General features: G+C 35.1%; 3 protein-coding genes and 2 long non-coding RNA genes across 10 annotated transcripts; 3 read left to right on the forward strand and 2 right to left on the reverse strand.

Annotated features, from left to right (window-relative positions):
* Positions 1-3,372: 3,372 nt before the first annotated feature.
* On the reverse strand, positions 3,373-5,477 carry LOC117278175 (uncharacterized). The gene is made up of 2 exons (XM_033657616.2): positions 4,886-5,477; positions 3,373-4,297 (listed from the first exon to the last, which is right to left on the reverse strand). The coding sequence occupies exons 1-2, from the start codon at positions 5,064-5,066 to the stop codon at positions 3,957-3,959; spliced, it is 522 nt and encodes a 173-aa protein (XP_033513507.1). The 5' UTR covers positions 5,067-5,477; the 3' UTR covers positions 3,373-3,956.
* A 1,891-nt stretch (positions 5,478-7,368) lies between these two features.
* Positions 7,369-8,427, forward strand: LOC104102018 (UBP1-associated protein 2C-like). The gene has a single exon (XM_009609602.4). The coding sequence runs from the start codon at positions 7,369-7,371 to the stop codon at positions 8,425-8,427; it is 1,059 nt and encodes a 352-aa protein (XP_009607897.2).
* A 7,693-nt stretch (positions 8,428-16,120) lies between these two features.
* LOC104102019 (probable GPI-anchored adhesin-like protein PGA55) lies at positions 16,121-21,111 on the forward strand. 6 transcript variants are annotated; one of them, XM_009609609.4, is made up of 7 exons: positions 16,121-16,479; positions 16,639-16,698; positions 17,726-17,926; positions 18,128-19,567; positions 19,698-19,811; positions 20,528-20,676; positions 20,765-21,111. In XM_009609609.4, the coding sequence occupies exons 4-7, from the start codon at positions 18,169-18,171 to the stop codon at positions 20,945-20,947; spliced, it is 1,845 nt and encodes a 614-aa protein (XP_009607904.1). In that variant the 5' UTR covers positions 16,121-16,479; positions 16,639-16,698; positions 17,726-17,926; positions 18,128-18,168; the 3' UTR covers positions 20,948-21,111. The 6 variants fall into 6 exon arrangements, with proteins under 6 accessions (XP_009607904.1, XP_009607898.1, XP_009607899.1 ...); XM_009609603.4 differs by having other exon boundaries at positions 16,122-16,479; positions 18,121-19,567; XM_009609604.4 differs by having other exon boundaries at positions 16,122-16,479; positions 17,743-17,926; positions 18,121-19,567.
* Positions 21,112-38,260: 17,149 nt separating this feature from the next.
* On the forward strand, positions 38,261-49,867 carry LOC138896465 (uncharacterized). Its single transcript, XR_011409638.1, has 2 exons — positions 38,261-46,551; positions 46,697-49,867. It is a non-coding gene; the product is annotated as an uncharacterized lncRNA (long non-coding RNA).
* LOC138896466 (uncharacterized) lies at positions 46,497-46,975 on the reverse strand. Its single transcript, XR_011409639.1, has 2 exons — positions 46,847-46,975; positions 46,497-46,621 (listed from the first exon to the last, which is right to left on the reverse strand). It is a non-coding gene; the product is annotated as an uncharacterized lncRNA (long non-coding RNA).
* Positions 49,868-72,089: the final 22,222 nt, after the last annotated feature.

Below are 72,089 nucleotides of genomic sequence, written 5' to 3' on the forward strand. Positions count from 1 at the left end.
GTTAGGGGGAGGAACAAGTTTGCAAAGTTTGACAGAAATTAACACTAACATGTTGAGACTTAAGAAGTCCAATTTAGGCTAAGTATACATCTTAGCATCATAAGACAAATATGTTAATTCTCATTAGAAGGCAAGGCAGCATTGAAACGCGTATTATGACAGACCAAGTAATCACTGAAGGAACAGGGAATCAAGACATACTAGAAGGCATATTAGCAAGGAAGCAAGATCATAGTTGAGGCAAAACAGAATATTTATCTTAAAATCCTAAGTGATGCTAGGGATCAAGATAGTAAGGAAACATGTTTAGAGTAAACCTTAAAGTAATGTTCCATATAGTTGTGGCAAGTACACAAAGAACAGTCAATCAGACACAAGACTCAGTACTGAATGATTCATTCAAAGTAGAGGGAGGTTTCCATAGAGTTGTAGTACTATCCAAAGCAATGTATGAAGAAATTCTATAACTAACAACATATAGTCACAACAGTCAGATTCATATCAAAATAGGCACACATTGAAGCTCAAAACTGAAATATATTCAGATGTTAGAGGTACAGAACTGATTCCAGAAGAAAATAAAGAACCAACATAAAAGTGCAGACCATAATGAAGAACACATACTAGCCTAACACAAACTAAGGACAAAGCAGTAAACTATCTCATGCATTCAATTATCATAGGATGACAAAGGAGTATTGAGCATTATCATAATAGTGCAATATCAGGAATTCACAACTAAATCATACTCATATAATTCAAACATATATAAGTATGCAGAAGGAAAGAAAGAAAATTAACATTGCAAGGGTTAAAAGCACTAACCAGTAGCAAAATTATACGAGCAAAAGAATAGTAAAGAGCTTAATAGCAAGAACCCCAGATCTCCGATGCTTCAGAGTTCACAAGAGCCTCGAGAAGGGCTCTGAACAGTGCTTGCACCGGAGGAGGTCGTTTAATGGCCTTGGCTTTCAGCCGGCCCAGAATTTAATAGTTTTACAAAATAGTCGAGTGTAACAGAGTGAGTGAGTAAGTGAAAGAGGAAAATAATGAGAATAATAGCAGTGATTGGGTTCGTCAAAGGGGATTATGGGAGGGGTTTATATAGTAGTAGAAATTGAACAAACAAACAAGAAAATATAATCAATCATACACAAAATAAGGAAAGAAGAGCATGCAGAATCGATTAGAATCAATTTAGGAGAAAATTAGGCAAACCCTAGTTTGACCGGAATCACAGACTGGCCGAAGATCTTGTTAAACCGGGCCTGTGTAATCTTGCCATAGACGTATATGGACGGAAAACCGTCCCAATATTACTGTATAGGTCCAATCCCTTTTGATTTGGGAGACTGATACTTGCCAAAATAGGGCAAGTACCAAGTAATACCATGTTTATGCAAGTAACAACGATATAATCCCAAAAAGATAAGCAAATCAGTGTAAGAATCCATGGATGGATTAGATTAGGAAAAGAACTGGAGGTGGCAACTAGGGTTTGTGAAGAGAGGAGAAGGTTCGGGAGGATTTGGGGGCGGCGGACGGGTGAACTAAGGGTTAGGGTTTGGGTGAGGTTAATTTAAAAGGAGAGGATGAATGAGGGTCGTTGATCTTGAAAGATCAACGGCCAGAATTAAAAATTTGAGCGGGGCGGGTCGTGGAGATGGGTGCCAAACGGGTTTTAGATTAATGGGTCATTTGATTTGGGCTGGGACTATTGAGCTAAGGTACTAGGCCTTTTGGTCCGAAAATTGGCTTTAAAAACTTGGGTCAGCTCTTAAGTACACTCAATTTATTAAAAATAAATTTAAAAAATGGCTAGTTAATAAATAAAAAAATATTTTTCATGCACTAAAATAATTTAAAATAATTATTTAGCATTGTAAAAATATAAAATACTATTTTAACACAAATAGTATAAATAAGGAGTCTTTGTATATGAATATAAGCTATTATTGCAAAATTAAATAAATAGCTTAAAAATGTAGACATAATTGTATGAAATGAAGTGAAAAAAAATTATGAAACATGTATGAGGATGCAAAAATAGTAATTTGGATGATTAAGTCATCACAAATAATTTAAAGGGATAATTATTGAATTTTTATGTAATTTAATGCAAGAAAAAATTAATTTGAAAGCTCTAAAATTATGGAATATTATAAAAAGTGCTCGTGTAAATCTTGTAAATTAAATAAGAAAGCATATATATATTTAAAAAAATATGAGGGCAAAATTGGGTATCAACAAACACCCCTTGCCATACTTTGTACAATCATCAAGGAATTCACAAATACTTGCAATTAGTCTTTTATTCTTATTTATCTACTTGATTGAAGATTCTTACTCTCAATTCTTGGAAGGAAGCTACAACAATCAATAAGATTTCCTTTCCTTTACTAATTGAATATTCTTATTCTTTTATATTTTTAAAAGTGAAGTAAAATTAGTTATTAGGAACCAGATTTATTTCAATATTTGCTTTCACCACAAAAACTATTTTTTGGTTAAACAATGATGCCAATGCATTAAAAGTGGGGTCCACAAATTCTGCCATTAGTCGCAGGGGTATTTTTAGTCCTAGAAATAGTGTTGTGTGCATTTTTGACCAATAGGTGGACGGAGCGTAAAAGTCATTTATCAAATGATTGGGGTATTTTTAGCCCTTTTTCGTTTTAGTCAGCCTCTACATTTTTTCTGCTTTCCTCTGTAATGCTCTCTCAGCTTGCCTTTTCTGCAGCCCACTGGGCCATTAAATTCATGAAAACCTCCCTTGTTTTTAACCTCTACGTCCCAAAATGATATAATAGAAACGCTGAACAAATTAAAGAGATTACTCTATTTATTGCAGACATCAGATGTCTAGTTGATTTAATATTAACATGCTTGGGCATATTGACAGTTCCAAATGAGGGTTCGGGAGTTCTGATAGAATCCAAAGTAGCAGAATCGAAGTTTATATAAGTGCAAATAACAAGTGTAGATTGAATTAGATATACATTTTAGAACCACACTTAAACTCAGGATTTCCAGCGTCTAAATTCTGGATCCTCAGTTGCAATTTGGCGCAAATCAATTTACCTCATTATGCAATACGGTGAATGAATACGAAACATGAACTACTCGAAATACTAATGAACATCAAAACCGTTTGATGAGATCCAAAAACAATATAAAGTTCTAGAGATATATTACAGTTACAGTATCAAATATTGCTTGATCAAAACTAAGCTCTCCTTGGAATGTTAAACTGGATAATTTCTTTAGGACTTGACAATGCATGGCTTAGCAATTCTATAAATTGATCATTTTTCATTTGTTTTTGTTAGGATCGGGAACTCGGATAGTGCGAAATATAGCCAAACAACGGTATAATGGCAATAACAAAGACAATGAAAGTTGATAACAACGACAATTAAAGTAGATACAAATTTAACGTTATTCGGTCAAAGTGACCTACGTCCACAAGCGGAGAGGGGCAATTTACTATAACAATAAGAGTACAAAAGAGAGTACAAAATTAGAGTAAATACTCTAATTAATCCCAAATACCCTAAGGAAATAACCCCACAAGATCACTCCAAAGAAAGAGTTCACACAAGTGCTTCCCAACACTAACTCTCATACAAAACACTCTTAATAAAGAAAAAAAAGGAAGAAACAAGAAATGAAGACTCAAGTCTTGTTGGTGTGTTTCCAAATGAGTAGAGAGTCCTCATTATATAGGAAGAGAAAAAAGAAATGTTTGGCCAACAATTGGCTACAACCTCTCAAAATACAAGGCCATTTATTTGGCCAACAAGGCCTTAAATAAAAGGCTCCAAATATGCCAACAAGGCTCACAAGTAAAAAGCCTAAAAATAAGGCCACCTTTTACAAATCTCCACCTTGGCCTAATTTTGGGTAATATAGTAAATTTGCTTCACCTTCTCCGCAAAAGCCCCAATGGGCATATGTCAAAATTTAATGCCATCAAAATCAGACAAGTTGTCTGATACCAAAACTGCAGTAAGGCCTATAACAATGGAGCCCAATAAAGTATACAACGAACCAGATCTGTGTGTTTTCATGATCACAAGAGCATCTTGAAAAACTTTTAAAACTCCACCTTCACTAGTGAATTTGCACCCAAGGGATTCTAAAGTGCCCAAAGATATGAGATTTTTCTTCAACTCAGGAATATATCTAATATCAGCGAGAGCTCTCACCAAATCATCGTGCATTCTGAACCGAATTGTATCTTTGCCAATAACGTTACAAGTAATATTGTTACCCAGTTGGACAACTCCACCTGCAACTGAATCATATGTAGAAAATAAGTCTCTGCTATGACACATATGATATGAACAACCGGAATCTAAAATCCACTCATTGTCTAATCTGAAACTAGTTTCAGTTGCTAAAAATATAGTTCCCTCAATCTCATCAGTTGCTACACTAGCTTCGGCGGTGTCAGTATTTTTGTGCTCATTTTTTCCTTTCTTTATGCTTTTCTTTATTTTTCAGTTTATAGCATTCAGAGATATTGTGACCAGATAGATTTAATATCCTTATAAGAGATATTATCTTTTGCATAAAGTATAATATCTCTTATATGCTTAAAAGATGGGGGTAGAGAACAAAGCAGTAACACGGCTTGATCCTCATCTTTAATTTCAGCATCTATATTACTCAAATCCATAAAAATAGAATCAAAGGTGTCAAGATGAGAGAGAATAGAGGTACCTTCACCCATTACGAATTGAATAAAGCTTCTGCTTCAGGTAAAGTTTATTTTTCACTGTTCTCTTCATATATAAGGTTTTTAATTTTTTCCATATGCTTTTAGCTGTGATTTCTATAGAAACTTCACGTAAAACCTTATTTGAGAGATTTAAAATGATACCTGCTTTTGCCCTTTTGTCTATGACTGCAAACTCCTCATCCGTCATTTTATCCGACTTCTCCTTTCCTTGTAACGCCAAGTCTAAGTCATCCTGAATTAGGATAGCTTCCATCTTTAATTGCCACATTCCGAAGTTTGCACTTCGATCAAATTTCTCAACATAGGTCTTTGTTAGAGTCATTTTGGCTATTGAAACTAACCCGGTTAGATCCGACTCTGATAACAATTTGTTAGGATCGGGAACCCGGGTAGTGCAGAATATAGCCAAACAACGGTATAATGGCAATAACAAAGACAATGGAAGTTGATAACAACGACAATTAAAGTAGATAAAGAAGACACAAATTTAACGTGGTTCAGTCAAAGTGACCTACGTCCACAAGCGGAGAGGGGCAATTTACTATAACAATAAGAGTACAAAAGATAATATAAAATTAGAGTAAATACTCTAATTAATCCCAAATACCCTAAGGGAATAACCTCACAAGATCACTCCAAAGAAAGAGTTCACACAAGTGCTTCCCAACACTAACTCTCACACAAAACACTCTTAATAAAGGAAGAAAGGAAGAAACAAGGAATGAAGACTCAAGTCTTGTTGGTGTGTTTCCAAATGATTAGAGAGTCCTTATTATATAGGAAGAGAAGAAAGAAATGCTTGGCCAACAATTGGCCACATCCTCTCAAAATACAAGGCCATTTATTTGGCCAACAAGGCCTTAAATAAAAGGCTCCAAATACGCCATCAAAGCTCACAAATAAAAAGCCTAAAAGTAAGGTCACCTTTTACATTTTTTTTTTTAATCATATGAAAAGCGTTTGCTTTTTCTAGTATATGACAAATGCTGCAATGTTGACTTCCTAGGCCTACAGCCTACTGCTGTAAGTTTTCAATTTTGTTACCAAATTTTGGTTGTTGCAGGTATACAGAATAGCTCGGATATTTTCAGAAACAGAAAATTGCCTTTGGTTCCTTACTTTATAAACCTTGGAAATGCAACAAGACAATAAGAAAGCATATCTGTCTATCTTCATTAGTTCCTTTACGCTTTGAAACTTTGAAGTTGAAAATGAATCAAAATCTTGGACTTCGTTTTACTTCAAAACAACGCCATATATACAAAATACCACATTTTATGAATTAAATTTTAAGTTGCAGATTTTTTTTCTGGAAGTTGCGTCAAAGATAATGAAGAGCAGGGGACTACATTAAGCTGTTGATGGTTCCAACAAAGGCGAGTAAATTGGACCTTCTCAAAGCCCATAAATGCATGAAAACACCCCATGTCCACCTCTACATCGAAAAGAATAAAAATAATGTGTTAAAAGAGATTCCTTAACGTCGTATATTATCGTGTATAATCAATATTTTATATACTGGCTAGAAAAATAAACGGTGATTCCGGTCGGCTATTTGTGTAAATATCTCACTTGGAGACATCTGATTTTTGATTAATTAAGTAGTTAGTTACGGCATGCTTAGGATGTAGTAATTTATGTACCTTAGCTAGTTAGCTTGTCATGCATAACTGCATAAGGGTGAATTCAAAATATGGAATTACTCAGAAGTATGAACATCAAAACCATGTGATGAAATCCAAACACAATATAAGCTCTAAAAATATTTATATTAACTATTGCTTGATCAATGTACTGTGAAAAAATACTAGGTTACACTCGTTAACAGCGTATTGCAAACCTTCTCCTTAAAAGATATAGTGAACTTCTACTTTTTTTTATTTTTTATTTTGTCTAATATCGGTTTGAGACAAACTTAAAATGGAGCGACATAGTCAAGTGATGATTCACATGATCGGAGTTTTCTAGTTCTGTCAAATTTATATATGCCAGTAAAAAAGTATAGTGAACTTCTTTTTATTTTATTTTTTATTCTGTCTAATATTGGTTTGAGACAAACTTAAATGGAGCGACATAGTCAAGTGATGATTCATAAGATCGGGCCAACTTGCTGCTGATTGAGACGTACTTATTGTTGTTGTTTTATTGCTTGATCAAAGTTTAAGTTTTCCTTGGTATGCTATATATGTATAATCTTTTTAAAATTTGACAATGCATACTTAGCAACCCTTTAAACTGAGTTTGTATTATATGCAAATTATATTTGCTTTTCTAGCATATGACTTAATGCTGCAACGTTGACGGCCTAGTACTGCTGTATGTTTTCAATTTTGTTACCAAATTTGGTTCATGCAGGTACTCAGAATAGGTCGGATAGTTTCAGAAACAGAACATCTCTTTAAAATGGAAAGTGCCCTGCAATTGGCATTTAATATCCCATCAACATTAGACACACATTGCCTTTGGTTCTTTTCTTTATAAACATCGGCAAAGCAACAGAGAAAATAAGAAGCAATCATCTGTCTACTCTTCATTAGCTCTTTAGTAGTACTTCCTTTTGACTTTGAAGGATGAGTCAAAATCTTGGATTTGGTTTTACTTCAAAACTCAAAGATCTGTTAAGAATGGTCTTCCTTAGATGTTTGCATTTCCTAAATGCAATAGAGTTATGGTTAAATGTTCGTTTGAACAAGAAAACGGAGCAAGAAATGATGAGCCTACAGAAAATGAATCAGCTTCTTACTAATGACCAACTCAACAAAATTGCTGAAGGCATCTCAGTTTTTCTTCCCGGGGTCCTAGAAAATGTACTTTCTAGTACTAAAACTAAATCCTACGAAGGATCTATTCAGCGAAAGCTCTTCGTTGGAAGTCTCGGATGTAATACTACATCCGAGACTTTGCATCGATTTTTCTCAGCCTATGGCGAAGTTGAAGAAGCTGTTGTCATTTTGGATAAATCTGGTGTAAGCAAAGAGTATGGCTTTGTCATTTTCAAGCATGTAAAGAGTGCACTAATGGCACTCAAGGAGCCATACAAGAGGATTAATGGAAAGACGACAATCACAAAGGTTGCTAATTCAGGAGCCAGAGACAGAAATGACGAGTCTTTACGTACAGTTTATGTGGCTAATGTGCCACATAACATGTTACCAGGTAGAGTGTTGGAATATTTTTCCTCTTATGGTGTAATAGAAAAGGGTCCTTTTGGTTTCAATAAAGAAACAGGAAAGTCAAGAGGTTACGCTATTTTTGTGTACAAAACACTAGAAGGGGCTAAAACAGCAATTTATGAACCTATCAAGTGGGTCGATGGACACCATTTAACGTGTGAAATGGCCATCGGGAGGACAAAGAAAAAACCCCGCGTTAGTCTTAACTCGGGGCCATTCAATTTAAATTGCCATTACCAGAATTCAAGATCAATGTTCGGTGGTGGTGGCTCGAGACCAGAGGTGTCACAAGTTGGAGTTCAGTATGCCCAGTTTCAAGGCAACAGGGACATATATGCACAGAATTGTCATTGTGGCCTAGTTTCTAATTGTAACATTCAGGTTCAGGGCTTATCACCAACAGTTATAGGTCGCAACCATATAGGCTCTGGGCTTTGTACTAAGTTGTCTCATGGCGATTACAGTCTTTGGTCCTCGGAATTTCCTAGGCATAATCCAGTATGGTTTTGATGTTTGATCTTCTTTGTCGCGATCAAGTTATCAAGGAGGAACATTCTCTTACAAGCCGGATTGTTTCTTCTAATTGCTATAGTTTGTGTTTTGCTCTCGCATTTTGCCAATAGATATGAATGAAGTAGGTTTATTTAATTAAAATGTATTAGCTAGGTAGTTTTCTTTTGGAATGCTGGGAAGAATCTTGATCAAGAAAACCTCTGCGATCAAGTACTCAAGTTTTAATTAGCATCTTATTAATCCATATTTTTAATTTTTTTTTATGGTACTAGTATTAGTCTCTTGATATATCCGGGGGTATAAAGTTGCATCACCGAGTTCATCTGAACTCAATACTTTCGACGCGGCACATTAATTTATGTGTAAAAATACACTAAAGTTGCAATAACTAATAGGTATATGAACCTATAATTTTAAAAATATAATTGGTTCAACTTTAAAAACATTAAACGTGAGACTTTAAATTTCGAATCCTCTCTCGAAAATATTTGATTACTCATGCTATTGTCTAGGACATAAAGAGAAGCAGGTCCATCTAATCCAGAAGTTGAAAAGGACCAAACATGTCGAATCTATCCCTTTTCATCAGCGGTTATGCTGAAGTGGGAGAAATAAACTAAAAAGATAATAGAAAGTTAGCAAAGCTGTCTGAATAGATAAAGGGGACAATAACCCTAAAAGCGACTTATGGCCAAAAGTGAAAGATTAGCCAACCCCTCTTTAAACATGGCTATGCTTCACCAGGTTTTGTATATGATCAGATGTGATCAGCTGAAAGTGAAAATTGAATCAACACCAGTATCACTAAATAATCATTTGTTTCATTTTAAGCCAATGAGCATGTCGATATAGTAAAAAATATTCATACCCAATGTTTAAATCAATTAATTAATATAAGAAAAATTTATTTTATACATATTTATTTCTTAATCATAATCAAATAATATGTATTTTTAGTTTTATTTTTAACTAGTACGATTTATTTAATTTGGTATAAATATTTAATGCATGTTGACGTCACAGACTTTTAACTTAATTTATCTTCTTGTAGGCCAAATTTCTTCTTTTAAATCCAAGTGTTTGATACATGAGTGCACACGTTTACAGTCATTGATTTTGACTAATGACTTGGACAACTTGCTCATCGTCAACACAATGTGGAACCACACGCCAAAACTTTCCTTAAACAGGGAATACACTTCTACAGCCTATATATCTTTTAACCATAAATATTTCCGTTATTAAAAGAGTATGCGTGTTGGCATGTGTCCCCTTTAAAAAGGTAAATTTTTTGTAAGAGATCACATAAATATTATATTAAAAATTATGTTTGAGTTATATCATAAAAATATAAGCTAATTAGTTAATTTATTAAAAAAACATGAATTGCATTCTTTTACTAATTAGTTAATTCCTCAAGTTATATGAATAAAACCTATGAAGAAGAACACTACAAATAAAATTGCATTCACAATCAAGGATAAATAACATAGCTGATAAATGGAGAAACTTTTTAATGGATAATATTAAACAAAAAATTACTTGAATACGTTTATCACGACTAAATATCAGATTTGATCAATCGATTCATTACTTGAATTATTTGGATAATAATTTAGGGGTATTTTATCTTTAAAATGCTAGTCTTGGATAATAATTTGAGATCCTGTAAATGATCACGTATCCTACAATTTACTTATGTATTTCATCTCATATAAATTATTAAAATCAGTCATGTGTTTTATCTTTATGGCTTACTTTTAGGAAGTTTTATTTGACATAAAATCCTAATATTTGAATTCCTACATATTTCAAATAAAAAAAGATTTAATAAATAATCTTTTAGTTAACTGTAAAATGTTATATATCTGAAGAATAATTAAATTACATTTTGTTCAATATGAGACCTATTTTTAAAAGATAAAAAAAGAAGATTGAACAATATTTCGATAAGGGGATTCGTGCTTTTGAGATAGTATTGATTTACAACTCCAAAATTCAGTATATTGCCAGATGCAAACCGTAAAATATTTCAAGAACAATGTTAAACTATCTTTACAATGTAAAATTTTCATGTGACGCCCAGTTTTGCGCCACCCATTGAATTTGTACCTATTTTTAAAAAATGTTTAGCTGATACCCAATTTTTGAATAATTTCAGATATATACACTTTTCTCTTCTTCTTTACTGTTATTTTCTTCTTCTTTGTGCTTAGAGTTTCTTCTTCTTTTTCTTCTTAGTTGCAAAATGAGTTTGTTAAATTTATTAGTATTTTGACAATTTGATGATTGAGATTTTTTCTTTATGATATTTGAAAGTTATGCTTCAAATTTGAGCTCATTTAGAATAAATTTGAGCATTAAATCGTGTATTGGATTGTTGAAATTCAAATAACAAGATTATGTTTCAGAACTTAAGATTCGAATTTCTGAAGTTGCATTTGAAAGGTAGAAGAACTTCAGATTTGATTTCTGAAGTTGCATTGAAAAGATCGAACTACTTCAAATTCGAATTTCTAAAGTTGCATTTGAAAGAAGGGAGCCTTGGCGTTACTGGTAAAGTTGTTGCCTTGTGACCTCTTGGTCATGGGTTCGAGCCGTGGAAACAACCTCTTGTAGAAATGCAGGGTAAGGCTGCGTACAATAGACCCTTGTGGTCCAAACCTTTTCCGACCACGCGCATAACGGGAACTTAGTGCACCGGACTGTTGTCATTCTGCATTTGAAAGATAGAAGAACTTCAGATTTGATTTTCTAAAGTTGCATTGAAGAAAATTGAATTACTTCAGATCCGAGTGGGTACACTTTGTAAATTTTTATGCAATGCGGGTATAAACTTAATGGTGGCCCCAAAAGTGGGTATATATGAAAATGCCCCATTTACTATCTGTTTTCAAGTTTAATAAAAATTTCATAGAGTACCCTATTTTATCGCCCCCGTTTAACTAGTACCCACTTTTTAAAAAAAAGGTTTAACTAGAATCCAAAGTACAAAGAACTTCGGGCCTCCTCCTCCTCCTCCTTCTTCTCAATTGTTGTGAAAGTACAGATGACAGTAAATTTACATGGTGTCTGTGAGGGGTTTTTAAGTGGTTTATGGTATTTTACAGTTGTAAGCTGTTGTGACGCTCCTCTATTTGCTACTGCTTAGAGTTTCTTCTTCCTCATCCTCTTCATTGTAAAATAAATAGATTTGTTGTTATTTTGATAAATTGATGATTGGAGTTTATTTTTTTATAATATTTGAAAGTTATGTTTCAAGGTTGAGCTCATTTGGAGTCGATTTGAATATTGAATTATGTGTTGGATTGTTGAAATTCGAAAAACAAGTTTATGTTTTTGAGTAATTTGCACTTCAGACTGAAACGTCTTAAGTGCTTGTAAAATTTAGCTGCACTTCGGTCCAATTAAGTCTTAAGTACATCTTAAGTGTAATTTTTGTACTTAAGACTAAAAAAGTCTTAGGTGAATGCAAAATAAGCCGCCGCGCTTAAGACTAAAATAGTATTAAGTGCATCTTAAGTTTACAACTTGAGACACTAATTTTTCTATCTTTAGACCTGCTAAGTCTGAAGTTTATCCAAAAAGGGATACACTTGTAATTGTTTGTGCAATATGAGTATACTTCAATAGTGACCCCAAAACTAGATATATATGCAAATGCTCCTCAACTTTAGGCTATGAGTTCAAGGCACCCGAACTTTAAGTCCAAGGAAAAAAAAAGAAAATTTTATCTCCTATAGCAAAGGTATACACCATATTTCTTATAAATCAAAATCATTTTAAAATATTATTTTCTATAGCTACCTTTTATATTTTATACCAAAATAAGTATTTATGGTATATACTACCATTGAGGCATGAAATACACTATTTATGTTTTTCCTCTTTCTTAGACAGCCGGACATACCTATTTTTAAGGTGATTGTCGTTACTGTATTCATGAATACATGGTGCGAATACATGTGAATGCATGCGCGTATAATTGAACTGCCCTGATTTTAGGCGCTTTTTACTGTTGTATTCATGAATACAGTAGCGCGAATACATGTGAATACATGCGCATACAACTGGACTACCCTGATTTTAGGCACTTTTAGTTGCTATATTCATGAATACATGGCGCGAATACATGCGCGTATGTCACGAGTCCAAATTACCTCCGTAGGATGTCGTGATGGCACCTAGTCTGTAAGGCTAGGTAAGCCTATCAATTATGCGAAAAAATACGAAATCTAAAACTGAAACTCAAATCTCAACATACGAAATAATTAAAAATTGTAATTCAAAGTAGTTACAACTCCCAAAACCCGGTAGGAATAAGTCACTAGTTTCTAAGAGAAATATTAAGTGCCTTTAAACTTCAGAGTCTAATGAAGATAAGGAGAACAACATAATAAAGATAGAGGGGGACTCCGAGGTCTGCGGACGCTGGCAGATGTACCTTGAAGTCTCCGCGTACAGACTAGCTCACTGATACCTGGTCTAGTAGGAAGTACTTGGATCTGCACAAAAAGATATGCAGAAGCGTAGTATGAGTACACCACAGCGGTACCCAGTAAGTGCCAAGCCTAATCTCGGTAGAGTAGTGACGAGGTCAGGTCAGGGCCCTACTGAAAATAATAAAAGGCAAGGCGAAAAAGTTTAATAATAATAATAATAATAATAATAATAATAATAATAATAATAATAATAATAATAATAATAATAATAATAATAATAATAATAATATTAAAAATAGAAGTGAATCGAGTAAGGAGTATGTCACAATTTAGCTGCACAGAATAAGGGTAAATAATATACCACTGAAGAAAAACAGAAAATTTACCTATTCAGGGAAAAACATAACAATCAAGGCAAGTACACCAATAGAAAAATATCAACAAGGATACTCCCGAGGTACTGCCTCGTAGTCCCAAATCATAAATAAATTCACAATATTTGTTTTCCTTATATCACTGCAGGAGCCTTCACATTAAATTTTAAAGAAATTATTTTTTCCCGAAATAGCATCCCGCGTTTTAGCCACCCTTATCACACTGCATAGCTTCTAGTAGTTCCCCTACTAGCCACGCGTATCAAGCCACCCTTATCTCACTGCATGCGTTTCAACACCCAGACCTTATACCACCACATGCGTATCAATACCACAATATATCATAATTTGCACCTCAAGTGCCCAAATATTTCAACATATCAAAATAAATCAACAACAAAATTATTTTCCACAATAAGGAGCTCACGGCTCAATCACAATGAATACAAAATCTTACAAAATGTTCGGGAGTGGATAACTCAATAAATTAATATTTCACAAATTTAACACTTTGTCTCAATACCAAAATTTTTAATGTCAAATATTTCATATAAATAATAATTCAATTCAGAAATTCAACTTTAAAATAATGAGCACAGAATAAAAGAAACAAAGTTTCAACTAAACAGGTAAAACAATTAGTAGAAAAAAGGTAAGGCAAATTTAAAATATAAAAATAGACCAATGATGATGAATATAACACGATAAAATAATTTAATTAATATGTAGCAGAGTCCTATACAATTTAAAGATATAATCTTCCACATTACCCCGTGTACACACTCGTCACCTCGCGTACACGACTTTCAATACATCTCAATTTTCATGACATTACCAATCCTAAGGGGAATTTGCCCCACACAAGGTTAGACAAGTCACTTACCTTGAACCATGTAATTTTTTACTCCGCTATGCCTTGGCCTCATGAATTGGCCTCCGAAAGCCTCGTATCTAGTCACAATTAATTCGATTTAATCAATATACATTATTGAAAATTAATTCCATACGAAAATACTAATTTTCCAATAAAATCTGAAATTTAACTCAAAAATCGCCCGTGGGGCGCACGTGTCCGAACCAGACAAAAGTTACAAAATATGAACGATCATTCAACCACGAGTCCAACCATACCAGAATTACTAAATTCCGATAATAATTCGGCCATCAAATCTTAAATTTAACCAAGAGGTTTCCAGAATTCTTCAACTTAATTCACTAATTAAATGTTAAACATTACCATAGATTCGGGTACTTTAACCAAAATTGAGTTAAGAACACTTACCCCCACCGTTTTCCTTGAAAATCTCCCGAAAATCGCCTCTCCCCGAGCTCCAAATCGCTAAAAATAGAATTTTCAGAACTTATACTCTCTGTCCGGGCATTTTTTCTTCGCGAACGCGGAAATTTTCTCGCGTTCGCGATGCACAAAATTTCACTGCCAAAAATTTCTCTTACGCGAACGCGAGGGTCCTCTCACGAACGCGATGACCAGGGATCCCAGGCCTTCGCGAACGCGACGCCTCACTCGCGAACGCGTAGGCCAACACGTGAAGTCCACCCCAGCCCTCACTCTTTTTTGTGAACGCGTCAGCTTTCTCGCGTTGGCGATGCACACTGGCCCTCAACCTTCGCGAACGCGAATAATAAATCTTCGCCTGCCTCCAATTGCCCTTCGCGAACGCGTGACTCCCATCGCGAGAGCGAAGAAGAAAATCAGACACCAGAAATATGTTGCTTCAGCCATCTTCCAAGTCCAAAAATTGATCTGTTAACCATTCGAAACTCCTCCGAGACCCCCGGGACCTCAACCAAATACACCAACAAATCCTAAAATATTATACGAACTTAGTTGAAACCTCAAATCCCATCAAACAACACTAAAACCACGAATCATACCCCAATTCAAGCTTAATGAAACTTAAGAATTTTCAACTTCTACATTCGATGACGAAACCTATCAAATCAAGTCCAATTGACCTCAAATTTTGCACACAAGTAATAAATGACATAACAGACCTATTCAAATTTTCAGAATCAAAATTTGACCCTGATATCAAAAAGTCAACTCCACGGTCAAACTTCCAAACTTAAATTTTTATTTTTAGCCATTTCAAGCCTAATTTAACTACAAACTTTCAAATAATTTTCCGGACATGCTCTTAAGTCTAAAATCACCATACGGAGCTATTGGAATCTTCAAAACTCTATTTCGGGGTCGTTTACACATAAGTCAATATTCGATCAACTTTTTCAACTTAAACTTTCAACCTTGAGACTAAGTGTCTCAATTCATTCCGAAATCTCTCCGGCCCTGAACCGACTACCCCGACAAGTGACATAACAACCATAAAGTACAAAATGAGCAGTAAATGGGGGAACGAGCTACTACTTTCAAAATGACCGACCGGGTCGTTATAGCGTACACGTGGACTGTCCTGATTTTAGCCGCTTTTTACTGTTGTATTCATGAATACAGCAGCGCGAATACATGCACGTACAGCTGGACTGTCCTAATTTTAGGCGTTTTTTGCTGCTGTATTCATGAATACATGACACAAATACATATGAATACATGCGCGTACAGCTGGATTGCCCTGATTTTTAGGCGCTTTTTGCTGATGTATTCATGAATATAGCAACGCGAATACAGTGAATACACTATCGTAACAACTTAATATTAGCTATAAGAAATAATTATGTATACGGTAGTTATAGGAAGTTAATAGTTACTGAACAATAGTGGTTTCTGAAAATTCCTTAAAAAAAAATTCAAACGAAATTTCGAAGGACCAACATATCCTATTTTGCAACCATTTTCTTATTAAACCTAAATTTCATCAACCCTTCATGAAATAAGGGGTGAAAATCCTATCATGTAAAGGCTGCCACAAGTATAATTCAAGGAGGACTTCACAAGAAAAAGAGCAGAAACTTTGGGATTGACTGTTGCGTGATCCCAGATGATATCACAATAGTAAATACAATATAGTAATACAATAATTAAAAAGAAAGTGAAACAAAACAAAAAGTGAAGTTTCCTATTAACAAAAGGAAATAGTTTAGAAAATCCCATACCCCAAATAAACACTAAACTCCAACCCAACAATTTCTGAAACCTTTTCCATGTACATAATTTAGTTGTTAAATATATATACATAGAGATTTTTTTTACAGCTCTAAAACCCTTCTCCCAATTCTTCAGTTTCTTCATTATCAGCCGCTGTAAATTACCCGTAAGTTCATCTTTCTTTCACTTTTCCCCACTTACAGTTTTTCTGCAAAGTTGTATTGTTTGGGTTAACCCCATATTATCTTTTACCTTTGGATAATTTGTTATCTTTGTTTAATGATAATCCCTTTGAGGTTTTGCTTATTATTTCAACTTATTACAGCGTAATTCTTCATCTTTCCGTGGTTGTTTGGTCGCTGGTGATAATGTTCCAACAGTCTAGGTAAATTTACCATTGTTGTTTCTTCCGATCATCTAACACTTTTTTCTTGATATTTATGGCAATATAGGAAGCGGGTTGTTTTTTCTTGCTTTGTCAAAATAGAAATTAAAGTTTAGACCTTGCGACTGTTAAGTTGACTTCTACTGTAATTTAGTACATTAAGACCTCTAAGCTGATGATTTTTGGTTATTGACGTATGCTTATGCCTTTTTTGTCCTGGCTTTGATGCTTTGTGTTACTGAAAGATAGAATCTTTGTTCATCTTTCTCTTTATTGTTCTTTTAAGAGCTGAATCATTATAAATTCTCTGCTTTCTACTTTTGTTATTGATTTTTTTTTTCTTTTTTCAACTCAAATAGCCCAAAACTTGTAAATAGTTCATCTCTTAATAGTGTATGGTACCGCAATCTCGCTATACTCTCTATCTGCTAAAGGTATTATAGTTTGGTTTATAGCTTGATAAGTCTGAAAAGTTTCCAGCTTCAGGTACCACCGGTAGTTGATATTGATTTATCTTACATTGCTTACCAGCAGTACTAGTACTATTCTTGTAATTTCTTATTCCTGGTTCTTTATTATTACATGTTGTGTTATTCGCTTCCGTTACCCTATTACGTTGTTGTTGCTCTATTTTCATTGTTCCTTGAGCCGAGAGTCTATCAAAAATAGTCTCTCTACCTTCACAAGGTAGGGATAAGGTCTGCGTACACATTTCCCTCCTCAGACCCCATTTTTGGGATTACACTGTTTTTTTTTTGTTGTTGTTGCACTAAAAGATGTTATAGCTTTGCACTAAATTGATTTGTCTTACGTTGCGCTAAATTTAGGCCACAATTAGTGAAAAGATATTCAGTTAAAGAATTTTCAGAGGTTATAGCTTTTAAAACTATGTCTGTGGCCTATACCTTTTGAAGATTTTTGAGGAAGCTAAATCCAGCTGCATTGGGGTTCTCAGTTATGTGCTTGGCTTCCTAGATTTATGTCTTTGGAGTGATGTGACAGAACATTAATCATGATGTTTATGCAGGTCATTGCTTTTGGCAGGTGATACTGTTTTTTGGATTAGGACATTGCCTTGTTTAAACGATTTTGAAGTGTGATCTGGATTTAGTGTTAAAATCAACTCTTACATTGCACCATGGAGAAAATCAGAAGCAAAAGTTGGATTGGAAACATATACCACAAGTTTGAGGCTGTGTGCCAGGAGGTAGATGGATTTGTAACCAAGGTATGTAAATGTGATCTGTTTTGACCATTAACTGCTTCCAGATGTGTCAAATACTTCGGTATATCTGCTTTCTCTCTTGCTGTTTTGTTTCCTTGGAATCCACATTTTTCTAGTAGTTTGTTGGAATGGACAGAACATTTCACCATATTATGAGTATTTTGGGGTTTTAATTTGGCCTAATTTTTAACTATTAGGACACAGTTAAATATGTTGAGAATCAGGTGCAAACTGTTGGTGCAAGCATGAAAAAGTTATACTCGGGTGTGGTGCAAGATTTTCATATCCCAATAGATGATCATATAAAAAGAGAAACACAAGCTGTCAATGGAAAGCAAAAGTACGATGTTGGTACTTATACTAGTTCAGTCGCAGGCACTACACAGAACCCTATCAAAGAGCAATCATCTGTAGATCAGTATGCTGACAATTCCCCTGAAAGCCATAATGCTTCAACTTCAACTGAACTTGGTGTGGTAGCTTCTGAAGAAGGAGAAATTGAGTTTTCTGTAGGAAATGATAGAGCCGCTGCAACTTGTAAGAGCTCTCGTAAGGTTTCTGAAGAGAATATAACAAGGGAGGAAGAACTGGTAGATGAGGAATCAAGTACTTCGGTAGCCACAATTTCATCTGAATCATGTTCTGACAAAGATTCTAAAGATACCAAGAGCGGTAGCTTTTCAGATGATGATAACTGTTTTTCTGATGTATCAAGCTCTCTGATGATTATACTACAAGATGATATTGTTAGGGAGGAGCAACCACTGGCTGAGGGATCAAGTTCATTTCTGGATAATTTGTCTGAATCACAATCCAGTGCCTCTGAGAAGAATGAGAAAATGTTTGATAGTTCTCCTGATGCTATTAATTGTATTTCTACTGCACCAAGTAGTCAGATTGTTTTGCAACGGAACATCACTAGTGAGGTTCAACCAATCACTGCTCAATCAAATTCTTTTGGAGATATTGCTTTATCCAAGTCATTACCATCTTTAATGGAGGAAAGTCATGGAAATTCCATCACGGCTAAGTTCCCACATCCAACTTCATTTTATGATACAGAACTTGGAACCTTCCCAGAGGATGAGAGAGGATGCAACAGGTTTTTTGATGCTGCTGAGAGCATTTCCAATGTTTCAATAACTCATACGATATTGCAAGACAATATCACCAGTGAGGATCAACTTGCACCCAAGAAATCAAGTTCTATTAGAGATAAAAGTTTGCCGCAAACCCCAGCATTTACATCTAATATACCTCCAACTTCACTTAGTGATGCAGGATTTGGGGTGTCCATGCCCGTCTGTAAAAGCTTCTTGGACGATATTACTTGTGTTTCTGATAAGTCAAGTAAGGGGGCATTTGAAGACGCTCCAAATACATTCCAGTCATCTGAACTTGTACTTTCTCGAGTTCTTGTAGAGAATGAAAGCGTGGATGTAGACACCGGAGTATCAGACTCTTCCCCGTTAACAGAATTTTCAAGCCTGTCAATTGGAAACTGTTCACTGGAAGCAGAGTCCGATTGTAGTATCTCCACTGGCCTCTCATCTTCCTTGTCAACTCCTTTAGCGAGTGCAAACAATGTTGTTGCTGTCATTCCAGCTCTCTCAAGCGCTGCTGCATTGTTGACGGATTTCAGTGGTAAGTGGATTCCTCTTCGAACCCTCTGGTGGAGTAAAAAATAAATACTGTCCAGTTTTTAGTTGTCTCTGTTTTTACTTCCTCTTCTTTCTGTGGTATCTACTGCTTCAAAAGATTTCTCCTTCTGCAGATGTAAACGTCTCGAGTTCTCACGAGTCAGTTGGGGATTCTGGTTCAATAAGAAATAACCTTGAGTGGTATCCAAGCTCTCAGTTGAAGGCTCTTATGTGTCCTGCAGAAATAGGTACAACATGGAACAACATTGTTTGTCTTTCCTTCCTTTGAAATTTCATGTGTACTCGCAATTAAACTATGGGAATACAGCCGAGATGATGATGCATGTATGAAAATAAAGAGAATAATGAGAAATGAATGCAAACTCAGATCCCTGCTGCACTACTTGCTTAGTACGTAGTACTCATTGTCCTTGAGTAATGCAAAAGATGCTATAACATAGTGTATCATTTTTTTCGGAAGGAGAGCTCAAAAAAAGAAATGAGAAAGGAAATTTGAGGGCGAAGGGATGATATTGACTAGCATGTTTTGTCGACTATAAACTTATGGAAGAATAAAAGGGTTGCTCTTTATAAAATATTAACCATAAGATTTCTCGGTGCTGTATTCCTTGTTTGGAAAAATCGTACTAGTTGATTGCTATTTAGTTTATCCTGTTATATCCTCATCATTTCATGGAACACGCAGCAGCAATTTAGATCAATCTTGGAACCAGCAAAATCAGCATGAATAGGTTGAGGATTGAAACAAGGTTTGGAAAATTCTACTTATTTTTTTGAAATATAAGGGTGAGGATTGAAACTAGGTTTGGAAAATTCTTGATTGAGAGCAAATAACTTGGAAGCTACAGATGACTCATGGCCATATATACTCATATTGTTCAGATTGATGCGTTGCTTCTCAGACCTGCGCATTCATAGCCGTGTCTTTTGATGCTTTTTGCAGGATGCTTGAATGATTGCTGCATTGATCTTCCTGGGATGGAAACGATTGATCTAACTGATAAGGGAAAGCTCGAGGAAAGTTGCGTCCTTGTGGACAATAAATTACAAAGAACGGTTTCTTTTAGGCCAAGGAAATATAAGTCATACAAGGTAGCCTCTCTCTCTATTTATAAGCTTCCCTTCTGCTTTAAAGACTGAACTCGATTAACGTTCAGTTTTTGTCTCTGCTATACGACAGGAACTAATACAGGAGGCATTCGCTTCTAGGAAGAGATTGATAAAGGAATACAAGCAATTGGCTGTTTTGTATGCAGACGTTGACGCAGAAACCAGCAAGCACACTGAGTTGCCTTCTCTTCCTTCACCATGTTTACACTCAACAGAATCGTCCATCAGTGAATCTGGGTGGGAACTTCTATAAATAAGCATTTTTTCTGTGCAAAACTTTCCCATGTTAATAATTTCTGCTGGGAATTTTCTCTTTGTAAAGGTTCCATAAAATGATTAGCGGTCGAGCTAATCATGAGTCTTATTTGTGAGATAAATGATGGAAAATACATCTTTTTTTTCTTCCTTTTCGCTTAATTCGCTGATTACTTTGTTCAAACTCTCTCCTCCAAGTATCATTTGAAGTTAAAATCTCAGAGGGAGATCCTGAATCAACAAGACAGTTAATTCTCCACCAAATATACATGTATGTATACCGTACTATATATCGTGCTATGTATTGTCGGATGTGTGATATACAATGATATCACGATATGCATTATAGGAATGGATGATTTTGAGTCTCGAAATTTCCGAATAAGGCATCTATAAATGTGTTATACACTGAGATTGCGAAGAGAAAAATAAAATTTTGATATACATTTTGATGTACAAAGAAGGAAAAAAGGTTGTAATATATGTTTTGATGTGCATATTATTATTGTGTTATACATTGCGATATACAAATAATATAATTATATTTGTATTATACACTTGTATATACAGACAAGAATAAATTATAAACAACTAAAATTGTTTATATTTTAGACCTCTCTCTAAACTTGATATGCATAGTGGAAATCAAAATAACCAGAAAAAGAAAATAGGGAGATTTGGGAGAAAATATTGAGAGATACTCGGATACTACTTGAAAGGAAATGGAAGCTTATTTTTAGGTAGAGCTGTCAAAATTGGGCTTGGCGAACCCAATCCAGCCCGCTACTTGGGTAGGGTTGGGTTAAGAGTTTTTTGAGCCCACTTAAAATTGAGGCTTATAAGCTCGGTCCAAGTCAGTCCGCTGGCCCTTGAGGCTTGATCGAGGCTGGACTTGGGCCGGCCCGTGGGCCAAAAATTAATTAAATTTAAATTAATTAACTATTAAATATTTAATATTTAAATAAAGTAAAAACTAAAAAAATTATTAACTGTAATCTCCATTCCCCAACCCTGGATTGCTCATTTACCTTTCCATATCAACTAGAATTTAGATTTTTGACATGCATGTAATATGACAAAATTAGTATTTCTTTTGCTTAATTAATAACTAACTCGAAAAGTTTAGGTGGCCAATAATAATCTTATGTCAAAAAAATATATTACTTTAAGTGGCCAATGATCAGTTTGGATTACTTTAATATATTATTAATATTTAAACTACTCTTCAGTATAGAAAAAGATTAATTTTAAATTAAAAAAAAAATTGACCACTAGCAAATTTCAGAAATTTTAAAAATTTTATGGAGTATAATGATGAAATCAGCAAATGATGTTAATCCTAAGTTAAAAAACCTCAACATATAAACTTATTGAAGCAATCCCTGAATCTGAGGAAAATGAAAGAAAAGCATTAAGAAAATATTCATGTAACTTTTTAAAAAAGAGCCATAGATATAGAGAATTTGCATTTCAATTACGAGATTCCTCATCAAACATCAAGCTTTTTGTACGCTTTAAGCAAACATAAGTTGTTTACATGATTAATCGACTATGTCACGAAAAAATATTTAAGAATTTAAAGAAATTCTTTTTTCTAAAAATATGGAAGGGTCGGCCCGCCTTAGCCCGTAGTCCTCTTAGAGCTGGGTTGGATTGGCCATTTTAAGGCCCATTCTTGTGGTGGGCCAGCCCGTCCTAGCCCACCAAATTTAAAAGCCCACGAGGTTTGGGTTGGGCTGGCCCGTTTTGATAGCTCTATTTTTAGGATGATAGCTGCCATTAAAAACAGAGAGTGCTAAAAATCTTTTGTTATTTTTAAGGAAAATAATTTGATTAGTGGATGCCAATATTTTCTAGATAAATAGTCAATTTGGACTACCATCAGCTAAATGCCAAAAAAAAAGAGCTCTGTTATGCCAATTGTTGGATCAGATTGCCATGCAATGCCAAATTCTCTAATATTTTCTAGTTTATGAGGCACGTTGCTGAATCAATTTCTAAAATTTAAAATTTGTAAAGGGGCGTGATGTACAAATAACACTAACGATTTACTATTAATTCTAATAAGCAGGCCATGTAGAAGGCCATTCATCGCCCAATTGTGTGGACCTCTCTCTCAAGTATAAATCCCATGTTTAATCTCTACAATTTTGTGTACATCCACCACGATTCCCCGATGAGAGAATGAAGGGAGAGCACAGATCCACGAGATTGTAATCGAGGCCAGACCCTTCGTATCGAGTCCCGGCAAGAATGAATGATATATCTGACATCGTATATGATAAAGCGACACGCCTTAGACCGCGTATAAGTTCTAGACCCCGGGAGACACGGTGAACAGTTATGCATGATGGATAGAGGGCTGCAATACTCTCCCTCTACCAGATATCATAGCGCGAATCTCGTTCGATATCGATTATGGATCAACAATTACCGGAAAAAGAAGATTTTTACCTTTTATAGACTTATACTAGGTATGAAATCTCCTACTATATAAAAGAGAAGTTTTTCTTTAGTCTGACACATTGTAACACACAATCAAAGCAATAAAAGTTTATTTTTGTCTTCTAGCTACTGTTAAAGGCATTACTCACTTGTTCTGTTCTTCATTCGCGACTGGGCTTGAACCGAGGGTCCATTTGAGGACAAGCTCACTGTTCAATATAAGATTAGGCTTGGTCATAACATTGCGATTGGTTTGATTTTTTATTTCGTCTTTAATTCATTTATCTGTTATTCTTAATTATTCGTGTTGAATTAAACCACGTATCCTTTAAACTGCATACAAATTTAATTGTTACCCAATTTTGGGATATCAATTGGTGGGATAATAGTGGTGATTTGATAGGAATCTCCATAACACAAATAATACATAAATACACACTAGTATTGCACCATTTTGTCAGAGGGATCCTTTATTTTTACGGGAGTCCTATAACCCCTTGACTATGTTTGATGTGTAATAAATAACACCTTTTAAAGCCAATCCCAATTTTAAAAAAGAGATGTAAATTACGCACTAATCTTTACTTGCCACGTGTAAAATCAATTAGTTTTTATTTTTTTCATTTTTTCTTTCTATTTATCTTTTCTTCTTATTTTATTCATTATCTTTCTTTTTTTTTTTTCCTTTTCTTTCCTATTTCACTATCTTTATCCCTGTAACTCACTTCCTCTTTTTGCTCCTAGATTGATGTAGACACTCACCAAAAAATTATTGACCGGCGAGAATGGAGACTAGCACCAGATCATTAGTGGCGCTTGAATCTGAATTGAACGGAAGCAGTGTCATGAAGACAAAACAGACTCCCCCCCACCCAATTAGAGCTCTCCAACAACGGAAGAAGCCATAGAAGCCCGAGACTAAGACTTAAACTTCTCTCATCTTTCTCAAACAAGACTCAAACTTTTCTGGCAAGTTGAAATTCTAACCTAGCATTGCAAAAATTGAAATTATATTTTTTTATTTTGTGAAATTTTTGTTCTATTGAGAAATTGGTCACACTCAAAAAGTAATTTTGATGGGAAATATAAGTGCAAAGGTGTTAGATGTTACTGAGAGTGTTGATGAATTCAAACCCACCAAAAATAAAAATTTATTAGTTGGATGATTTTATTTTTGGCAGAAGGTATGTTTATGGTGATAGTGAAGGAATAGGTGGTGCTGGGAAAGAAAACTAAAGATGATGAAGAAGAAAAGACAAAAAAAAAGTGGCAGTAGCATAATGTAGATAGAAGGATTGATCTTGCTAGTGGTTATTACGGTGGTATAGTGGCGGTAAAAATGGCGCTGATGGGAAATGTGGCAATGGAGAAGATAAGAAAAAGAAAGAAATATTATGTAAAAGAAAAGATGGCCCACAAATTTTAACATAACTTTAAAAAGTGAAAGATAATTAATATTTAATAGAAAATAATAATAAAATAAATATTTAATAACTATTTATGCTTGTCACTCTCTTCTAGAGAATGATTTACACTCTCTACACTACATGAGCTTAAAATATGTTATTTATTACACTTCAAACATAGTTAGGGGGTTATAGGACTCCTATAAAAATAAAGGGAGCATCTGGAAAAATCTTTCAATGCGAGGGGGTAATAATGTATTATTCCTTTTTGAAATCTTAATTCTAGGTCAACCAAAAAATTGTCAAACTCTCAGTCGGCTCACTTGAATGTTGATGCTGAATCAGGCCATCACGGCAAAAATAATAATGTGGTGCCTAGAAATAATGTGCTTCCTACCGATCCCAACGGTGTTCCAGCCGCCGACCCAGTCGATGCTAACTCGCAGGTAGCCATCAACATCAATTTGCCAACTTATCCTGAAAAACGTATTCGCGCGGGGTGAAGGGGCGACCAACAATTTGAGAAGCGCCCGAAGGTGAAGGTGATGGGGTGAGCCTACGGCTGATTTTCGACAGGCTGCAGGCTTAACAAGCGACAATAGCACACCTGCAGAACCAAATCCACACCCCCAACAAGGTCGAGCCTGAACAATCTCGGGAAAGCACACGAAGAGGCGAACAAATTACGGAGAGACCAGGTAAAGTTGAGCCCGAGGTAAAATTCGAGGTAATGAATATGCTCAAAGAGTTGACAAAACGGATGGAGTCAGGCGATAAAAAGACTGAGGCTAATGACAAAAAGGTAAAAACATACAACTCCATGGTCGACTAGATCCCGGGAGCACCCCAGATATTAAAGGGACCGGACTCCAAAAAATTTATCCAGAAGCCCTTTCCTCCGAGCGTGGCACCAAAGCCGATCACAAAGAGGTTTCGTATGCCCGACATTCCCAAATATAATGGGAACACGGATCCAAATGAGCATTTGACCTCATATATATGCAGATCAAATAGAATGATTTGGAAGACGATGAGATCGAGTCGGTGTTGCTGAAAGAGTTAGGGGAAACTTTGTCATATGGAGCAATGATATGGTATCACAACTTGCCCCTAAATTTTATTGACTCGTTTGCTATGCTTGCAGATGCTTTCGTAAAGGGCCATGCCAGGTCCATCAAGGATAAAACTAGAAAGTCAGATTTTTTCAACATCAAACAAAGGGTTAACGGGATGCTCATGGAGTTCGTGTCAAGATTCCATATGGAATGGATGGACCTACCAATGGTTGCAGATGATTGGGCCGTTCATGCATTCACTCAGGGGCTCAACCCCCGAAGTTCCTTGGCCTCTCAATCGCTAAGACAAAATTTTGTGGAGTACCAGGTGGTAACCTGGGCCGACATCCACAATATGTACCAGTCAAAGATCAGGGTCGTGGATGACCAGCTCGGGGCCTCTTCTGGATATGCTTACCCCATTAGGACCGATGATAGATTTAAGAGAGCTATTTATCAAGAACCAAGACAGGTCCAAGATCGATATCAACCATACTATACGGATCGGAGGGGAAATAGATCCAGGTATCACCCAGCAAGGAACAAGAAGAGAAGTGATCGAGGGCCTAATGGACGGGGCTTAATGAGCAAAAAGGGATTCGACAGGTCGCTGGGGAGTAGGGAGGCACCAAGGTTATCGGAATATAACTTCAACATAGACGCTCAAGCATCGTGTCGGCCATATGGTGCATCAAAGAGACCAAGTGGCCCCGATCATTGCAGTCCGACCCAACCCAGAGAGATCCTAACTTGATGTGTAAGTATCACAACACTCACGGTCATCAGTCCGAAGATTTCCGATAGCTAAGAGAATAAGTTACTCGACTGTTCAACAATGGGCGCCTGTGAGAATTCCTAAGTGAATTAGCCAAAAACCACTTCAGAAATAGGGACGCCAACAAACAGATCGAACAAGAAGAGCCTCAGCACGTGATCAGCATGATCATTGGGGGAGTCAAAGTCCCTCAAGGGCCAATGGTAAAATTCACTAAAGTGTTTATTACAAGGGTAGCACGCATCCCGTATGTTCCGGAGGGAGCCATTTCGTTCAACGACGAAGATGCCAAGGACATCATACAACCTCACAATAATGCACTAGTAATATATGTACTTATCAATAAATTTCGAGTTAAACGTGTGTTGATTGATCCAGGTAGCTTGTCCAACTTCATCAGATCAAGGGTCGTAGAGCAATTGGGGTTACATGATCAAAGTGTACCAGTAGTTCGGGTATTGAACGGATTCAACATGGCTTGTGAGACCATGACATGAGAGATAACTTTGTCGATAAACACTACCGAGACAATCCAAGAAATGTAGTTCTACGTGATCGAAGGGAATATGAGGTACAACGCTAGGTTCGGAAGGCCATACATGAGGTCAGTACCTCCGACCTTACACCAAGTGCTAAAATTTCCCACACCGGGGGGAGTCAAAATGGTCTACAGAGAATAACTGACCGTAAAGGAAATTATTGTTGTCGACGAAGTGATCCCGGTGCCCGCGGTTTCAACATCGAGGAGCACAGAACCGACCAAAAAAAGAGATTAAATAGCAATCAATGATACCGGACTCAGCCAAATTGGAGAAAGAGGAAGAACAAGGAGTAGACGATGAGGACGATTACAGCGTCCCGAGATCATCATAGCTCCTGATGAAACAGATGCCACCAAATCAACGGTTTAAGGGTTGGAGCAAGACATGTTAATCGAGCATTTATAGGATCAAAAGGTATACATGGGCATGGAGTTAACCCCCGAGCTCAGGAAAAACCTTATTGATTTTTTAAAGCTAACGCCGATTGTTTCGCTTGGTCCCATCTTTGTATGACAGGGATCCCACCGGAGGTAACCACTCACAAGCTGAGTTTGGACCCAAAGTTCCATCCGGTTAAGTAGAAGAGGAGACCACAGGCCGAGATCAAACATACATTTTTCAAGGATGAGGTATCCAAGCTTCTAAAAATAGGATTCATCCGGAGTTAAATACCCGGATTGGTTAGCTAACGTAATGGTAGTACCCAAAAAAGGAAATAAACTAAGGATGTGTGTGGATTATAAAACTCTTAACAAAGCATGCCCAAACGAATTTTTCCCTTTGCCTAACATCAATCAAATGATCGACGCGACGGCCGGGCACGAGATACTTAGTTTTCTTGACGCCTACTCCGGGTACAACTAAATTCAAATGCACCCGGACAATCAAGAAAATACTTCTTTCATTACAAAATTGGCACTTACTGCTATAACGTAATGCCATTTGGATTAAAGAATATCAGTTCCACCTACCAACGCCTAGTAAAGCAGATGTTCAAAGAACATTTAGGGAAAGAATTAAAGGGAGTGCCAAATACTCAAGAAGGAAAAGGCTTACGGTAGCGTTTCACTTTTTGGGGAACGGTAAAAATTCGGAGGGGATGAGGTCTTCAGTTTTCACCCGAATGAACCTCCCTTGCCAACATCGATCTCGGTCCTCGTCGATGCTTAATAACGGAGCTTTACTTGCTCGGAGAACGAGATTGATCAACCCCTCTCGGAAGATTCGGGACTGTAGAGATGAAACAGATGGTCGAGGGTGAATCGAGGTACATCGATGGTGTTTACGAAGTGACGGAGGAGGATTACAAATCCTCCAAAAGGGCAAGTGAATTTTCCCAAGACAGTCTTGTACCTTTTGCAAAAATCGAGGACTATGGGGTCCACCGGGGCAAGCGTGAAGGGGTAAGTGTAAACACTTAGGTACCCCTCTACATGAGTGGTGATGTTTTTGTTGGGCCCGGGGACGACCACTTCCTTACCCTCCCAGTTACAGTCTACCCGAATTATGGGGAGTGTCGCCTCAGTAACAGAGCATATGTACCTCCATGCTCCCTCGCCTCGATCTTGTTGTATGGAGGCCATCTCGAGGTTGAAGTCATTCTTGATATAACAGCCCTTGGGGACGAAAATCTTCAAGGGAGGCTCCTGGGACACCTCGGGAATGGCCACCTCGACACATGTGGCCTGATTGGAAGATGAAGGGGCGGTTCGCTGAGGCACAGATTTGGAAGTTTTTGCCATCGGATTCTGGAAAATATGAAGGTTTGAAGAAAATATATGAAGATTTGAAGATGAGACGAAGATATAAAGGATAAGATAGAGTGTCGAACCCATGAGGACTTGTGATTAACTATTAACTAAATTAGACTATCCTAATTATATAAACAAGAGTTAAACCTAGAAGTATATGACTCTGATATAATTAAACTAAAAAGAAAATAAATAATGAACTCTGAAAAATGAAGTGTAGATGTTTATGTTATCAATGTAATGAAAAGGGTTATTGGCTATCTAACATTCCTATTGTATTCTTCAATTAAATCGACTAACTAATTCATCTAGCTTATTGATTGACATGGTTAATATTGCTCATAAGAATCTGTCGAGTTCTTACTCGCATATTCAAGCTAACATAACGCCTATATGTCCATGGAATTAGAACTAACAAGAACGCATTTGTAATTCCTGTACATCAACCAAGCAAGGCAATTAGGTATATGTCTATCCTAACCGTGAATTCGTTCCCTGTTACCCAGATTTAAGAACTTGCTCTACTGAATCCTATGTGTAATCTAGAATTCTCACTTTCGAGTTCAATTCTAGATTCGTATATAGTATTCAATTGGTGATCAAGCAATCAAATAATTAAGCGTGAGATTGAATAAATAAACCAATATGATAAATCAAGAAAGAAAAATCAATATTTGAATAACAATAGTCATGAAAGAACCACAACCCTAGAACGTGAAGTTTAGATCCACATAGACATGGTAGCCAAACAACAAATCATACAAAGAAACATAAAAATTACTAAGTTGGCGAAAAAAGATGAAATCTAGCCTCCACGATGGTTCCTTGCTCTCCCTAGTTCGAATCCCCTTCAAAAATTATGTTTGTTTTTGCCCTAAAAGAGGTGTTTTTTACTTATATATTGCGTACAAACGTCGTGGGCCAAAGTTTACCTTTTCCTTTATCGAATCAACTTCAGGGATTGATGCTGGGGTGGATGCTTCGCGTCCGCCTCAGCTTGAACTTCTCAGCATCGGATGATGTGGTGGATGCTTCACGTCCACCCTCTGTTCCCTTAACCTTGTTGTGCCCATGTGTGGATGTTAAGGTGGATGCCTTCTCCCGGCTTCACTACTAAGGATGAACCAACTAGCCTTCTTTGCAAGGTTGGATGCGCCACATCCACCCTCTTCTCCTATAGCTGGATCATCGTTTCTTCATATTTTTGCACTCTAAACATCCTAAATCATCACATGCAACTTAATTAGTCATAAAATTAATAATTAATGCATGTTGGGTATTCTAAATATCAAATAGCACCAAAAAGCAGTTAAAATATGGGTAAAGTAATATTACAATATATAAGAATATACCCAACCTCATATGGGTTGAAGATTCAAAGAGAAAGTATGAAGATTTGAGGATGAATATATGAAGAGGTTAAAGGTAAGTGGAGAATTCGAGGGTAAGTCAAGGAGCTTTGGAATCAGAAAGTGGAGAACTGAAAATGGGGTTGGAGTTTTTATAGAGGAAGGACAATCAATGTTTGACGTTTCACATTCGAGGACAGTCAACCGGCGGCTGACACATGTCCGAAGTCAGAACGACGCGACTGATGCGACTTTTCATTGACGCGTCAACCTGGTTATAACATAAGAAGGAAGGAACCATGGTTCATTTATTGCTTCCTGTCACTTCGATAATTCTACCCTCTGAAAAACGAGGGGACTATCTGTGTACGGGTAAAATCGGAGGCAATGTCCACACCAATTCTCCGATGAGAGAACGAAGGGAGAGCACAAATCCACGAGATTGTAATCGAGGCCAGAGACCATTCGTATCGAGACTCAGGAAAAATGAAGAATATATCCGACATCGGACATGGTACAATGACGCACCTCGGACCGAGAATAAGTTCTAGACCTGGGAGACACGGTGAACGATTAATGCATGACAGATAGAGGGTCGTAATACTCGCCCTCAACTGGATATCACGACACGAATCTCGTTCGATATCGATTATAGATCTACAATTACCGGGAAAAGAAGATTTTTACCCTTTTTAGACTTATACTAGGAATGAAATTCTTCTACTCTATAAACGGGAAGTTTTTCTTTAATGTAACACATTGTAACCCACAATTCAAAGCAATAAAGGTTTACATTTGTCTTTTAGCTACTATTAAAGGAATTACTCACTTGTTATATTTTTCATTCGTGACTGGGCTTGAACCGAGGGTCCAATCGAGGACGGGCTCACTGTTCAATCTAATTAGGCTTGGTCATAACATTGTGATTGGTTTGATCGTTTATTTCGTCTTTAATTCATTTATCTGTTATTCTTAATTATTCGTATTAAATTAAACCCCGTAAAATTTAATTGTCACCCAATTTTGGGGTAAACAAATTTAATCAATTGCCATCCTTAAACTCGAAGTCAAGCTATGAGAATAAAAAAGTCCTCGCAGAGAGTGTTTCTCTGCTAATGAATCTTACGCAGTGCAAATCCGACTTAACCGAACCCCAAATTTGGTACCGTATGCATAGTGGAAAACCCAAAAAATAAAAATAAATCCATTATTTCTTTTAGAAAGCGTTACATTTTATAGCTAAAATTTCAGTGAAATCCATCAAAATCAAGTTTCTTGAACTGACTTTTTACCATGGAGTCACAAGCCACCATGACAGGGGAAAGGCAGGAAAAATTCCACCATATCCCAATTTCAAGTATGAAATAAGCAATATCTACATCAATATACGGTAACCTGCTAGAAGATTTAGCAATAACTTGTTATAACCGATTAAATTCTATCACTGATAAGTGCCATCAAATACATACAACATATGTCTTATTAGTTTTAGGTGCATACATAATTTTTAAATATGGAATCTTATGACGGTTTTGGTGATAAAGAATGATGCTGAGCATCTGGTCCTCCTGGAGCTACCCTCGTTGTTACTGCATCTAACATTGCCCTTCTTCTGTAATACTCCAATGTTGAATCATCATATCCAAATTCGCGTAAATTTAGACGAGGCCTACCAACTGGCCTTTCTATGGCCTCACAACATCCCAAGAACATGGACAACACAATCAATATACATAGTAACACAAGTTTTATTTTGATGCAAAATCTAGACATAATAGAGGACTATGTGTATGAATATGTGAAACAGAATTTGAGAATAAAATCAAAAAAAAAGGAAGGGGAGTAAAAAATGTTAGTGAGTTCTCAGTCCTTTTTATACACTAGCTAACCAAACCAAAAAGATTTGGATAATGAATTAGGGTCAATAAATGAGCAGGGACAATAAGTGAGACAAAATAAGTGGGAAAGATGATGATGGGACAATGTTGTTTAATTTTGCTGGTCCAAATTCTAAACACTGCCAATGCCCATATTAGATATCCTTAGACTAGTATTTGTCTTTGTTTCTAATTAAGTTACTCAATGTTTTGCATTCTTAGATGAGAGTCCATAATTCATTGTCAAATCTAAGGATAATTATAAGCACATGAGCATGTTGCTTGTTAGTGTTTAAGTGGGTTGGTGCAGGGGCGGATCCAGCCTATTACATGTGGGTTTTCGGGAACCCAGTAGCTTTTGTATATACCCTGTATATATATTATAAAATTTACTAAATATCCATAAATATTTGATTGTGAACCCATTTACTTATTGTATATTTATTTAAGGTAGCTATAGGAACCCATAAACTTTAAATCATGGATCCGCCTCTGGGTTGGTGCTTACTGTTGTCTTAATCACTATTACTCAATCCTTGAACAAATTGTTAGGGATATAATAGATATGCCCTAGATCCAATCTCATATTTGATGATTTGAATATATTTTTGCAAACGTTATTTGATATAAAAAATATATGGCATTTGATATTCTTTTATCATAGTTATTATTAGTTGTTTGATTAACTTGATAAAGTCCTCGATTAAATTTTGAGACTTGTCATCGTGATAGAGATCATGATAATGAGAGTGAAGTTTCTTATAAATTAATCTAAATTTGTTCTTGATCGTAAGATTATTAATTTGGACATTAGTAATCCGATTAGATCAATATTTATGTGATTGTCTTTATGGGATAAAAATTAGTTGATCTCATTAACTAAATCACATAGATAGATGATGCATATAGAGATATGATCATTGAACCGACTCATTGGATAATTCCTAATGGTTAAAATTACTATAAAATATCAATAGGATATTCTCTTGAAGAATGTGATGTAAGATTCCTTTGACCTGAGATCGTCATAGTAATTGACAAGTTATTTATTGTGCTTTGATACTAGACACCTATGGCCCTAGGGCGATAGTTGAAAGGATATTTGGTATGATTAAATACTTGTAGAATTAGTGATTGATCAAGATGGAATATGTCAACTCTTGGTAATGAGTTTAAGCTCCATGTTGTCATGAATTATAAGCGACCAAACTAAGACCTTGGCCAGGGCAATTGAATGAAAGAAGAAAAGAATTTCTTAGGTCATTCAGTGATCAATTATATTTGACATGAACACATACTAGGGTGACCCAGAGCTATAAGGACAGAAGAAATTACTACATTATTCTTCTACTGGTTCTTGAGAGTAAATTGTATACTTCATTCTATCCGGTCGTTAAGGAGTGTTGCTAGATGCCGCCCTTGATTAGTATATTGATATGATCAATTTACTACCGGTTTAGTATTGAACCTATGGGGTCGCACACTAACGAGTGTTCTGATCTTTGCTAAAAGATTAATTATTTTATTGTTTGGTAATTAAATTATAGAATTTAATCGGTCAAATAATTTAAATTATTAGTCCAAATGAAATATTATTATATTCTTTGCTAGCATAGAGGATATAATTAATATTGTGAACAAATTAAAATTTTCTATTTGGGATAGAAAGTTAAATTATATCTCTTTGTTGAAATACATATTTGATATATTTATTTAATAGTTATATATATATATATATATATATATATATATATATATATATATATATATCCAATTCAAAATTGGATTGTAATATATATTTGATATATTTAATTAATAGTTATTTATATAAGAGTATATATATAATATTAATATAAAAGGTTTATGAGTTAGAATCCAATTTTGAATTGGATAACTAACGTGTAAAGTCCACAAACGGACTTGTCGGCAACTTCAAACCCATTAAGAATGGGATTAGAATTTTTTAGACAAAATACTAATTAGTACTTATAATTCAATTTGGAATTGGATCTTATGGAAAGTCCATAAGGACTTGGCAGTCACGATGCCAATTTGAATGGGAATTCAAATTTCCATTGAAAATTTCCATAAAGTTTATTTAGGTATAAACTTTTACCCTAAGTAAATCATTATCTCAACCAAATAGGAAAAGAGTTTATAAGTGACGTTATATAAAGGGTGATGCAGAAAAATTTATCGGATCATTAATTGTTGAGAAGAAGAAAAGTGTTTCTAGTTCTTATACCTTTGAGTTGAGATTTTTGAGAAAAATTTCAACACAAGATTTTTATTCAATTTGTTCGCCGATTTCATTGATCAAAGAGTTGATAGCAAGGGTCGGTCTCGGTGTGGATACGCATAGAGTCTTCGCACTATCGAAGAAATTTTTGAAACGAGACTCTTTTCACCAGGTACTTTTTAGATCCAATCTTTGACATATAAATAAATTTTAAATACTAAAAAATTTGTTTAGGATTGTTATTATCTTCCGATACGTATTACGAACATCTATATGTAATGTTTTAAGTTAATCATCTAATCATCTTTTGTTATTTTCTTCTCCTCATTAATAAGAAGATAAACAAGAAAAAAGATAGACCGACAAACACATATCTAGACAGACAACCCTTTTATTCCCATTATGTCTATTTCTTCAATTGTCTAATTCATTTGACTTTTTATTCTTTTTGTCTATTTATTAGTAGTAGCACACTATATTATTACTCCTATATGGTTGCGTGTCGTGCCCTTAGTTAACGACGTTTTGGGCATAGTTTGTAGTTTATTCTTTCGGGGTGGCACGAAGTAGCAAAACTAGAGATACATGAATATGAAAAAGAAATGCTTTTTACGAAGTCAAATAGTAATGGATTACGAATTACGTGGTAAAGAGAACTTTACGACAACAACAAGAAGAATAACTCACTATAATTTTACTAGTGGGGTTTGGGAAGGATAATGTATACGCAGACTTTACCCCTACTCTAGGATAGATAGGTTGTTTCCAATAGATCCTCGGCTTCCTCCCTCCAAAATTTCCCCATCTTGCTTTTGGGGTGACTTGAATTCATAATCTCTTGGTTAGAAGTCGAGGGGCAATTTTTTTTACCTATAAAGGAATTAAAAAGATAAGCAAGAGGACACTATGAAGTTGGTATTTTTTTTCTCTTTCTGCATTATCATCATCAGCCTCAATTGAAATGTCGGCTAATTGGTCTTCTAATTCTGGAAAGTCTACTTAATGCAGAAATGTCATTGGTTTTATTCACACTATGACATTAGAGCACTGAAGTAGTGACAGACCATTCAAATGCTGAGAAATCGTTGGCATCTTGGATTTGATAACCTAGGATGTCTGCTCCAGATAGACTCTCCTGCGTTATCTTGATCCATGACCAAAGTTCAACATATATAATATATATATAAAATATAATTTGTAAGCTATTATTTTTGGGAGCAGCTAAAAATATACATTTTTCTTTTCTGTTTCGGTTCTTCTCTTTTACGGGTGAGGTAATTTGATTCTTATTCTTGAATAATCAAGTGTCTTCCAAAATTTTGATTTCAGTGAGTGCGAAAATAAATTTATATATATCTTAGCTTGTATTTGGTAGTTGGTACTAAAGATGTGAAGACACTGAACATGAATTTCCTACCTACAGTAAGTCTTATTTGAGATTGATCAAAATATCACTTTATGCATCGATGAGATTTTGTATAGCCATATTTTCGTTGGTAACATTTACTTCGTCATTATAATTTGTTTATCTCTGCTCATAAAATGAAATATAAGTATTGCATGTGCTGTTAACTATCAGTTTCAAAGAGATTAGATCTCATTTGTTTTTATTATGACTAGCTTTAGTGTACGTGTGTTGCACGTATCTTTTGCATCAATCAATATAGAATATATACAAAATAATAAATTGGTGCATACATTGAAACAATAGCTGAATTTTAGTATCTTCTATACATGCAAAGATGATGAATTTAATTGAATTAGTTATATAACTATAAATATTTTATTATAGTTATGAGATATAAATACGTTATGTTGTTGTATCTCGCATACTATCTCTTTAGAATACAAGTAATATAAATTTGGACTATCAATTGACCAATGACACTAATAGCTTGTTTGGCCAAACTTCTAAAATCAGCTTATTTTGAAATTTGTTTCCCCAAAAATACTTTTTAAAGTACTTTTGGTGAGAAGCAACTTGTGTTTGGTTAATTAATTTGAAAAATATTTTTGAGCAGTAATTAGTATTTGTCTAAGCTTTTAAAAAATATTTTTAAGTGTATTTTTCTCAAAAATATTTTTCGAAAAAAATACTTTTAGGGAGAAGCTATTTTTTCTGCTTCTCGAAAAACTCTTCTGTTCTTACTCAAAAATATTTTTTTCCTTCTAAAAGCTTAGCCAAACACCTTAACCTAGAATACTTTTGGTAAAAAAAAAAAAATTGGCCAAAAAGAAGATTGGCCAAACAAGCTATAAATATTTATATTACATCAGAATTTGTATAATGTGTTATTTCATCAAAATATTATAAAACTTAATTACTGAATATAAATATTTATCTAATTGTTTATCTTGTAGTGCGCTTCTACGTTCCCAAATATATATTTCTTGAAATTCTAATATATTAAATAATATATTTTTCATAAAACTCTAGTCACCGAATTAGGCAGGTCTTGAGGAAGTTATTCTTTAAAAACAATTCTAGATCTTTATCCAATCAATGAAGCTTTAAACTTAATGGTAACTTTTTGACAATTGATTTATCATCAAGATTCTAAAAGAAATTATGTAGAAAAATGAAGCTAAGCTACTTTTTATAATAAAGGAGATTAAAATTTTAAAAAACTTGCTCGACATAAAAAACAATACATGGTATATATTAGAGAATTATATATTTAAAGATTAATTTTTCTAATTTAGAGAAAGGTTCAGCAAACAATATGTATTATGACTATAGATTATAAGTACAATCAATTTTTCATTTCCAAGAAGAATAATAAATAAATCTAATTTCATTTGTCAAGATTCTAAAATGAATATTTTATGTAGGAAACAAATTAAAGCTACTTTTTATAACATAAGAAATTAAAAGTTTAAAAATATGTTCTGATTTTTTTTTCTCGGGTTGAGTCTTGTTCTTAATTTTTAAAAAATATTTATAAGTCTATTTTTTACATGGTAATGAAAAAACAAAATTGTAACCTAGGTACATAGAATTCGTTCTTTCCAACTTTGTATAAAAACTAAAAGAGGAACAATATAATCTTTATTTAGACAACAAAAGCAATTTTCTTAACTTAAAAAGGTATGGTGGTTGGTAAATAAAATATGGTTATATGGAATTAGTAAACAAAATATGGTTACTTGGATGTAGTTTCTGGTTATATGGAATTGGTAAACAAATATATGGTTACTTGGATGTAGTTTCGTTGGACAATTAAATCAACGTGTAATTGTTGTTTTTAAATTCTTATATATTAGAAATTAGAAATTCTTACATAATTCAAATAAGGAAATATATTTAATAGTCAAAATTTTATTGATTTAAAGGTTCTAAATCTTAGGGAGATAATTAAATGACTATTTTGTCTATTGTGAACTCTATTTTTAAAAGGGTAAAAAAGGCGAACGATATTTCGTTAAGGGTCGTCGTGCTTTTAATATAGTATAGATAGATTAAAGGGTCGATTGTAAGAGCAACTCTTTATATGTAAAAATTCCTTCTTCCTTCAGGTTTATATAGTATTAGAGTGCGCGCTTTGCGCGTGTATCCTATCTCAATAAATACTATTTTTTTAAAAATTATATAAATATTGTATTAAAAATTATGTTTGAGTTATAAAATAAAAATACAAGTATTGATCTTAGATAGCTAACTTAATAAAGAAAGAAACTACAAAACAGAAGTAGTTAATCATGAGTTACTATATTCAACTTAAAAGAAATTCTGATTTTATAATTTTGTCACCTTAATTCCACAAGTTATTATGCTCTTTTTTTATTCTAGTTAGCAATTTCATATACTCATCATGACTACCAACAATACACCTTTAAATTCTACTAAATTTATTATGAAGAAATGTGTAAGCATGTAATTTTTGACCCGCGTAACTTTTAAAAGGAATATTTCAAAAAAAAATTGTTTATTTTTATTTTTAATAGGATTTCAGTCAACTTTTAGTTTTAATTTTAAAACATATGTTTGAAAATACAAAAATAGTTTCATGTCATAATATAGATATTTTAATTAATTAGGATTGATTTTACATTTTTATGGTATGATATTTTAGGAAAAGAAATTAATATTTTAGCTTTGTAGAGTTAAAAGGCCACCTTTAAAGGCAAATTTGGCCCAAACTTGAGCCCAATTTCTGACAGCCCACTCCTCTCTTCAGCCCATTTACCCAATCCCTTAACCCTAAGCCCCTTCTCCCTACAAAAAGCTGATTCCGGACTTCACAAAAAAAAAGGGAAAAAAATTAGGGGAAAAGCCAGGGTTTCAGAAAAAGAGTTCTCCAATTTCTCACCGGATTTTTCTGTTTTCTTTGAACATCTCAGAAGAAGGGATATACAAAACAAAGAAAAATGTTTCTATTTTAAGTTAATTAGCATTTGAATTTTTTTTTTAAAAAACACAAAAATACAAAAATATTCCAGTTTCTTCTTTTGATTTTGAGTCTCAAATATGGAGTTCGATTGAAGCTGAGATCGATTCGAGTTCGCGTCCGTAAATTCATTTTCCAGTCGAGGTTCAAGTTGGTTGTACCTGATTAGCTTGCTGCCGTTTCAATTTTGTGGACAAGTTTGTCGCCGGACTATCTTGTAATCGCCTACTAGCAGGTTAATCGAAAGCTCTCATTCAGATGAAATTTGTTTGAAGTTCGTGTTTGAGTTCGGGTTTGGGTTCAAAATTTCGGTGCCGATTCGAGATCCCGTCTGGGGTTCGCGGTTTCAATTTGGCTCGCGGTTCCTACTCGATCGCTGCATTGTTTTCCTGAATTTTAGAAAGATTTTGAAATTGAAGAGTTGTTGATTGCTAATGTTCTGTACCGGAATTTGTTCGAGATGCTCTCTTTAGCTAAGAGGTAAACTCAAGAGTCCTTTGTATTTTGTTATATTAATCGATTACTAGACTCCTGTTTCTTACTTGAAAACGTGTCTGACTGCCGATGCATTGTTTGTTTGCCGTTGAATATTTCAACGGATTCCTCATGTTTTAGATTTAATCTATAATGAGTTTACTTGTGCGGCTTGTGATTTTGAGAATTAATTTATATCCCAATAGATTTGTTCTCCAGTATGTTGAAGTATGGATATGCTTATTCATTTAGAGTAAGATCTAAAGTCGAGAGTCACATGCTAAATAGAGATTTAAAAGGCACTAGCATTAAGTCATAATTTTGACTAATGTTTAACTGGATTCAAGATTTATTGGAGGCGTGAGAGTATTTATTTGTGTAACAGTTGATTTCGATTGAGTCCGGGTTTTAGTTTGAAATCTGGGATCTTTTGTTAAACTAATCAGTTGGTATAGTGCTCACTTGAAATTAGACCTGAGAAAGCATTATCCATGTTCATGTTAAATGTATAAGCCTGATTGTTAATAGTTCAGGGTGATGTTTTCCTCAAATTTTTTGGAGATTAAAGGGTCTATTCTCACTTGTTTAGACTCGGGTCTGCTCATGAGGGTGTAGTCCGTTGGGGCCTGGCAAACCAGATACATTCTCATGAAAAATAAGTACTCAATCAAATCATATTTGTGACTCTAAATGAATTTCATACTACCTGCCATAATTTAATCTCAAAGTAGCTTTAGGAAAGTAAATCATTCAAGAAAACGCTAGTACGACTAATAATAATCATCGTGACTATGGGTACGGTTCCCGTGGCATGGTCGCGATACGTAAATCCCATTCGGGTGTGCATTTCATGCGACCCGACCACAACTTAAAATAATACTAAAAATAAGCATGTCGTAAATCGCGGGTGCATTTCATGTGCTGTGGTTTGCGACGTGTGCCAAAATGACAAGTGTACGACATCGTGACTTGTTCCAGAAATAATTCCATAAATAATTAAAAGCGGTTAAAAAGTAAAAATGCACAATAGGCTTTAAATATGTAATAAATCAGATAATTAGGCCAAGTATTAATTGTTAAGCGACCGTGCTAAAACCACAGAACTCGAGAGTGCCCCACACCTTCTCCCGGGTTAACAGAATTCCTTACCCGGTCTTCTGTGTTCGCGGACCATAAAATAGAGTCAAATTTCCTCGATTTGGGATTCAAAATAAACCGGTGACTTGGGACACCATAAATTATCCCAAGTGGCGACTCTGATTTAATAAATAATCCCATTTCGAATATTGTCACTTTAATTGGAAAAACTCCCTTATCCCCTATCCCCCTCGGAAAAAAGGAGGTGTGACAGCTCTGGCGACTCTGCTGGAGAATTTACCCAGAACATCTGGTTCAGGGTTCAGAATTCGAGCTTAGATGACTGTTATACTTGGCTTTTACTTATTATCTGATTTTTTACGTGTTTGAGCCTAATGTGCTAAATGCCTATTTTTACTGCTTTGATATTGTTTGGACTGTATATAAACTGTCACGAAACCATTATCCTCCCCGAGTCTTCTAAATCTTCTGGGAAGTGCACGCTGGCGTGACTTCTTTTCTGTTAGTGTCATTTTCTAATTTAGAACGAGGATCGGATCAGTTACAAAGCCGGATGGCCTTTTGGTTACCGGTACGTTGTCCCCCCCCCTCCCCCCGGCTCGAGTTGTCCGCTCGGGTAAGCCAGGTCTAGAACCATACACCTAGGGTTTTAAGCCTAGAATAACATAGCCTCATGCCGGATCCCTAGTAGGTACGTTTGCTTGCATCACGTGCATTTGACTTAGGGGACTCAACACAGGGGTTTGGTCCGTCTAGGACAGGTGTGCCCAAAAATTAAAGGACCATCCTGATGCATTCTTTACGTGCTACTTGTGCATTAATTTGCTTGGCTTGTATGTTGACCGGCTTCGTGAGTAAGGAAAAAAAAATCCAAAAAACAAAAAAGAAGAGAAAAACCAAGAGTGAGGTAAGACAGAAAAACACCTGGTTTTGATAATTTCGGTATTCAAAAATCCCGTTACTCTGTCAAAATTTCACAAACAAAGAGAGAATTATTTCAAAACAAATCATATTTTTCTGTGCATCAAAATGGCAGAACTACGCGGGTCTGATTCTCACCGGATGTGAGATACGTAGGCAAACCTCATCGGTTCCGGCCCACAATTTTCAAAAATAAATCTAAAAATATTTTCCTTTATCTCCTCTTTAGAAAGTCTTTCTTTTAGACCCCAATTTTCAAAAATCTAAAAATATTTTCCTTTATTTCCTTCTTTAGAAAGTCTTTCTTTGAGACCCCATTTTTAAAAATCCAAAAATATTTCCTTTAATTCCTTCTTTTAGGAGTCTTTTTTAAAAGAAAATCCCAAACAAATAAAAGATTAAAAAATAATTTTAAACAAAAAAAAGAATATTTTATTTGTAGGAGTCTTTCATTAGAAAAAGAAAACAAATGAAATTAAAATCAAAAAAATATTTTCTACCTTTTTTTTTAGAAAGTCTTTCTCCCAAAAAATCCAAAAAAAAAAAACATTAAAAGCCAAAAAATATTTTTCTTTCTTATATAGAAGTCCTTCTATCGGAAAAATTAGAAAAAATAATCAAATTCCAAAAATATTTTCTTTCTTCTTTATAAGTCTTTCTTTCGGAAATTAAAAAGAAAAAATCAAAATCCAAAAAGAGTTAGTTTATTTACCTTATTTTTGATCCTCCCGAACTACGCACGATCTGATTCATGTTCCCACATGATACGTAGGCAACCCACATTAGGTTCGATCGACCAAAAAAATAAATAAATAAAAAAATAAAATAAAAATGATGATGATAATAAGGACCGACTGAGTCCATTCTAACGTGTCTCTTGTTTTGAATTATAGAAAAAGTTTGAGGTGGTCGGTTTGTGGTAAGTTGGCAACACAATATCCAAGGGAAAAATGCCATTGACAACTGGCATCGAAGCTATTACAAGTGCTCAAGAGACTCAGGGTCAGAGGGTTCTGCAAGAGTCTACTGTGGTTGAGGAAAATAGAGTACTGAAGCAGCAAATGACTGAAATGTGTCAAGCATGGGCCAATGGCCAAGGACCGCCTTTTTCTATTCATGGTTTCCCAGAGTTCACATCCATTTCGACTACTACCATTCCGGTCTCATTGCCCGATCAATCCTATCCACCTGGGTTCAGTCTTTATCCCAACTGTATGACTACAACTGAAACTTCTGTTGCGCGCTCCCAAAGTGTGCCATTGACAACCAATCAGACAACCACTACTGTTATACCCGTCTTCACCATCCCACAACCGACGGTGGTGCAAAAGAAAACTCACGAGTCACAATTTGCTACCCAACAAGAACAATACCATTCTCCTGAGTACCACTCGTACCTATTCGATCTTCCTGCAAAGATTGAGAATCCTGCCCGTAAGATGGCACAGGAAGAAATGACCCAAAGAATGAAAAGCTTAGAACAGCAGTTGAAAAATATGCAAGGGTTGGCAGGTAAAAAGAGTGTTGCCTTCAAGAATCTATGTATGTTCCCCGATGTTCGTTTGCCACTTGGTTTCAGATCCCCAAATTTGAAAAGTATGATGGACACGGCGACCCCATAGCTCACTTGAAAAGGTATTGCAGTCAGCTAAGAGGTGCGGGAAGAAATGAAGAATTGCTAATGGCTTATTTTGGGGAAAGCTTGACAGGGGTGGCCTCTGAATGGTTTATTGATCAAGACACCTCTCACTGGCATGTCTGGGATGACATGGCCCTGGCCTTCATCAGACAATTCCAGTACAATATCGACATCGCCCCAGACCGCAATTCCCTTTCTAACTTGAAGAAGAAATCGACTGAAAGCTTCAGGGAATATGTCATTAAATGGAGAGAGCAAGCAACTAGAGTTAAGCCACCCATGGATGACCATGAGCTAATCACTGTCTTCCTTCAGGCTTAAGAGCCAGATTATTTTCAAAATATGATGTCCGCAGTTGGCAAATCCTTCTCGGAAGCAATCAAAATTGGGGAAATGGTTGAGAATGGCCTTAAGACAGGTAAAATTATAAGTCAAGTAGTTCTCAAAGCTACAACTTAGGCTGTCCAGATTGAGAAGGATGAAGAATCCATGATGACAATAAGGTCGAGAAGAGGTCCTAGGAGAACATCTCGAAGGTATAAGCAGCTTCATCAGGTTTCCGATGATTCCCCTGAGCACTACTATCCACCTCAGAACCCACAATACTCTATTGCTCCACTTCAATATGTTTTCCAACCACCAAGACACCCCAGAAGGCGAGCACCAGCACCACAAAATCTCCACCAACCTCCACAAAATTTTTAAGTGCCCTATAACCCACAACGGAGCCAGGGGTATAGAGGGGAACAAAGGTTGAAAGATAATTTTACACCAATAGGAGAGTCCTATGCAAGTGTGTTTGAGAAATTAAAGCATTATGACATGATTGCACCTATTCCTCCAAATTATGTGGACCCACGTGCAAGAAACTTTGACCTTTCTAAAAGGTGTGAATACCATTCCAATGCCTAGGGGCACAATGTTGAAAGTTGTCGGGATTTGAAAAGAGAAATAGAAAGGATGATCCAGAAAAAACTGATAGTGATCCAAGATAATGACCAGAATATCACGCAGAATCCTTTATATGCACGTGATAATGCACACTTTGTGGGGATGATGTGTGGTGACATGGAGTATGAGAATCCTCTCGGGAACTTGCCGACTGAAATTGGAGAAGGCCATGGTGATTCTGATGAACAAATTTGTGGCTAAATGTCAAGCTTAGCAATTGAAAAGTCATTCCCTCCTCACTAGGAAGGAATCTTGGTAGCTTGTTTTGATGTTTTTTCTATTACCTGGGTTATTCCAGGGTGTGATCCAGATTTTATTTGTTTTATTGAGTCGAACCCTTCTATCCCTCTATTTTGTCTGTGGGAGTCTTGTCTGTTCGTTTTGTTGCTATTTTCATTAGCCGGGTTATTTTAGGGTCGTAACTCGGATTTTAATTTGTTTGTCTTATTGTCAAATCCTTCTATCCGTTATTCAGTGAAATACAGTTTGTCCTTGTTTCATTCCATGCTTAGTTCTTTCGCCGCTAGTTCTAGTGACATGGCATGCATTCGGAACTTTTGGCCAGATCTTAGAAAATTGATCTAATCTTGAATCGGATAACCGAAAAAAAAGAAGATATTTTTAGGATGAACAAAGAGTCGAAACACTTTGGAATTAAGCTCGAGTAAGTTTTACCTTCAAATCATTGTGAAGATCGGGTTTGGGAAAGAATCAATTGAAGTTTGTTGGAAAGTTTGACATTAAGGGATGGAAAGTGTCTTTCGACCACGACACACCAAGAAGACAGACATGTTCATCAATGTTGTATCGCGAAAGGAAACCATGTTTGGCATTCTCGAGGCTAGGAGGCCATTTTTCTGCTACCCAAACACTTTACCCTTTGTTACCCCTTTTGAGCCTGTGTTATTTTCTTCGACCACCCTCTTTTGGAATCAAGTTTAGAGTTAAAAAAAAAAAATGAAATGAAAAAATAAAAAGAAAGGTCCATGCCCAAAGAGTACGAACTGGGGCAACTCTTAGAAAGTACAAGTAAAAAAAAAAAAAAAAGAAGAAGAAAAGAATAGTCAAAAGCTCATACCCCCAGAAAATAGAAGTTGGGCAACTTGTTTTGAAAAAATAAAAGAAAAAAAAACGGAAAAAAGAAAAAAAAAGAGCAGAAAGAATGATGAAAAATAATAGTTAGGTCAGATGTTTGAACTACGTTAGACCTGATTCCTTTAAAAAAGGAATACGTAGGCAGCCTTACACGGTTCAGAAAAAAAAAGAAAGAGAAGAAAAAAAAGAAAGAAAAAAATACAAAAATCCCCAATATCAGAAACTGGGGCAAAAATTTTATTTCACTTTTGAAAGAGTCGATTCCAAGAGTTGTAAAGTGTACAACCCATCATATTGAGTCTACTTAGAGCCTCCATGCCGACCCATCTTTCCAACCCTATCCAAAAACCTTCCAAATAAAGACCTCCCGATATGCCTTCAAGAATGCCAAGAGACGCATGCAAAGAGCAGCAGTTGTCACACGACATAGAACATTGTCGAGTTGCTCACAAAAAAGAAAAAAAAAAAAAAACAAAGAAGAAACAATTAGAGAGTCTTACTAGTGAAAACCCTCACGAGCACTGTAAGACGACGATAAGCAGAGATGAATAAATGAGAGAGACTTGTTGGTGAAAACCCCTCGGTGCACCACTAGTCGAAAGTGAGTCATGAAGCTGTTGCAAAGAATTGGCACAAACAAGTCCGACTTCAAATGTCATAGGAATGGTAAAAGGAAAGATTTGAACAGTTTGAAAGATCATGCCGCTAAGTCCAAAATGCATGTCATGATCATAAGGGCTAGCTGCCCCCCCAAAAAATATCTTCCTCATTTCCTTCCCGACAAGGGTATTTCTTGTTAATATTGTTTCTTCGCATCATTGTGTCATTCGCTCTAAGTCAGTCCTTGTCAAAACAAGCAAGAAAAGATTTCAAAATCTGCTACCAGCTTTTCAGTTGCACAAAGTAAATCTGGCCAGCACACTCGGGTTTTACAGTCAACATGCATTGAGGATTCATGCAAAGGCTTCCCCTCCAAAAGACTCTTGTCAACCTATTCGGGTAAAGCAAGCAAAGATAACCTTAAGGTTAATCAGAGATTCTCTGAAGTACCGAACAATGACTACGAAGTGTGCACATCGTGCAAAAGGCACTTACCAGTTGTGATTCTCTCTGAGAGACAAAATTGCTCCAAAAGCAAAAGCCATTCAAGATATCTGAAAAGGTTATCCAAGAAAAGAAATCTCTTTTTTGAGATAAGGCTGATTGAGCCACAAAACACAAATGGCATTGGGAGCGAAACAATCAGGGTTGATACAGAAAGTAAAGGTCCCTTGTAAGGAACAACAGAGTCTTCCAGCAGTGCAGCCAACTACCAATGCAGTCAGTCTTCCAAAAGTTGGATGATCACAAAGTCAAGCAACCCAAGACTCAAGGCCGCAAACCGACCACCACTTTTAAAAACTGACAAAATTTTCTTTGTTTGAAACAGGAACAAAGCAGTGCAAGGAATTTGGGTTTTCAAAAAAAAAAAAAAAGAGAAAGAAAAAGAAGAGAAGAGCCGACAAAGGTAAGTTTCTCAAATTTTTGTCTTTATCTGTCTTGCTAGTGTGCATAAATGTTGCCATTGCTTTTCACATTTTTCCTCCTAGGATAAAAAGTCTTAGTCCGATGGATTTTCTCCCAATAAAAATCTTAGTCTGATGAATTTTTCTCCTAAGATAGAAAACCTAGTCTGATGAATTTTCTCCTAGGATAGAAATCTTAGTCTGATGAATATTTCTCCTAAGATAAAAAAAGGAAAGAAAGACCTAGTCTGATGAACTTTCTCCTAGGATCGAAATCTTAGTCTGATGAATCATTCTCCTAAGATAGAAAACCTAGTCTGACGAATTTTCTCCTAGGGTAAACGTCTTAGTCTGATGAATCTTTCTCCTAAGATAACAAAAAAGGACCTAGTCTGATGAACTTTCTCCTAGGATCAAAATCTTAGTCTGATGAATCTTTCTCCTAAGATAGAAAACCTAGTCTGATGAATTTTCTCCTAGGATAAACGTCTTAGTCTGACGAATCTTTCTCCTAAGACAGAAAACCTAGTTTGATGAACTTTCTCCTAGGATAGAAGTCTTAGTCTGATGAATCTTTCTCCTAAGATACCAAAAAAAAAAAAAAAAAAGACCTAATCTGATGAATTTTCTCCTAGGATAATAAGTTTAAAAAAGGGAAGTCTGAAAAAAAAAAAAGGGTCAACTTTTAGTTTTCTTGAGTCATCAATCTTTAGTTTTCTTGAAATCAGGGGTCCCACCTGGAGAATGAGGGAATTTATTTTAAGTTCAAATCAGTCAGCAGGCACCCACTTGGAGAACGAGGGAATTCATTTCAGTTTTAAGTCAGCAGGCGCCCACCTGGAAAACGAGGGAATTCATTTCAAGTTTTAAGTCAACATCAGGCGCCCACCTGGAGAACGAGGGAATTAATTTCAAAGTTTTAAAGTCATCAGGCACCCACCTGGAGAATGAGGGAATTTATTTTAATTTTCAAGTCATTATCAGGCGCCCACCTGGAGAACGAGGGAATTTATTTCAAGTTTTTAAGTCATCAGGCGCCCACCTGGAGAACGAGGGAATTAATTTCAGTTTTAAGTCAGCAGGCGCCCACCTGAAAAATGAGGGAATTCATTTCTGTTTTAAGTCAGCACAGGCGCCCACCTGGAGAATGAGGGAATTCATTTCACGTGTTAAGTCAACAGCAGGCGCCCACCTGGAGAACGAGGGAATTAATTTCAAAGTTTTAAAGTCATCAGGCACCCACCTGGAGAATGAGGGAATTTGTTTTAATTTTCAAGTCATTATCAGGCGTCCACCTGGAGAACGAGGGAATTTATTTCAAGTTTTTAAGTCATCAGGCGCCCACCTGGAAAACGAGGGAATTCATTTCAGTTTTAAGTCATCAGGCGCTCAGCTGGAAAACGAGGGAATTGATTTCTATTTTAAGTCAGCACAGGCGCCCACCTGGAGAATGAGGGAATTTATTTCAAGTTTTTAAGTCAGCAGGCGCCCACCTGGAGAATAAGAGAATTTATTTCGAGTTTTAAGTCATCAGGCACCCACTTGGAGAACGAGGGAAGTCATTTAAGAATTCAATTCAAGTTAGAAGTAGCAAAAGCTCGCCTCAAGAATGCGAGCTGACAGTCCGAGATGACCAAAGGAAGAAGTCTCAATCCAGAATAAAAGAAAAAAAAGAAAAAAAGAAAAAAGAGAAGTGAATCCAAAATGCATAAGCCGATGAAAGACATGAACTGCTCAAGACATGGCTGAATACACGAGCACTGCAGGTCCTGTCTTGATCCGAAGAAGCTGTAGAAGAATGAATCAGCACCTGCAGTTAGCAAGCCGCAAGGTTCAAATCAAAAGTCTGCATGAAGAACCATTCAAGCCTCAAGATCAAGTTTCAGAAGACTTATAGATAGGAATCTTGTAACTCATAGCTGACAGGCTTAGTTAGTCTTTTTTATTTTTTGATTTTGATGTAATAACAGGACCGCGGACCGGAACCTCGACGGAACGGTATCTCACTCGACTCTGTCATCCTCTCCACACATTCCACCACTTCATTCACCTCTGAACTACACATGACCTGATTCCTTTAAAGCCAAGGATATGTAGGCAGCTCAAATACCAGGGCTCGGTCACAATCTTTTATCCGTCTTTGTTTCGTTTTGAATAAGCGTCGGGTCATAAATCAATTACGTTGCTTATTGTTCTTTGCTCCGAAAACTCTTCGTGTTTCTAAGCAAAGAGGGGCAGCTGTAAGCATGTAATTTTTGACCTGCGTAACTTTTAAAAGGAATATTTCAAAAAAAAAATTGTTTATTTTTATTTTTAATAGGATTTCAGTCAACTTTTAGTTTTAATTTTAAAACATATGTTTGAAAATACAAAAATAGTTTCTTGTCATAATATAGATATTTTAATTAATTAGGATTGATTTTACATTTTTATGGTATGATATTTTAGGAAAAGAAATTAATATTTTAGCTTTGTAGAGTTAAAAGGCCACCTTTAAAGGCAAATTTGGCCCAAACTTGAGCCCAATTTCTGACAGCCCACTCCTCCCTTCAGCCCATTTACCCAATCCTTTAACCCTAAGCCCCTTCTCCCTACAAAAAGCTGATTCCGGACTTCACAAAAAAAAAGGGAAAAAAATTAGGGGAAAAGCCAGGGTTTCAGAAAAAGAGTTCTCCAATTTCTCACCGGATTTTTCTGTTTTCTTTGAACATCTCAGAAGAAGGGATATACAAAACAAAGGAAAATGTTTCTATTTTAAGTTAATTAGCATTTGAATTTTTTTTTTTAAAAAAAACACAAAAATACAAAAATATTCCAGTTTCTTCTTTTGATTTTGAGTCTCAAATATGGAGTTCGATTGAAGCTGAGATCGATTCGAGTTCGCGTCCGTAAATTTATTTTTCAGTCGAGGTTCAAGTTGGTTGTACCTGATTAGCTTGCTGCCGTTTCAATTTTGTGGACAAGTTTGTCGCCGGACTATCTTGTAATCGCCTACTAGCAGGTTAATCGAAAGCTCTCATTCAGATGGAATTTATTTGAAGTTCGTGTTTGAGTTCGGGTTTGGGTTCAAAATTTCGGTGCCGATTCGAGATCCCGTCTGAGGTTCGCGGTTTCAATTTGGCTCGCGGTTCCTACTCGATCACTGCATTGTTTTCCTGGATTTTAGGAAGATTTTGAAATTGAAGAGTTGTTGATTGCTAATGTTCTGTACCGGAATTTGTTCGAGATGCTCTCTTTAGCTAAGAGGTAAACTCAAAAGAGTCCTTTGTGTTTTGTTATATTAATCGATTACTAGACTCCTGTTTCTTACTTGAAAACGTGTCTGACTGCCGATGCATTGTTTGTTTGCCGTTGAATATTTCAACGGATTCCTCATGTTTTAGATTTAATCTATAATGAGTTTACTTATGCGGCTTGTGATTTTGAGAATTAATTTATATCCCAATAGATTTGTTCTCCAGTATGTTGAAGTATGGATATGCTTATTCATTTAGAGTAAGATCTAAAGTCGAGAGTCACATGCTAAATAGAGATTTAAAAGGCACTAGCATTAAGTCATAGTTTTGACTAATGTTTAACTGGATTCAAGATTTACTGGAGGCGTGAGAGTATTTATTTGTGTAACAGTTGATTTCGATTGAGTCTGGGTTTTAGTTTGAAATCTGGGATCTTTTGTTAAACTAATCAGTTGGTATAGTGCTCACTTGAAATTAGACCTGAGAAAGCATTATCCATGTTCATGTTAAATGTATAAGCCTGATTGTTAATAGTTCAGGGTGATGTTTTCCTCAAATTTTCTGGAGATTAAAGGGTCTATTCTCACTTGTTTAGACTCGGGTCTGCTCATGAGGGTGTAGTCCGTTGGGGCCTGGCAAACCAGATACATTCTCATGAAAAATAAGTACTCAATCAAATCATATTTGTGACTCTAAATGAATTTCATACTACCTGCCATAATTTAATCTCAAAGTAGCTTTAGGAAAGTAAATCATTCAAGAAAACGCTAGTACGACTAATAATAATCATCGTGACTATGGGTACGGTTCCCGTGGCATGATCGCGATACGTAAATCTCATTCGGGTGTGCATTTCATGCGACCCGACCACAACTTAAAATAATACTAAAAATAAGCATGTCGTAAATCGCGGGTGCATTTCATGTGCTGCGGTTTGCGACGTGTGCCAAAATGACAACTGTACGACATCGTGACTTGTTCCAGAAATAATTCCATAAATAATTAAAAGCGGTTAAAAAGTAAAAATGTACAATAGGTTTTAAATATGTAATAAATCAGATAATTAGGCCAAGTATTAATTGTTAAGCGACCGTGCTAAAACCACGGAACTCGAGAGTGCCCCACACCTTCTCCCGGGTTAACAGAATTCCTTACCCGGTCTTCTGTGTTCGCGGACCATAAAATAAAGTCAAATTTCCTCGATTTGGGATTCAAAATAAACCGGTGACTTGGGACACCATAAATTATCCCAAGTGGCGACTCTGATTTAATAAATAATCCCATTTCGAATATTGTCACTTTAATTGGAAAAACTCCCTTATCCCCTATCCCCTCGGGAAAAAGGAGGTGTGACAAAATGCACTTACAAATAGTAAAAAAGTCAATCAACATCTTGCAAATACTATCCATGTATAAAAACGTTATGCCGAGAAAATATTATAAATTCATAAAACATTAAAAAAAAATACAGAAACATGAAGTATAGTTCTTTAAATTAAAAGCTAATTTCAAAATTAATTTTTGTGACTGATCACAAGAAGGCTCTTTTCTTCAATTATAATATATGTGATTTTTTAAACTTTATTGGAATTGATAAATGTACAAAAGCTAACACATATTTTCTATGAAAACATATTTTTCGAAAGACGTGTGAACAATTTTTAGATATATGAATAAGTTCAAAGTTTTATCAAGATTCGATGCATTAGAACCGCCAATAACTACTCCCTCGTTATCAGTTTACTAAAATATTTTTCTTCATAATTAAATTGAACTAATGTTTCAACTCTTAGACCAAAAGCAGACTTACACAACTTTACTGAGACATCAAAGGTAATAGGAAGTCAGGAACTAAAGCGAAGCTAACCTTTTGCAATGGATCCCATAGGTTTCACCTCGGTCATGCATACTATGAAAAAATTTAATAAATATAAATATTTAATTGATAGCACACAGATCAAATCCGTTGCCGAAAATCTACATACTTCTTAGTTCTTAACAAAATAAGACCCCTGACTAATATTCAGAGAAGACAGAAGGAAAGCAATAAAAACATTAACAAGAGCTGCATCACAGATGAAATTCTACCCGTGAGAATTAGAGACGTAGGTGTAAGGACCTTTTCCGCCACAAAGAGTTAGGGAAGGCTGCTAGGGTATACAATTATATTGGTGAAAGGGGTTGGAGCTCAATTTAGCTTGAGAAAATTTCTTGACGTTGTCCTATCCTATATATGATTTTAAAGAATAAAGACGCCTTAACCTTAAAAAGGTTCTTTTTTTTTTTGCTAAAACCTAAAAAAGGTTCTAAGTGCAAGAAAATTTCCCCAATTTTGATTTTTTCGGTGTTCAAATAAGGAAGGATATAATATAATATCTAAAAAATTTAAGTCCTAAATATTAAAAAATTTTAAATTACGATTGCGTCCAGTGTGAAATCTATATTTAAAGGGTAAAAAAGGCGAACGACATTTCGCTAAGGGCCTTCGTGCTTTTAATATAATATAGATAGATTAAGACGTCTGAATCTGAATACATATCTGAATATTAAGATATTGCATTAAGATCTAAATACTGAATAATTAAGACTGTTTGTTTTCTCAACATCGGAATGTATAAAACTTATCTTTATTTATAATTTTTAAAAATATGACAGTTAGTGGTGATGATGGCTAACAGAGGTGCTTGTAAATGCCGACTAGAGGCGGTGGTTGGTGGTGATTTTGGTTGATGGTGGTGGTTCTGGTAGTAGCTAGTGGTAATTGGTAGCGATGACGATTATGATTGAGGGTGGTGGTGGTGGTGGTGGTGAATGTTGATAGTTAATAATGGTGGATGGTGGTGATGGTTGTGGTTGTAATTGAGGAAGGTGACATTACTAGAAATTCGGCAAAAATTGACCGCGGTCGACCGACCGATTTAACCGGCAAAAAAACCGACCGAAGTCGGTAGGTTTTTCAAAATATTTTATTTTTTAATTTTTTTTTTACGAAACCGACCAACTTTGGTCGGTTTTCTTTGGCGCAAAAATGCGGGAAACTATTTTTGAGTCCCACGAAATTTATTTTTCAAGAAACCGACCAACTTTGGTTGATTTTTCATTTAAAATAAATTAAAATTAATATTAAAAAAACCGACCGAATTCGATTGGTAATTTTATTTTTTAATAAAATCGACCGACATCAACTGGTTATTTTCGTACGAAAATATAATTAAAGAGTATAAATAAAATAAAAGACAGTCTTAAAACAAAATGCACCAATGGTCTAGTGGTAGAATAGTATCCTGCCACAGTACAGACCCCAGTTCGATTCCCAGATGGTGCATTTTTTAATTACATAATTAAAATACCGACCAACTTTGATCTAAAAAAATCGACCAACTTTGGTTAGTTTTTTCGGTAATTTTTTTTTTTGAATTTAATTGACCGACCGAAATCGGTCGGAAAATACCGACCAATGTCGGTCAGTTAGCTCTATCGATGTTACGATTACCGACCGCCATGAATCAATCGGTTATCGGTCGATTTTTGCCAATTACTGACCAACATCGGTCGGTATTGGCGGTCGTTTTTCCCCTTTTTTTAGTAGTGTGATGGTGGGTGGTGATAGTTTATAATGGTGGGCGGTGCCGACTATGATTGTTGATGGTAATGGGGTCGTTGGTTGTGGTAGCTAGTTGAGTTGGGTGAGTGTGTGGTTGTGGTTGAGAATAATGGTTGTGGGGGTGGTGGGTGGTGATAGTGGTAACAACTATGGTTGAGGATGGTGGTGGTGGTAGTTGATAATAGTAGGCGGTGGCAGTAGTTAGTAATGAGTGTGGATGAAAGCATCTTAATGACATCAAGTCTTTGTTGTAAATCTTAATCATACAGACCTATTCAGACTCATTAAATGGTTGTGCAGTAAAACAAACAAACACACTTAATGATTAAGATCTGAATAATTAAGATTCAGACATTAAAAACAAAAAATACACTTAATATCTCAGATCTGAATAATCAAGATTCAGAACTCCTAAATACAAACAAATACAAACAAATGAGGCCAAGAAAATTTTAGCTAATTTTATATTGGAGTTGCAATCTAATAATTACAATTCTATCATATTTCACTTTAAGTGCAAGATTCAAATCTTATTTCCTACTTTCTCTTGCCTATTCACGGGTCCGACCCCCTCACAAAAGGAAAATTTTATTTTAGAAAAAGATTACATATTTCATAAAAAGCAATCAAAGAGAATATCGAAGAGAATGAACCGCTAAAAGCTATTTAAGGATGGTGTGATGGGGTCATTATATAGAAAATTAGTAAATTAACTTAAAAAGAAGTTTGATGGGAAAGAAATGAGAAAATGACATTGTATAACTGTTCTCAAAATAATAGCTAAAAAATGTATAATTTTGTATATTTTTTGCATATGTATACATATCTGTATGTTAAATACAAAAAATATATAAATTTCATACACTTTTGCTGCTATTGAATGTAAATTGTTTCGGTCACGGGCTAAAAGTGATCTTTGTCACAAAAAATAGCTTGCACATCCCGATCCACCGGGTATAGGCCCGGCCCAAAAAGTAAAAATATGTGGTTTAGACTTTAGACGTGTAATTAGAGGTGATGCTTCAAAAAGTTGCAGATTAACAATCATAACTATATTGGCAGAGTCCGAAATTTTAACTAGTAAATTAAAGAAAATACAGAAATGTCATACCTGATATATTAAATTGTGATCTAAGGTAATTTTTGAGACACCTTTTTTACTATACTAAAAGTGTTTTTTTATGTGAAGAAATTCAACAATTTATGAAGGTGATCCATCCCTTGATCATTTTGATAGAGGGGATGAAGAAAGTAAGCAAAACCGACTCGCATTTCAGATCATGTTGGTCCGCCCCTGACTACTAATAAAGCAATTGGAATTAAATGATCACAAATTATGTCATCTCTCACTCATTCCTACCCTCTGTGGATTTACATGGGATAAGGTATTCATTAGCTGTTCTGCAATCTTTCTTCTGCTGGACAGGCTAAATGCCACATTTGATGGTTGGTTTTTTCTTTATTTATGTATTTTTATAAGTTCTTTGTTCCAACTTCTCTCCAAGAAAAGAAGAAAATGAAGATCGAAGAAACTAGTTTGCCTTTTATTTTATGCAAGATTTGCTAACCTTTTCTTTTTTCCATGCAAAACAAAACCTCTAAAAGAATAATAGAACACAAAGTGCTCCACAGAATCATTAATGTCAATTTTGAAACAAGCAACTTGGTACTTCCACCACTACAATAGTAATAATGTATTCATATATTCGAAGATAATCTCAAGTACCTTGACATGAAATATTATTAAATTTCCGACCTTGTCATTCATTCACAAATTAAAATGTCTCAACGATCATGTTTAGCTACTTTTTAATTAATTTATCAATACTAAGCTAATTGTAACCATCAATTACACAAGAAGTCACTCCATCCATAACAAACAAGATATAATATAATTAGATAAACATAACTAAAAGGACCAGTAGTGGTGTTTTAGTTGCACATTACGAGGAAATTGGGGGATTTAGCTTAATTAGCCTTTTTTATTAATCATTCTTCATTCGTCTTGTTTCTAGGTTGCAGTTGTTTTCCACTTGAAACAATCTTAAAGCAATATTAAGAGCTTAACTGAATGTTAAATTAAATATACTTTCCACTATGTACCTGCCACAAGCAAAATGCAAGAAATATTTTCATAGGTGTTTCAAATCCATAAAATGGATCATGGGTGTTTTTTGTACGACGTAAAAATATTCTCATACGTAAAATATTTCCAAAACTATATTTTTTATGAAATTTGCTTGCCTTAATTTGCTGAAAAACTTTTCCTCAAGGAAGGCAAATATTTATACAAAATGGCGAATATTATGAAGAATATTCCGTAAAATATTCTAGAAATACTAATAGTTAAATGTAGGATAATAATAATAATTATACATATTATTGTACGTACCACAGTCCCTTATTAGGGTCAAGTTCATTCACACTTGTTTGTTAAGGGATGGTTTGGTCAACATGCTATAAAGAATGATCAACATTATCTAGAATATATATATATACCATAATCAATTAATGGACCGAAAGATGGTGTGGCACTAAGGTTGACCTATTTAAAATATTAACACTTTTTGGTTTGTTGGGTCATTTTCGTGAGGGAGACAAACGTCTGTTTAATTTGTTTGTTAACTAGTGGAATCTTCCTCTTTTTTTTTTTTCTTTTTTCTTTTTTTTTATAAATTTACAGAAAACATCTAAAAATTCCTTAAACAAGAATTCTTTTTCTTTCACTTGTAGCATTTGTGAATCCTAATTCCGAATAGTCGGTCCTGCAAATGATTGAATACCGACCACTAACGGCAGTAAGGTTCCAAAAGTTACTATAAAGATATGTAATAAAAATATACTTCGTACATATTAATGAAATGAAATCCTTAAACCTTTTGATAGAGTAATGAATTTTATCCACTTAACTAATAATTGGAGTATAAAAATGAATCCCATTTAACTTTTAAGCTAGGCATTGTAAAGAAACTTATTAAAGTTAAAATGTCTGATAAGAATGAAAGTGATGGTTAGAAATGAATAATACATGAAAATGCTGTTACCGCATATATCAAAATAGGTTTGGTCAGGGTCAGGCTATCATAAAAAGTAAAAAGTGTAAATAGCACTAGCTAGAAAAGGCCTATCTATCTAAAATTCTCTTTGGTTTTACTGATATGATATGTAGTGTATATTACATTTGAAAGTAGGATCAGTTGAATCTTGTTATTTGTCTTTTTCGTAAAATGATGTGAAGCAAAGCGATTTTATGCCTAATGTTTGCTACCAATTACATCGATCTATCCATGATCTTTTATCTCATTAATTATCCTGTTGTGATGACCCAACATGTCATCTTTAAAATTTAATAAGTAATTCTATGTTTTGAGACCTCGTAAAACACTATTTATCATTTTTTGACTTGCGCAACGTAAAATTTTTCGGAAAGTTCTTATGTGAAAAATAGATTAAAATGTGAATTAGAGCTTTAAAAACTCATTTGAGTTGACTTTGGGCAATATTTTGAGCAAACGGACTCGGATCAGTATTTTGATAGTTCCGGTAGGTCCGTATCGTGATTTGGGACTTGGATGAATGCCCGAAATCAAATTCCGAGTCCCCTAACCCGAGAAATATAATTTTGATAAAAACTTAAAAGTTTGAAAGCTTAATGATTTTTAATAAATTAATGATGTTGGATTTATTGACACCGGTTCCGTATTTTCGTATAATATTTTAGGACATGTTGGTATATTTGATTAAGGTCTCGAGGGTCTCGGGTGAGTTTTGGATGGTTAACGGATCAAATTCAGACTTAGAAGAAATCTAGGAAATTTTTTGTCTTCTAGTGTAATCACACCTGCGAGAAATTGGCCGTAGGTGTGATGCCACAAATGCAGCTCATGTTGCGCGGAAGCGTGAGGAAGGATGCAGGTGCGGGCAGACGCACAGGTGCGATGGAATTTTCTACACCTGCGAAGGCGCATATGCGGTCCAAAGCTCACAGATGCGAAGGCAGCTGGGCTGACTAATTTTCGCAGATGCGGGACCGCATGTGCGAGAATTTTGTCTGCAGGTGCGAAAGTACTGGGCGGTGTACAAAACATAAGGGTCCGAGAAATTTTATTATTTTTGACATTTCAAAAGCGGGTGAGGCAATGTTTGAGCGAGAATTCATGGGAAATATTGAGGTAAGTCACATGTAATCATTGTTAGTCAATTATATTGGATTATAATTAAATATTTCGAATAGATTACATATTTTTGAGGTGAAATCAGAGGATTTGGGCCTAGAGATTTCAAAATGAGAATTTGAGATTTTGGGAGGTCAAGTTGATGTCGAATTTTAGTAAAAATGGTATGGTTGGACTCGTGGTTGAATGGGCGTTCATATTTCATAACTTTCACCGGATTCCGAGATCATTTTTGAGTTAATTTCGGATTTTATTAAAAAATATAGTATTTTCTTATGGAATTGATTCTATAATTTTTGTTGACTGTATCGAATTAATTATGACTAGATATGAGTCGACTGGAATCGAAAAATTGAGGAAAAGGCGTACTACTTGGTTAAATTGGAGCAAGTCGAGGTAAATGACTTGTCTAACCTTATGTGGGGAAATTTTTTTCCTAGGATTGGTATTAAATTGTAATGTGATGAAAGTCGTGTACACGAGGTGACGAGTGTGTACACGGGCTAAATGTGAAAGATTATGATTTTAAATTGTATAGATCACTGTTGCTTTAAATGAAATATTATTGATATGAAGTATTTGACATTTTTAAATTTGGTACTGAAGCAACGTATTAAAGATTTTGAAATATTATTTTTCTGAATTATTTATTCCTGAATATTTTTGTAAGATTTTCGTACTCATTGTGATGGAGTCGTGAGCTCTTTATTGTGGAAAAATATTATTGATGATTTATTTTGGTATGAGCCGTGAGCTCTTTATTGTGAAAAAATATTGTTGTTGAATTATTTTGGCAAGTTAAATTATTTGAGTACTTGAGGTGCATATTGTGATATATTGTGATATTGATACGCATGCGGTAGTATAAAGTCTGAGTATTGAAACGCATGCGGTGAGATAAGTGTGTCTTGATACGCGTGGCTAGTAGGGGAACTACTAGAAGTCATGCGGTGTGATAAGGATGGCTAAAACACGAGATGCTATTTCGGAAAAAATGATTTGTTTAAAATAAATTGTGAAGGCTCCCGCGGTGAGATAAGGGAAATGAGATATTGTGAATCTATTTATGACTTGGGACTACGAGGCGGTACCTTGAGATTGTCCTTGTTGATATTGATTTATGGCCGTAGTTGCCTTTGATTTTTGTTGTGATTTTTCTTAAAGTTGAAAAGAAATTCTGTTTCGTTCCACGAGGTATTATTTGCCATTATTTGTGTAATTAAATGGTGACCTACTACTTGATTCATTTCCATTGTCACTTTATTTTATTATATTGTGAAACATTTTATCATGCCATTTATTATCATTTTCCAGTAGGGTCTAACCTGACCTCGTTACTACTCTACCGAGGTTAGACTTGGCACTTACTGGATATCGTTGTGGTGTATTCATACTACGCTTCTGCACATCTTTTTGTGCAGATCCAGGTACTTCTTACCAGCCCAGACATCAGTGAGTACCTGTGCACGGAGATTTCGAGGTATATATGCCAGCATCCGCAGACTCCGGAGTCCCCTTCTATTCTTGTTATGTTGCTTCCTTATTTTTTTTAGACTCTGTTATATAGAGATATTGAGGATAAATTCTTAGAATCTTGTTACTTATTTCTACCAGGTTTTGGGAGTTGTAATTATGTAAAGTTTCAAATTTATTTATTTTAGATTTTTATTTTTATTCCGCATTGATAGGCTTACCTAGTCTAAGAGACTAGGTACCATCACGACATCTTACGAAGGGAATTTGAAGTCGTGACAAGTGTAGACTTTTATATGTACCTATATGAATGCTTACTTCTCGATACCTAATAAGACCTACTAATTCTTTCAAACTAGTGGATGGAAATCAAACTTTCTGTTTAATTACCTAAGAGTATCTATACCAGAAAACGTACAAATAATATATATATAATTGTTTACTCTTATAATGAAATTACTTGACTTTGTGCAAGCACCAAATTTTAGGTAAGTATTCTATAAGTACTTTATTTTCTGAATCACAAAGTTCAAATGCTACGTAGGCTTACGAGTTTTTGGTCAATATTGTCTTTTATCTTTGAGGGTAGGTTTATTTTGGTTTTTCAAATATAGCTCTGAGTATATTTAGTCTCTTAAGTTTGCTAAAATGGAATACCTTTAGTCTCACTGACACAATGTGTTAAAAAACTAACGCTATTACCCAACTATATTCATGAAGCAAATCTTCTGCTCTTAAGCAAAATGTTTTCTCTCATTTTATTGGATAACGCAAATTATCGCTTTAATTCCTCATTTTTAGATAATGTCTTCTAAAATTTTGACCTTGAAAATATCCCCTTCTGTGCCAGTTTTCAATGAAAAAATGACACTGTATAGCCGTTGTAAAAATAATAGATGAAAAAATGTATAAAATTTATATATTTTTTGTATATATATATATATATATATATATATATATATATATATATATATATATATATATATATATATATATATATACATTTTGTATGTTAATATATAAAAATTATACAAATTTTATATACTTTTTTCGCTAACAGATATAAATAATTTTTGGCATGGGTTAAAATGATAATATAACCTGGTTATTCGTTTGCTTCAATAATATGCTTAGAAGTGATCCTGACAACTTTATTTTTTTTCAAATTTTAACTTTTCTTTTTGAAAAATTCAACCGAAATTTTTAAATATATATATATATATATATATATATATATATATATATATATATATATATATATATATATAAATTTTATATATTTTTTCGACTATTATTTTTGCAGCGGCTATACATTGTCATTTTCTCATTGAAAACTGACACATAAGGGGATTTTTTCAAGGTCAAAATTTTAGAAGACATTATCTAAAAATGAGGAATTAAAATGATAATTTGCGTAATTCAATAAAAGGAGAGGAAACGTTTTGTTTCAGAGCAGAAGATTTGCTTCATGAATCAGAGTTGGGTAATACCGTTAGTTTTTTAACATATTGTGTCAGTGAGACTAAAAATGCTCCACTTTAGCATACTTAAGAAACTAAATATACTCAATATTATATTTAAGGGAACAAAATAGATACACCCTCAAAGATAAGGGACAATATTGATCAAAAACTCATAGGCAAGTTCAATTCAAGTACGTAGTATATAATTGGGAGGAAATTAAAAGATGAAGAAAAACGAGCAAATGACCTCTCAGGACCTTATGGGGGAATAGTCTACTTCAAGCCGATACTTAGCTAGTTAGCTTCCCAACATCGCAGCTGCTAAAGTCCAAGCCTCAATGACGTGGTACACCACATTCCTTTCCTTTCATTAATTAAGGACAAATTAGAGAGCCCTTAATAACAAATTAACTGTTTCATCTTTAAAACTCAGAATATACGTAGAGACGGATCTAAGATTTTTAGTACATAGGCTATTAAAAAAATGGATCTAAAAAAGTATTAAGTAAGAATTGATCCCTATTCCTCTTGGTAATTAACTCAAACTTCAAATAAGACACCATTCAACCTTCTTGGAGCATGAGTGTCAGGAGTTAATATTATACTAATTTTAAAAATTTTGTACATAAAATATCTATTTTTGCGAAGAAATCATGGGTTCACGTGCCCAATATTTTTGTCTATAAATCCGCCCATGCCTCTTCGTACTATTTCATCTTAACAAATTAATTTCGTACTTTAATGTTTTAAAATAACTCAAACTAATTTAAAAGTTTAAATCTTTAAGTCCTCTGCAGTCTGGACCACAGGTCCACAATATTACGATTTACGAGTATAAATATTACCACAATCTTGAGAAAGCATTGATGAAGGTGTGATTATGACCTGTGACTAAGTTTCAAGAATTCTAAATGGCGGCACAAAAAGAATTGCCGCACACAGTCTACAAACCATAAAAAGGTCTATAAAAAAATACACGTCGGTTTATTGAATACTTAGTAGCAGTACCTTTTTTCCTTTTAAATTTTTGGAGGTGAAAAGGTCAAAGTTGCTTCACAAAGTCAAAAGGATTGAGAGAGTTACCATTTCGTTTTTAACCGCAAGTGTCACCACTTCTTCACCTTTGATTGCTCATAAACTCAAAATCTACTTTTTTTTATTAATCATTTGGTATTTGAAATTTAATAATCAAACTAATTAAGATACCCCGACTTGGAACTTATTTATATCTAAGTATACACATACCGCCAGCACTAGTTTACACTTAACTAAGAGAAGAATATTTACGTTAAAATAGGATGCACATTTAAATAGGAAAAGGAATTTGAAACTGACACCTTGATTTCAACATCACCACTTTGTCTTTATTAACTATTGGCTCAAGGCATTACTAATCCCAGATTGTGAATCACATAATTAAGTGTAGTACTTCTTCCTTAAGCACTTGTCTTTTGTGCCGTCGCCCTACTATTTAAATATCATGAAATATAATACTTTGAAGTTCTATATAAACCAAGCCATTCAAGCACTTAATCCTCCACATTTTACATGCAACTTTAGAGCTCCTATCTTGGTCATTTTCTGCAAACTTTAGTCTTCCAATATCAACAATGGCTAGTTTTAGATTTTGGTTATGTTTCTTTGTTATCTTGCTTTCATGTTTAGGCTCCGAAAGTCGCCCTCTCGGGGCATTTTCGGGGAAGAGGAGAGAGACAATGATGAAGATTGCTCGAGAAATTTTAAGAGAAAGATTGCAAAAAGCACGTCCAGTTAAGTATGATGTTAACCGGGTTAGTCCCGGCGGACCTGATTCTAAGCATCATTAGGGTGGTGTTTAATTTTAAGCAGGAGATGTATGTAGAAGAAAGAGGCTGATTTGAAAAAGGAAAGAAACAAATGGAGAGAATTTAAAAATGTTTTATTTGAATGACCAATTGTGTTCCTCAATATTGCTTGTAGACGCTTTCAATTCCCCTCGTAATAGCGATAGTTCTTTATGTGATTGAGATTTAACTTATTAGTTGCGGATAATAGTTTTAAAAGCTCAAGTCTTTTCTTTTTTATTTTAATGCATAATAAGTCCTTATTATATATGTTTATGTTCATTTCTTATATATATGATGCATCTCCATATGTAATTATAAATTATCTTCAAATAAAGTTTTCTGAACATCCCTCCACGCTAGCCTCTTCATTCCCTAGAATCACACCCTCAACACTTGCTATATATAGATATAAGAGTATATAACAATCAACATTTGCTAAACAACCAACTCTTTAGTCAATAGTATATACTTAGGAAGAATATTTCACCTAACACAACATTTTTAGATAAACAGAACTTTAATTTGCTTCCATAATTGTGGTTGAGATTGAATCACTCTTCCAATAATAAGAATTACTACATAGTTGTGAAAAGGCAGAACTTTGTAAAACAAAACATTAACAATTGAATGAATATTTAACCTTTTATACAAAATCCACCACCAACTAACGCAATTAAGGCTCGTTTGGTACTAGGGATAATGGATAATTAATCCTAAAATTAAATTTGAGATGAGTTTATCCCACATTTGGTTGGGATAAAATCGCGGTATAACTAATCCTGACCTGAGATTAGTTATCCCGAGATTATAGTGTTATTTTTATAACCTATGAGAGGGTGGATAATAATTTCGAAATAACTAATCTCTTAATCATGGGATACTTGTTTCCCAACCAAACGACTCCTTAAAAGAATAAAAAATGACAGTATTATATACAAATGACCTGCAAAGTAGCATGCTGACCAAGTAGAGTAAAGCTGTTATGTTGTCTGTGACCCAAGTCCACGACTACTTCAATCAAGTAGGAAAAGTACGGGACTTTTGCATCTATACCTGGTTTTGGGGTCACAATTGAACTTATACCCATTTTGCAAAAAAGTTTGCAAGTGTACCCACTTTACGATCAACTCCAGATTTATCGGGTCTGAAGTTAAAAAAAAAATAGTTTGAAGTGAAAAAAATGCACTTCAAATGCACTTAAGCCAAATAGGTCTGAAGTGCTTCATGCACTTAAGGCTAAAAAGTCTGAAGTGAAAAATTGCACTTCAGATGCACTTAAGGCCAAAAAGTCTGAAGTGCAATTTACTTAAGGCCAATAAGTCTGAAGTGAAAATTTGCACTTGAGATTTACTTAAGGCCAAATAGGTCTGAAGTGAAAAATTGCACTTCAGATGTACTTAAGGCCAAAAGGTCTGAAGTGCAACAAACGTTTTGCTACACTTAATGCCAATAAGTTTGAAGTGAAAAATTGCACTTCAGATGCACTTAAGGCTAAAAGGTCTGAAGTGCAACCAACATTTTTATGCACTTAAGGTCAGATAGGCCTGAAGTGCAAATTGCCCAGAAACAGAAATTTATTCTTCGAATTATAACAATTCAATATACGATTTAATACCTAAATTTACTCCAAATGAGCTCAAATTTGAAGCATAATCTCCAAATATCATCGGGAACAAACCCCAATCATCAATTTGTCAAAACAACAATAATCTAATGAACCCATTTTGCAATTACGAAAAAGAAGAAGAAGAAACTCTAAGCAATAGTAAAAAATAAAGCATCATAACAGCTCACCACTGTAAACATTATAAACTACTTTAAAATATGTTCACAAACACCATATAAAATCACTGTCATCCGAAGAAGAAGAAGAAGAAGAAGAAGAAGAAGAAGAAGAAGGAGGAGGAGGAGGAGGAGGAGAAAGATGCCTCAAGTTATTTAAAAAATAGGTACAAGTTAAAACTTTTTTTAAAAGTGGGTATAGGTTAAATGGGGGCGACCAAATATGGTGCATGTGCAATATTTTGGAAAAGCACCTTTTATGTTTAAAGCCCATGTAATCTTTGTGAATGAAATTCATTTAATTAATTGGAAAATCTCATTTTATATCTATTAAGCCCAAACTATTTACCCTTTAATATCCAAACCCAAATGATTACTTTTTCTACCTATACGGTCTAAACTATTTACCTGTCTACCCAATCCCCTTTTGTTTTTCAATTTCTCTAAACAAGCAGAGTCTCACACCCCAAACCAAACGCTCCTTTCCCCTTTCAAAAAATACTCCTAGCTTAGTCTTTTTAGCGGATGATGAAAATCCAGTACAAACCCTTGCATTTACCCAATTTTTTAAAAAAACTTTTCTTTATAAATTTTAAACGACAAATTTTCATATTATTGTACACGTGTTTCATTCCAAAATTCTCTTTCTACATTAGTATATTTTTTGTGTGTATTATTTGTATTTCTGATCCATGTAGTGTTGTGGTTATATATTAAGTTTTCCAGATCTGATTTTTGTGTGTGTGTGAAGACCCACCATTATTGAGCTTGAAGCTACTGAATTTAAATTTTTATGTTCAATGTGGGTGCTATAAAATATTGGTTATAATACCTTCAAGTAGGGATGTGCATAATTTGGTATTTCGAATTACCATATCGAAACCGAAAATTTTGGTATTTTGTATTCGATATTTTGTTATTCGGTATGGTATTCTAAGGGCTAAGGCCCCCTTTGATTTCGTTCAGTTTCCACCACCAGTTCTAAAATACTGGATCCGTCCAGTATAGAGAGGGCATATTTTCTCATACTAATTTCTACTCTACCTTCCCGGAGTTCATTCTCCGGGGAACTCCATTTAAATTATTCTGGTGGATTCTTTCCAATCTACTTCCTTTATGATTTCGTTCGAAATTATATAAAGACAATTCCTATTTGATATAGCTATTTGTGCAAGTATTTTACGGTTAAGAAGCAACTGTCTCTTGTACAGATCGTGTATTAATCTACTATAACTATAGGATACCCCCCTTTTGCGAATTACTGCGTTTATCCGAGTGATCCACAAACGACGAAAATCTCTCTTTTTCCTATCCCTATCCCGATGGCAATTCAAAGAGGAGAACGAGGACAACTGACTTTTGGTTTAAGTTTTAAAAGATATTGGTATTATGTATGGTATTTGGTATTTAAAATAAAATACGAAAATATCGATATCTGTTACGGCCCAAAAATCACATTTGTCGTGATGACGCCTATCTCAATACTAGGCAAGCCGACAACATCAATAACCCACATCTCTCTTTTAAATACTGGAAACATAATAATTAAATTTAAGAGAAAATTTCCACAATTACTGAATATAAATACACTCCCAAAATCCGGTGTCATTGAGTACATGTGCACCTAAATGATAGCAAAGTATGACTGCTGAAAATACTGTATAAAAATTTAGAACAATACAAAACCGAAAGGGAAGAGAGTCAGGGTCTGCGGACGTCAAGCAGCTACCTCGATAACCTCCAACAAATAAAACTTCGAGAACTAGCAGTCACCGTATCCGGAAGCACCTGGATCTGCACACGAGGTGCAGGGTGTAGTATGAGTACAACCAACTCAACAAGTAACAATACTAAATAAAGAACTGAAAGTAGTGACGAGCTTTACCGCTGAGTCCATTTACAGTAATTTCCAACATAATAAGGTAGTCATGCTTTCAAGTTCAACATTTAAGGCCAAAATAGTAATTTCTAACAGAATAAGGTAGGCATGCTTTCAAGTTCAACTGAAACATAAGATAAAATCTTTCAGAAATTTCCAACATAGTGATATACGACAACTGTAGTACAATAAGAATGAAATCAAATGCATCCTCTCAGGACCACAGTCCCTCAGCCATTCCATTCACTCAGCACTTGCACTCAGTAGGTACCTGTGCTCACTGGAGATATGTACAGACTCCGGAGGGGCTCCTACAGCCCAAGCGCTATAATCCGCACGGACAACTCACGTATTGCACGGACAACTCACGTGTTATAGTATAATATCTGGATCCACACGGATAACTCACGTGCTGCACGGACAACTCACGTGCTATGGTATAATATATGGATCCGCACGGATAACTCACGTGCTGCACGGATAACTCACGTGCTATAGTATAATATCTCACAATCAGGCCCTTGACCTTACTCAGTCATAAATCTCTGCAGTCTCGGGTTCTCAATAATCATGAAATCATCCCAACAACAATGGTATGATGCATCAATAATGAACAATAGAGACTGAGATGAAATAAATAAGTAAACTGTGACTGAGTATAAAATAATAATTAAACAAATAATTCAACATGTATACGACCTCTGTGGGTCCCTACATTGCCAACACATAATGTAAACATGATTTGTGGTTCAATTTCACTACTACATGGAGAATGTACAGATCACAATAAATTATTCAACTACACAGTTTCATGAAATTTGATCAAGTTACAATCCCTACGGTGCACGCTCACACGCCCATCACCTAACATGTGCGTCACCTCAAAAACCGATCACATAACACATAATCAGAGGTTTCATACCCTTATGACCAAATTTAGAACTGTTACTTACCTCAAATCGTCTAATTCTTTATTCTGCAATGCTTTTGCCTCACGAATCAACCTCCAAACGCCTCGAATCGAGCCACAAATAATTCGATTCAGTCAAAATAAATTATAGGAATTAATTCCATATGAAAATGCTAATTTTTTAAAAAAATCCGAAATTGCACTCAAAAATCGTCCGTTGGTCCCACATCTCGGAACCCGAGAAAATATTATGAACTATGAATGCCCATCCAACCACGAGTCCAACCATATAAATTTTACCAAATTCCGACATCAACTCAACCCTCAAATCTTCAATTAAAGTCTTTGAAGATTTCTACCATTTTCAACCCAATCATTACCCATTTGAACTCAACGATCTTTCTAGAAACTTTATTGGTACGTGTATGTATAAATAATACTCTTACACCCAAGAATCATACTCCCAATTACCTATCTTTATCCAAACTCAAAATTGAAGACTAAAGTTAGAAATACTTACCTTTTTGAAGCCCTAGAAAGATCCTTGTGAAATCTTCAAACCTTGAACAAGAATTGATGGACAAATGGCTAGGTCTTCACTTTCTCTCTCTAAACTGCTCTCAGCTTTCTCTAAAATATCAGATGAAACTCTTCAAAATGACGCCTAATAGTGTTTTATAAAAATAGGGTCGGGTTTATAAAACTAGAAAAATGAAGCCCCGAAACATACTATGCGGTCGCACAAGCGATCGCATAATGCTTATGCGGCCCGCATAATAGGTCGCAAAAAGGCCCTCTGGAACTGGGCATCACTGCTTCAGTCTGCGGTCCTAATGCGGCCCGCATACCTATTCTGCGGTCCTAATGCGGCCCACATATCTATTCTGCGGTCACATAATGCACTGCAGAACTGGTCTGCGGTCGCATAATGCGTCGCAAACCTGATCTCCAAACTTGGCCTAACCTATTTCACTCTTCAACCATTATGCGGTCCGTAAAGTGATTCTGCGGTCGCATAGTGGGTCGCAGAAATATATATATATATATATATATATATATATATATATATATATATATATATATATTTCTTTATTTTCTTTACTCACCATCACATTGTCAACCCAAAATTCTCAAACACGTAAGTCTAGTTCGGCACCACGATACCTTAATTTTCTTAGCAAATATTTTCCGGGTTCGTTACACATAAGTCAACATCCGGTCAACCTTTTCAACTTAAGTTCTAAACCTTGGAACTAAGAGTTCCATATCATTCCAAAACCTCACCGGACTCGAACCAATTACCGCGGCAAGTCAAATAACAACCGTAAAGCACAATTTGAGCAGTAAATGGGCAGACGAGGTTGTAATACTCGAAACGACCGGCCAGGTCGTTACAATACCGTATCAAAATATATATTATATTACATAATACACATATTATTAATTATAACATAAATATAAAAATCTAAAATTTTATTTTTTTTATTTTTTAAGTTTATCAATTAATTTTAAGCAAGTAACAAGACATTTTTATGATTAAATTTTTTTTTTTTTATGTACAATGGAGCTTAGTTTCGGTTTTATATACGTGTGTCACAGTCCCACAGCACATGATATTTGACAATGACCGAGCGACGCCAGTGCACTTGACAATATTTGATGCTACTAGCTAGTACTGTTCATCAGCTTCCTTCGTTTTGGATTTTGAATTTTTAAAAAAATATCTTATTTAGTTTCGAATAAATTATTTATACATATCAAATGATCTTTTACACAAATACAAGAGATAAATCAAAGTTTCTGAATTTTACTGATCCCTTACGCCCAACGGTAGCTACGCCCTGGTCGAGCAAAGGCAGATGGAGCACAGGTTTAATAAGGTAATTAGATTTCATCTTTTTTAATTTGACATATGCTACGAGGTGTGAGCGTGTGATAACCCAAAATATCATATTTAAATTTAATAATTAATTCTGTATTCTAAGACCTCAAAAAGCACTATTTATCATTCATTGACTTGCGTGGGCAGTCCGTAAAATTTTTCGGAAAGTTTTTATGTGAAAAATGGATTAAAATATGAATTAGAGCTTTACTGAGTTGACTTTGGTCAACATTTTGAGCAAATGGACTCGGATCACTGTTTTGACAGTTCTGGTAGGTCGTATCGTGATTTGAGACTTGGGCATATGCCCGGAATCAAATTCCGAGGTCCCTAGATCGAGATATGGAATTTTGATGAAAAATTAAAAGTTTAAGTTCAAACAGTGACCGGATATCGAATTATGTGCAAACAACCCCGGAACAAAATTTTTATGTATCTAACAGCTCCGTATGGTGATTTTGGACTTAGGAGCATGATCAGAATTTTATTTGGAAGTCCGTAGTTAAATTAGGCTTGAAATGACTAAGACAAGAATTTAAATTTGAAAGTTTGACCGGGGAGTTGACTTTTTGATACCGGAGTTGAAATCCAGTTCTGAAATTTTTCATAGCTCCATTATGTCATTTATGACCTGTGTGCAAAATTTGAGATCAATCAGACTTGATTTGATAGGTTTCGACATCGAATGTAGAAGTTGGAAATTTTAAGTTTCATTAAGCTTCAATTGGAGTATAATTCGTGGTTTTAGCATCGTTTGATATGATTTGAGGTTTTAAATAAGTTCGTATGATGTTTTAGTACTTGTTGGTGTATGTAGTTGTGGTCCCGAGGGCCTCGGGTGAGTTTCGGATGATTAACGGATCAAGAATTGAAGTTGGAAGACTGCTGAAGTGAGTTTGACTGGTTTTTGGCTAATCTGGTTTTTTTCCCTTATCTGTCAAAAATCGAACTCCCTGATCAAGGTACAAAATCGGACTCCATGACTGAGGTACAAGATCAGACTCCTTGATCGGACTCTGTGATCGAACCACAGGACCGAGCTCCCAAAGATTGGACTCCCTGATCGAGCTCCCTGATCAGACTCCATGATCGGACTCCATGATCGGACTCCCTGATCGAGGTCCATGATCGGACTCCCTCATCGAGGTCCATGATCGGACTGAACAGATTTGTAAGTTATAAAAACAGGGGACTTCGTCCCATTTGCCATTTTTGACGAATTGGAACTTGAGGAGAGGCGATTTTGATATATATTCAAGGACAACATTGGGGTAAGTGATTTTTAATTCGGATTTGATCAATACACACAAATATATCATTATTTTAACCATTTAATTAGTATTTTGAGATTGAAATTTGTAAAATTTTCAGAAATCTCATAGAAATAATTTTTTGAGATTTCGGTATTGATTCGGAGTCGGATTTGAGTGAAACTGGTATGGTTGGACTCATAATTGAATGGGTTATTAGATTTCGTAACTTTTGCCGGATTCCGAGACATGGGCCCCACAAACAAATTTTTATTTAATTTCGGGATTTTTTTTGAAAATGTAGTATTTCCTTATAAAATTGATTCCTATAAATTTTAGTGATTGTATCAAATTATTTTTAGTTAGATTCGAGCCAATCGAAGTTGGATAATCGAGGAAAGGGTCTACTAGTGGATTAAATTGGAGCAAGACGAGGTAAGTCTCTTGTCTAATCTTGTGAGGGAGAAATTACCCCATAGGTAATTAAAGTAATAATTGTTGCTAATTGTGGGGGCTACGTACGCACGAGGTGACGAGATTCCGTGCGTAGCTACTATTAATGCTAAAGTCCGAGTAGTTTAGGACTCAAAGCATGAGTTACTTTTGTAAATTGTATTCCTTGTTTAATTAATATTATTTGATATATATATATATATATATTGTGAATTGTTAGCTAAAAATATTAAAGGATAGAAATCTCATATACTTAATTTTTCTGTTTAAATTAATTAATTGTTAAGAGAAAATGCTCTTCCTTCTCAATTTATCGTATAATAAATATACTCTCATTCCGGAGGTACATAAGAAAATGTCCTCTTTTCTTGTGGAGCGGGCCGAATGTCTTGGCAGGATAGATGCATCTATGGATCATGCCGCACGTCCCTCGGCAGTGTACACGAAACTCTGGATCGGGCCGTACGATCTCGGCAGAAATCGTGCTTGACAATAATAAAAATTACACGATTTTTGGACAATTGAATTGTAGCTTGTAAAGCTATATGATAAACTGAAAATTTATTGAAATTGAATTGCAGCTTGTAAAGCTATTTGATAAATTGGAAGTTTTATTGAAATTGAAGGAATTAATTAATAGATTGGAAATTGTTGCATTTGAAGGATTTTTATTATTTTTGCTAATTGAATAAATTATTGTTAACTCTGTGAATCTTGTTAATTTGAATAATTATAATTTATTCCATTTATTATTGATGACCCATAGTGAGTGTCAAAGTCGGCCATCTCGTCTCTACCACTTCGAGATTAGGCTTGATACTTACTGGGTATATGTTGTTTACGTAATCATGCTACACTTGCTGCACTTTTTGTGCAGGATCTGAGACAGATACTAGTGCAGGACCTGTCATCGCACATCCTCGTTATCCAGGGGCGTAGTGGTGAGCTGCCTTTCTGAGCCGTCCTGCAGCTACTAGTGCCTCTTCTTTTATTTTTAATTCTGTCTATTTTCATTTCAGACAGTATTTGGAGTTTTGTATAATCTACTAGATGTTCCTACACTTGTGACACCAGGTCTTGGCACACACATTGGTTGAATTAAGAGTTGCTTATTTTCTTGGTTATTTTAAATTACTGGTTGGCTTGCCTAGCTGTAGTGTTGGGCGCCATCATAACCTATAGATGAAATTGGGTCGTGACAATATGGTATCCGAGTACTAGGTTCACGTAGGTCTCACAAGTTATGAGCAGACCTAATAGAGTCTTACGGATCGGTACGGAGACGTCTGTACTTATCTTCGAGAGGCTATAGGGTGTTAGGAAACTACCTTTGTTCATATTCCATCGTGCAATTAATGTAATACTAAATATCCTTCTTTTATTCTCTCACAGATGGTGAGAACGCGCTCTAATGAGGTTCCAGACTAGGGAAGAGCTACTCCCCTAGTTGCTAGAGGCCGAGGCCGAGGCCGAGGGAGGTCTCCAGCCAGTGGTAGAGGGCGAGGACGTCCTAGGACTGTTCCAGTTATTCCACCACTGGGTCCAGCAAAGAATCCCATTATTGAGGAACAGGGTGAGGTGCCTGTGGCAGAGCCAGCTCCAGTGGATTTCACAACTGCACCAGGATTTCAGGATGTCATGGGTCGTATGCTGCAATTCATGGACAATATGACTCAGGCCGGTTTATTTCCGGCAGA

This window comes from Nicotiana tomentosiformis, chromosome 7 (assembly GCF_000390325.3).
Source record: "Nicotiana tomentosiformis chromosome 7, ASM39032v3, whole genome shotgun sequence".
NCBI lineage: Eukaryota > Viridiplantae > Streptophyta > Magnoliopsida > Solanales > Solanaceae > Nicotiana > Nicotiana tomentosiformis.

Excerpts from the sequence above, each read along its gene's own strand:
- LOC104102018 (XM_009609602.4), top strand. The coding sequence starts at position 7,369 with ATGGTCTTCCTTAGATGTTTGCATTTCCTAAATGCAATAGAGTTATGG.
- LOC104102019 (XM_009609603.4), top strand. The coding sequence starts at position 17,837 with ATGGAGAAAATCAGAAGCAAAAGTTGGATTGGAAACATATACCACAAG. Across the intron at positions 19,812-20,527 it reads TATGTGTCCTGCAGAAATAG|GATGCTTGAATGATTGCTGC; the intron begins GTACAACATGGA and ends TGCTTTTTGCAG. Across the intron at positions 20,677-20,764 it reads GGAAATATAAGTCATACAAG|GAACTAATACAGGAGGCATT; the intron begins GTAGCCTCTCTC and ends GCTATACGACAG.
- LOC117278175 (XM_033657616.2), bottom strand. The coding sequence starts at position 5,066 with ATGACTCTAACAAAGACCTATGTTGAGAAATTTGATCGAAGTGCAAAC. Across the intron at positions 4,298-4,885 it reads AGACAAAAGGGCAAAAGCAG|TTGCAGGTGGAGTTGTCCAA; the intron begins GTATCATTTTAA and ends CATATGATTCAG.